Genomic DNA, 60948 nt, shown 5'->3' with positions numbered 1-60948 from the left:
GTAACAATGTGCAAAAAGGCCAAAATGAAACCAAGATGTGCTTGTTTAAACTGAGTGCCCCTAATACCGGAACCGGCACTTTGTGAAAAATGTGGGCTAATCCCCGAGACAGTGCGGTCTAAACAACAAACCACACGATACACAAATGCATCAATGAAGGCTTTTTCTTCAATGTCATCCGCTGTTGGTTCGCTTTTTTTTTTTGTCGCCCCCTACTTGGAAGCACTAGCAGCACGACCCCTTTGACACAGCCTCCCGTTTAAACATTTCGATTTTCCTTGTCACACTCGCTTATTCCCTTTCCCTGTTTGGGGTGAGTAATGTAAAATGCTACCAAGAAAAGTAGTTACTACTCTGGAAAGCCCTCTTGTTGAAACATTGGTTCCATAGAGCTCCTTTGTTCCACCACTGTCGAGAAACGCTCGGCCAGGTACATACCTTTCCATTGAAGGCAGAGATCGACTTCTTGCACATGCTGTTGCTTTTGAGCGAGGGCTCACGCAGGGCTCACTGGGAAGGTCTATAACCCTACGCCCATTTGGCCATTGGTCCAAAGTAAATCACACAACAGCCGAAACAGTAGCACTGCTACAACACCACTCTTTATTTCTCAACTCTGATGCTGCAAATGCAGAAACGTAAAAACAGTAACTCGCTTACACTCGGCAAATGTTGTGTTCATGTAAACCGTCCACATTAACTTAAGGCAAGCTAAGTTGATTCAAAGAATGGAAGGAAGGAGTGATGAGTGCAGTTCGTAATGAGGGGAGGGAAGGACAGAGAAAAGAAAAAGAATCGATGAAAGGGAACACGTCTGCTTTCTTTTTTGCTTTCTCTCTCAACTAAAGATGTGAGGCAAACGGAAAGCAAAGGAGCACCTTCTTTCGGTGAAACGGATGGTGGCGGCTCGGCGGGTCTTTTTGTTCCTTGCTTATTGCGGCTCCAATGCCAGCATGGGTTGGACTGCCATCGGGGTGTCGCTGCCAACACAATGCCCGCAGTGTTGACGCTTCTTCCGCCAGTGCTTTTCTGCTTGCCAGGTTTTCACCAGAACGCTGGAACACGGAAGAGAAGTCGAAGAGCGTGAGGAGTCCGGTGGATGCAATGCTCCATCTACGGCTTCGGACCCTATCGTGCGCTTTGCCTTCTCTCCCCATGGCACTGCCCTATGCATTCTCTGTTTAAGCTTCTAAAGATGCCCAGCTCGCTCCTTAGCCTAAGCTTGGTCCACAATATTATCGATGTGCTGCTGGACTGTTGCCAAACATGTTTGCAACCTGCGTGTCGCGTTGGGCTCGAGTGAAGCTCAAGACAAGTTGCACACACTGAGCACAACATTAAGTTGATCCATTATTTATTTAAGGCCCGTATGGGAATTACATCGAAAAATACATAACAGTACCCAGTGTATAACTTCTGCTCCCTGAGATGCTACTATGATTGCTTTAGCCTGTGCATTGATAAATAGTAATGCTGCACAACTGTGTGCTAAGCCTAAGTTAATGCATGTCGCTCATCTACACATAACATGCCCAGCTCCTTATCAATTGGTGAATGCCTCAGACCTTAGCTCATTTTAATTACCAACACTAAGTCGTGCCCACTGCTGCATGATGTAATAAAACAGCCTTCGTATTTTCATTGTCTCCTGCAATTGTATGTTATAACGGCTGAAAGATTAAGCTACTGCCAGCATTCCGCTGAAAAGCTAGCAACGAGCCCTACCTTAGCTTTCTTTTTTTAGCGCACGTGTTCAGCAGTTAAATGCTGAAACCCTTGCAAGGCTGCAGATAGCTAGCTCACACAGTGTCCCAGAAAGTTTACAAAGATAAGCTAGACACCAAGAAAGCAAATGCCTTGGAGAGAGAGCATTCACGCCAATGAAACATCACTACAAGGACATTGCAGACACCCCCACACAAGCAATGTTTGGCATCTCAATGATGGGGCACAGAAAGATAAACTCCTGCAAAAATGCGGCCTTCCACGCTAATTGTTAGTTTCTAGTGTTCACTTCTTAGTACTAGAGAAAAAAAATCTGTCAAGCACCGGAACAATGAGTGCTGGTAAATAAACCTCGTATAAATAAATGCTTGCACGCTACATGGATTTACCTAAACATCATCCTTTTTGGCTTTTGAACTGAACTCAAGCTTGTTAAAAGATGTATTCTGTGGTTTTGGATGCTGATACATGATCCGATTATGAGTGATGTCGTAGTGGGGGGCTCCAAAATAATTTTGGCCACTTGCGTTTCTTTAACACTCACAGTACACAAGCACTCCTGCATTTCATCCCAATCACAATGCGGCCACTGCGACCTGGAGCTCAGCAGCAAAGCATCATTTCAAATTTGTTGCATGGCAATGATTAGCCTTACATAGGTGCTCATTTCCAGAATGGCGCAAATAAACTATTTGTTTCAAGTTACCAAAAAATAACCATCTGTAATTAATGTTATTTCACGAATGTAATGTAGGTAAAGAAGGCTAACAACCATACAAAGCAAATAGACAAACAATAGAGAAAATTAACTGCTTTTTAAATTGAAATGTAAAAGCATCCTCCCGTTCTCTTTCTTGGCCACTTGTGTACACTGAACCCCAAAGAGGCAATAAAATTCACAGCGAGCTTTCGTAATGAAGCCATGCCAAATCGCAGAAGAAAAATTCCTATACCACTCCTGCAGAACAGAAGCGTCACATCATCCACCAGCAATTTTAGTAGGCCGTTCCATGGAGTTTAACTCTTTCTTTATATATATATATATATATATATATATACCAGTCTGTTTCCATCACGGAACAATAAGTAACTCGGAAGATGCCAAACATTTCGTACAAACTTGCGTGCCGGTGGCTACGAAAACAGTTGCAGTGGAACCATGTCTGGTGGAAATAAAAATTTAAAAAGAACAAAGACTGCTAATGCGAAAAGGTCAACAAACAGCAAACAAGATCCAAGCAGTAGTGTCTGGAGAGTGTCCAACAAGAGTGGCATAAGCCCACCTGTGTGTCAAGACGTGAGTGACTCTGGGGGGTGCCGTTGCCATTTGCCCGAGCGGCCGCTGCATTTCTTCGCGCGGCCCAATTTGTTACATCATCACGTTACACAACACACTTGCAACAAAGCAAACGTATCTCTTAACTAGAAGGCAGAGAAAAAATAAATAACAATAAAGCAGCGCCACTTGTAAACACGGAACAGTGGGATCCATAAATTAAAAGCAGGGAAGCCATCGAACGTGCTAAGAGATTAAAACTGCAAATGAATAAGCCTAAGACTAGTACTTCTTCAATCTGAGATAGACACACCATCTCTAGCCACAACTTTTATACAAATAAAAGCAATGGTCGTTGCTCACAGTGCTACAAGAGATTAAATAATCTCCGTAGAGCTTTTTCTCTTAACATACAATGCAATAGTATCCAGGTGCCCAGTAGTCCTGCCCAGTAGTCCTGCCCTGCTTTCCATGATCATTCAAAGCTCCAGTGTACGGCACACTACTTATAAAAGTGTGGTACAATTTCTAGCAACCACTTTCCATGATGTTGACTGCACGCAAGCTCCAGGCACTAGGATGCAAGGGTTCAGGAGGGCAGCTTTCGCCAATGACAGTGTCATGTCATGAATCGTGCTAAATTTGTCGCATTCAGTAGCTCAAATATAGTCAACCTCAAAAGTTTATGGACTGTAGGACTTTTTTTTCCACGCAGTTTGCGAACATGACCAGGAAAACTGTACACTATTTTGGTCGCATGTACTGGTACAGTCGAACCCACTTATAACAAATTATCAGTTATATATGTCACGTTTCGCTCTAAGATTTTCCGGCCCTGCCTTAAATATTGACGCTGCATCGAGATATAACATTTTCGAAAACACCGTACTGTTACAATGAAGACTTCAATTTCGGTCACAATAAAAGGAGGGCACAAGCAATGTTCCAGAGCATGGAAGCGCAACGTGCCCCCCGCTCCAGTCCACAAATGTGACGAAGACACTGACCGCCGAGACGAGCATGCGCTGTGCATTCTTTCGAGGCGAAGCTGTACAGCATATGGCAGCAGTAGCCTCCGAGTCAGCACTAGTGCGCACACTGGTGCTACCTCGGAGGCCTCAGTGACAGCACTCTGCGCATTTCTCCAAGCAGAACCGCATGCAATCTCAATGCCCCAATGACAGCACTCATTCTTGCGCAGTTTTCTGTGCAGCATCCCAAGCACATCTAAGTGGACCAATTTAGACTAGACATAGAGCACTGCTGAAGCGTTGCTCTATGTCAATATTCACGTGGTCCGAGTGGACATAAATGCAGCACAATGCACCACTGGTTACCTTGAAAAGCATTGGCAGTTACTGCACTGTTACTGGGAGATCACGATTCTTCGATGCTTCATTTACATCGTTGCTGTTAACATTTCAAAATGGTGAAACCTTTGAGACTTTGTACCTTTTCGGGCGAAGCGACTTAGAAAACGTAACCTTGCGGCTCTCGGCGCACGTGTGGTGGATGCTGCAGTTGTTTCTGCTTCCGGCCAACTAGTACGTTTCTCTACAGTACGCAAAATCCACTCGTGTCCCACTGGCAGTAAAATATATAAAAAGTTTTTGAAGAAAAAATGGCGGCGGCTGCTCTCGTAGTTTCGAAATGACAGATGATCTAAACAAGCTGGGCACCGTTTTGAAAGAGCTATGACGGTGCATTTTGTTCTTTAGATGACGCTTTAACAGAAACTTGCAAGTAGATGCGGTTATGTGCTGGGAACAAAAATGAACATTACAGAAGATCAAATTTCCAGACCAAATTGCCGATGCCAACTTCATTGTCGTTCCATTTTTTCGCGTTTTGAAGGGAAGTTCACATTACGAACTACTGATGCAACAACCACTTTTCGCGGAACTATCATGTTCGCTATAAACAGGCTCGACTGTACAAGCCGGAAATCGAAATACCAAGCTGCGGAGATGCGCGGCTTTTTCTCGGACCCCATGGTCCGTAAACTTTTGCAAGTGACTGCACATGACACAAGCCTCCTTGAGCCTGTCATATCAGGACTGCATCATTTTGGGTGTTTCAATACCAACAGTTATGTTGTGCCATGCTTAAAATATTTGGTGCATTACTATCAAATAGTCAAGTTAGCTAGCGTTCTCTGAAGATGATATGGTCCACTGTCTATGCTTGCGTAATTATGTACACTAAGGCTCTGTAGACTCAATTAGAACTAGTCTAAGCAGTCCCCAATGACCTTCAGCCTATGTTATCAAGACTGGCATGCAGAAAAATACTAAACCGATCAGTATCACTGCCAACAGCAAAAACATTGTTCGCTCAGGTTATCACAAAAGACAACAGATCGCCTTCACCTGTGATCTTGCGCACCGTCTTCCCGCAGCCCGAGTCAACAGAACTTACTTGTGAACAGTGATCAAGGCACACTTGGGCACGATTGTACGGTCATCATCACGCATAATGTTTGGGGAAGTCATACTTTTGGTGCCAGGTAGCACCAAAACCTGCCACCTCTGAAAGTAAGAGCCCACTGCTTCAGACGTCGTGCAGCAAATTGCTTCTCTTTTTTTTTTTTGCGCTCGCTCGTACAACCCAGCTACCCGCTTGTAGCATGCAACCTGAACCATGCACCGATCCAGCTTCTGCGAAGGCCATCTTTCGCTGGTATAGCTAACCCGCACGCAACAAGCAAGGTGCTAACGTGAAAAAATTACCAAGCCCTTGAACTTCATCCGCACACGCCTTAGGCACAATCCAGCCTAACGTCTGCTCTTTATGAGGCTCGCCGACAGCTTACTTTCCTCGTGCCAATTCCAGGAAACTAATTCTGCAGCTTGTGTCTTGTACGGCTGTTAATTTCTTTACACTGACTTCAGACGTTCTCAGCTTAGAGCTCGATAAGTGCCTTAAGAAGTTAATGATAATGGAATTGGTGTTTCGCAAAACAAAGTTGATATCTCTTTCTCTAAGATGACAAACTACTGGCAGTATATCCCAGAATATCACCCACACCATTTATTTTCACAAACTGTCTACACATTGCAAGACGCACAACCGTGAAAGTGCCCTATGGACCTCGCGATGCAATGACAGTGTGACACTTTATCAAAGCAGACAGGCAGCTGGCAGTGACTATTGTAGCAGCCTGTGATTGCTTACTTGTGAATGTTCTTAGCTGTAAATATTTACGCATTTACTAGAGCTTGCCACTTTGTCCACAAGTGACATGAAACAAGATGACGGCACCTATATAGTATTACTTTTCATGGGGACCCCAATGCCTCTGTTGATAGCTTTGATGGCGAGGAATAAAAGCCTTTATCGAAAATGCTTGTGAAATGTGTCAGTTATTTGTTCACTTTCAGCTAACTTATCCATGCGATCAGATAATATCTACTACTACACTTATTTCATCCTTTGAAGTGGGTGGGGGTGATAACCCGGGATATTGCGATATGCGATTTTGTTATGTGCAGAACATGTTATGTGCGCTTCGTCAAATAGTACTCTAAAATGTTACTTTCCTGCAAATTGTGTGGCCAAGACTGGTTTCATCAGCTACTATTTAGTGTGCCTGAGAGTCCAACAATTGCCTTTTGATATCTGCCACCCGCACAAAGTTTCATGCATTAACCATTTAAATATATACAAGAAAAGAACTAGCCAATAAAATTCCATGTGCACCTTGTGCTGCATCTATGGTGAAACAAGATTTAAAAAGAAAAATTCCACTAGATCAATACGGTAGCCCCGCAACGCACAATGCACGACGGCAGTAACAGTTAATGAGAAGACGACGGTGCTTCGCCCTATGCAGTTGTTGGTAGGCCATACCTGGTGCATTACTCGCCTGTTACGCAAGAACCCTCGCTCCGAAACTCTCGCTTGCTCTCGAGACGGGCTCCTCAAGCTGCCACACAGCCGCTCCGCCGATGGGAGAGGGGGGCGAAAAGTCGCAAGGACACACACACGATGGAAGAAGGCACATCAGCAGGTCTGTCTTCGGTCGCTTCTCTCACATCAGTCTGTCCTTTTGCAGCAATCGGGAACCAAGCCCCGACCGCGCCTGTCCATAATGCATCCCAACAACCCCAGTGTCTATGCCCACCCCAACCCTTTCGCAACAACAAAGAGGGGAAAAGGAGAGGTCACCACCCATGACAGGAACAACACAATCCCAGCGAGAAAACAGAAGAATGAAAAGGATAGAAATGAAGATGAAAAATGCCCAGTGAATAAAGAAAAAAGGAGAGAGGGAGGAGGAAAGGCAGACACCTTCTGCCGCAGTGACACCTACCTGTTGACCCCAGCAACTCACTTGACATCTCAGTGACGGGGGCTGGAGTCGCCATTGCTCACTGAAATAAACAAATGAGAGAGTCCTTTAGAAAACCGAGGGGAGAAAAGCACAGGCTTGGTACACCTCAGTCTCATCAGTTTGAATGAAGCAGGTGTCTGCAAGGGCCTCATCCTGGGCATGTCACTGCCAGAGGAGGAATTTACGATGACAAGAATGCACACTACAATTCGGGCCACGATCCACAAAAAAGGAAAAATCCAGCAATTTCTGCAAGCATGCTCACCCCTAGAAGATGAGCTGCGGTGAGAGTCACGGTCACTCTTGCTGCTGCTACTGCTGCTGTGGTGCTTGTCCCGGTCGTGTCCAGACGACCGCGAATCCCGTGAGTCTCGATGAGAGCTGCGCTCGCTCCTACTGCTGCTCCGGTCGTCGTCTCTTCGACTCCGCTCATCATCCTTCCGACTACGCTCATCGTCCCGCCGGCTGCGCTCCTTCCGCCGCTCGTCATCCCGCTTGCGGTCTTCATCCCGCTTGCGATCATCGTCACGCTTCCGGTCCTCCTCCCGCCTGCGCTCATCGTCACGCTTGCGCTCATCATCGCGCTTGCGCTCATCCTCACGCTTGCGCTCGTCCTCGCGCTTGCGCTCATCGTCACGCTTGCGCTCATCATTTCGTTTCCGGTCATCGTCCCGTCGGCGGTCTTCATCACGTCTTCTGTCATCAGTGCGTTCTCTTCGATCGTCGCGTGGGGACCTACTCCTGTGCCGCTTCTCATCACGCTCTCGCCGGTCGTCCCGAGCTGGTTCGGGTCCTCGTCGACTTCGAGTTTCATCTTCTTCGCGCCTCCGTCTCCGCTCCCTTTCACGCTCTCGCTGCTTCTCCTTTTCCTCTCGCTCTTTTTCACGCCGACTCTGAAGGAGAGGAAACACCTATGTATTCAACCTTCAACACTGGTGATCGGTCAACATCACGCAGCAGAAGCCACACAAGTGATACACTCACAAGACGCCACGTGAAAAACCATGGAGAGTACAAGCTCCATGTTGGTGGCGTTTAATATTGGTGCCGTGGGGAGCATTGTCAATCGCGCTTAGCTCCTTTGTGCAAGCTGCATAAGAAGTGCCAGATGTGCTTGAGAGTGGCCTATCTGACATCGGTATAACAATAATGAGAACCTTACGTACAGTCAACCGCAAAAGTTTGCAGGCGGGATCTCAGAAAATGGTGAATTTCTGAGCAGTTCACGACTGTAACCAATAAAACTGCACAGCAGTATGCTGATTGCATGCACTAGTACAGGCTGGAAGTCCGAATACCAGGCTGTGGAAATATTCAGCTCGTTCTTGGACCTCATGGCCTGCACACTTGGCTACACAACCTAAATAGATGCTAAACAATGTTGCGCAAAGCATTTAGCTGGCAGCTGGCTACCGAGCACTGTTTGAATTGCACAAAATGGTACCAGGTTTTTGTATAAAACGAACTATGTGTCTCAAGCGAGTGCCTCTGTGATAACAGCAGCAAGACGGCGAACGTGCAATGCCGACAGCATTATTTCTACTCCAGTCGTCTGACGCAAGTTTACGACACGCCGATCGTTGGTTTCTACATAGGTACCGGAGGAGCATAAGGGAGAGAAACACTGATTGTGAAGTCATCAGTGACTACACGTTCCCAAGCTGCATTATTGGCTCGAATCGGTGCCGCCAATTGCTCGTCACATTTTGTTCAAGATGTAACAACTTTTTATTTAATGAACTGAAAGTATTGCAACACTTGTTTGTATATGTTGTATCCCTACCCCTTATGCAGTACCGGTGCTGCAGGGTCTCTAAGGAGATAAAATGAAATATAACAAAGCTGGCTACTGGGTGCCTACACCAAAAAGAAAAGGAACACGAAATCCAGGAAAAGAAAAAAAAAAAATGCAAGCCACTTTGCCACACCCGCTGCCTTTGTGCCATGCACCTGGCACGGCATGCCTTTGTCGCCTCTCTCACATCTACCTTCCACACACCCCCATTGTCGGTGAAAAGAGACTGGAAAGAGGCGCTCCTTGTTATATCCAATGTACAATATAAGATGGTTCAACTGTATAGCATCTACTTGGCATAAAAAAAAAGTTAGCTGCAAAGGGAGGAAATTGAGAGGAATTGTCATACGTAAACTGCTGTCTTTTGTGAATGTGTCTATGATTAAAAGGTTGGTGCTGCCTTCTCTTGAGCATGCACCAATAAGTACTATATTGCACCTTCCTTCCTCTCCAGCACTGTGCGACCTATCAGTTGATAGTCAGGGTTAAGTTGTCTTTTTCTTCTTGCTTGTGTCTGTGTTTGGATGCCTGTCTTTCAGCAACATGAATCAAGGCCACGGTTAAAGGGACCCTGAAACAATTTTGTACAAACGTACCAAGTCGTTAGAATAGGTCCTTCTGATCATTAATTGACGCTTCTAAGTGCTCCATGTAAAGTGTGTAATTTATTATAAAGTTTTAAAAATGTACGTCGCTGCCGATCGCAGCACATCACTCGGCTGAATTTTAAGCTGCCCCTACCCATTTGACATCATCTAATCCAATGACGTTAATAGGGCAAGCTATCCGATTGGCTACCCAGGGCGCGTCATCAATCATTTTTTCAACTTTATGGTGAACAAATGTTGTTCGTAATAGTTGATGATGAAGGTGTTGTTTTGTGGCGCAAGGGCAAAATGTGGCCAAAGAGCGCCAGGCTGGTGTTAATGAGTTTGTAGTGGAGCTATCAATAACGAAGGGTAGATGTCACGTGGCTCTAAAGGGGCCTAAAAACAGTAATGGTTGGAATGTTAGTTAATCTGCTTCTATAAAAGGAGTAACAAAGAGAATGCACAAGAACAATTTCTCACTACACTTAAGCACTTCCGGCACACAGCAAGCGTCGTCTGCTTGTGTTACAACGTGCTCCAATTTGCCGAGAGCTCCGCGGTCAGAGTCGGTCTGACTTTTTGCGAGCACCAAGATTGAACCCGTGACCCCGTGCACCATAGCCACTGAGCTACTTCATCGGGTGCTCTGACAAGAGTTTGAAATGTCTAACCTACAGACTTGACATACTTCTGCAAACCAAAACAACAATGGCACCATGATGTTATCAAGGCAGACCTGTAGGTGCCCACTGTACAATGACACTTTCCAGTTAAATGAGTGTTGTGTTGCGTCATCTTCGTCACTGTGCATCTCTCAACTATATTACAAAACTCGAGAAAAGAGCATAAAGCATGCTCTTTATCTGGACTGGTCTAGTTACTGCTTCACTCTCCGCATTCTACATGATTGTTGGGACAACAGTCACATCATCTTCCTACAATTGGCGACCCGGAAGAATGTGCCTTTCGCCGAGCGGCCCGCTGCCATGGATATTCCATGACTCTAGTAGCCCATTCTAACGTTTCAGCCTAGAGGATGGTTCGTGCAGCTCAACACCATCCTGGAGCTGAACGGCACCATGGTGCAACCATTGAAATACAACATCTTTCTTGAGGCCCTCCCAGCCAAATTTCATTCTCTATTCAACGTTCCATCCATCAGCCCACAGCCCTACAACACTCTGCACACTGCTGTACTTACTCTCCCGAAGCCCGACCATGATGTACCATTTTAGTCTCTACCGATGTCTGCAACACCAGCACCGACCGCATCCCTTCCTGTGCCCGTCTGCCCATAAGTTCAGCCTCCTTCCCTCAACTTGCGACGATACCACGGCATTGACCGACAAGTGTGCTACCGCAGTTCCCAAATGCTCACCACAATCTCCTCAACAGCTTCCTTGAGCTTGGCGTAGCCCATGTGTTGCTTGCCCATGAGATGGTCGTCGACACGTTGCTGTGCATCGCCAACGATGAGGAAGGCTCCACAGATGTCGCATACTTCCATCTGTTTTTCTTGGGCAGCTGCCAGCTCTGCTGTTTGCTGTGCAGTACACATAAGGCAAAAGAGAAGACATTGCAAAACATCTGTCTGGCAAGGTAAATAAATTTTTGCTTCTGTCTTATAACTCAGTCACACAGGGCACTCTCGACTGCAATCAAGCCTGATCAGGATTGAATTTCTTGATCACAAGTGGCTCATTCAAACAAGCTTTTAAAGGGAGCTAGACTGAAAAATCGGATCCTGATCGGACTCAATTAGGAGCAAATTACAATGATTGGACTCAATTAGGAGCTAATTACAATCTAGAATCACAAGCATGACTGAAAGTGCCCCCACGTGATCGGGGTATAAGAAGCCCTATTTTGTTTAGAAGAGTTGTCCGAAGAATCAGCATGTAGTTATTACTAATGTTGTTGCCGTGTTCCAACAGTAAACCTAACAAACAAGAGAGTAGTGAGCAAGGATCGGAACATCTTGGTTTTGGATGCTCTTTCTTTGCACTCCATGTACATGTACAAGCAAGCAGTAAACAGAGAACCCTCCACTTCATAGCGTAGTCAATGAGAGAGACGTTTACCATCTTCAGCACGTCAAATATGCAGGATGTTCGAAAAGCAACATAACGAGTAAAAATTAACAATATGAGAGGTATTATAGACCACAACAAGATGCAGCATTCAAAGCAGTGCACGGAAAAACATAGGATTAAAAAAAATAACAAAATGTTACAGCCAGACACATTCGTCTCCAACAAGTGGCACTTCAGCTAGACAGTGTGTGGAGACAGCGCAGGAACAAGAGGGCATATTTTGTTAGGCATGTTGCAGTATCCATCCAGAAGGCAATGAGATTTTGGAATAGTAAAGCAATGTCTAATTAATGTGCAGTGGAGATTAGTAAAAGCCTGGAATGCTAGGTGGCACGAAAGCAAGGAGCAGGAAAGAATAGATTTTCGGGCAACAAGCTTTAGACTAACTGATTTATTAAAACAAACCAAGGACCCTTAAGACGAAAAATATGCATAGAAGAAATAAAGTGACAAGCTTCGTGGCTTTTGCCACCACCCCTCCTCAAAGGGGATGATCATATCCATCCAATCAACCTCACCGATCGAGATAAGCAAAGAATGTTTGGCGAATTGGTGAGAATAAAGCAGGCAAGAGACGGGGGCAAGATTGTCACAGGTAACTACGACGTAGATAAAGCAGAAATGGGCAGAGTGCCAGATTAGGATACAGTAACATGCAAGTGCCTCACACCAAGCTGGGTGTCCATTTGTAGCCATGCCAAATCAAAGAAGATGCCACTGGATGATGGCATCCCTTTCAAAACAAGGCAGTGACAAACAGGCAACTAGCCTGCTTAAGCCAATCAGGTAATCTATAAATGCTTATCAGTATAGCATACCGCTTATCTCTCCTTAGTCTTCTCTCTCCCTTAAAACCTCTATATCTACTTTGTGCAATTACCTATGCCTGTAATACATCTTGTCCTATCAATCTGAACATCTCTAGAAATCTACAGATCTAGAAATCATAAACTGTGCCACCTGTTTCCATTTTTTTTTAAATTATACAAATGCAAACTGACACTAGCCAAGTTCACAAATGCCGTGGGTGCCTCACCCTGAGCCAGTGCGCTTTGTCGGAGTCCTTGTCGAGAGACTTGCGCTCCTCCTTGAGCTGGTCGCAGAGCTTCATGATGGCCTGCGCCTCCTCAACCTTGCCCTCGCAGCCGAGCTGCTCCACTTGCTGCAGCAGGCCCTGGATGCGCTCATTCAGCACAATCACCCGCTCGTCCGTTGGTGCCGCAGGCTCCTTCGTCTTGATCACCACACCACCCTGTAAACAGAGTGACGCCCTCTTTTGTCACTGACGCACTACACGACAAACTCTGCTTTGCCAAGTCCGTTCACTGTTTGTTTATTTTTCTTTTTTTGACTTGACCACACTGTCTTCTGCTTGTTTACTGGAGTACATCAAATAAAGAAATCGATTATGGAATTTAACCTCTCTAAGCTAAATAGTACGAGAGTTCAGCAGTGTTCCCTCAAACCCTCGATTACATCAACATTATGGTATACCACAACAGGTTGCCAATTAACTGTTCTAACCTCTTGGTTGCTGAGTTGCAGTCGCTGCCGTGCCCTCCGGATGCGCTTCTCCACGTCGGAAAGCATTGACTGGCAGAACTGGAGAAAGGCATCTTCATAGCCTTCCTGTCTGTATCGGGGACTTTCCTCGTATCTAAAGGAGAATGAGATAACGGGGCTGTGTAACAACATGTATGCACCAGTTCAATTAATAGCTTGCAGAAGCTTACAGGTATAACTGCAACACATAGCAGGAAGCCCCGAACTGTGTTGCATGGTTAGGGGCTTCCCGATGACTTCAGTCTGATACCAGTATCACACGGTCACTTTTGATCACCATCAGGCCTGATCAGGATTGAGTGCTGCTACACGGTCACTTTCGCTCATGATCTTGCTCGATCCGGATCTAGACAATCGCGACCATAGGCTGACGACCATGTAGTCCTCAAGAGTAGCACACAACAACAAACAAAACATTATTTTATTAAAAAACAGAAGTTTTATACTATGATTTTTACAGCATATTTGATTAACTCTCGGTGCGAGACTTACTCTAGTGTTAGAATTCACCCACACTATAGATGTCCAAACTTGATCTGGATCGTTCCTGCATCGTGCAGCAGCAATCATTGTTGATCACAGTTAAAAAATTCAATCCAGATTGGGCCCGATCACAATCAAAAGTGACCGTGTGACACTGGCATAACATAACGTGGACGGGCACAAGTTAAACACTAAATTTGTCTATACTGGTAAAGTATTCTTACAAAGCTCTATTCTCATTCATTTGACAGCAAATGGTTTATTATTACAGAATGGAGGCAAAACGTCACTTTCTCGACTCGTGTCAATACTTGAGTGCCAATTTATCACTGCCGCTGCCATCAAGAATTTGAAAGTACCACACTTACTCAGTTCTAACACACTCTCGAATGATACACGTGCTAGAATTTTCACATTTCAAAAAAATGCAAAATGCAACACCCTTGATGCTTATGTCACCAGATTTTTATGGTAAGAGAGAGCAATTTGTTCTCACTCAGACAAGAACATTTACTGCATCAGAGCCACAGTAAACAGGAGATCACTCATCGCTGTCCGAGACCTTTTTATTGTTATCAACTGCCCAGGATGTATCTTCTCGACCCCGTTCCACATTGGCGAGTCATATTTGGACACCACCTATTGCAGTTTTGGTTTCATACTTTATTCTAATAAGCATGTCACATTTTAGTGACCTTTTCGGGAAAGAAAGTGTGCTTTAGTATCGAGTAAATACGGCTCTTATGTTTGAACAATTTTAGGTGCAAGTTATGGAAACTGGGTAGGTTGATTACCTGGTTCTTTTAAAATGCAATGTCTTTTCTGACGACTGATTAAATTAATCAAGGGATCTTATTTGAGGGTATGACTGGTGAAAAAGAGACTTGCGATAAGGTTTAAATTTGAAGAAAATTCCACAGATCACTGTTGCATATGCTCAAAAATGAAAGAAGAAATAAAGAAAAAAAATTAACGACAATGAACCTACCCCTGCTATGCAATACTAACTCGCCCATCAAACCACCCTACTTAACTGCTATTTTATGACGTCACAGGGACCTGTTACAAAAGCTCCAGTGTGCTGTCACTTTTGTGTCTCCCCTTACTAGCTTACCAGGCATTTTGTCATGCGAAGGGCGGCAGTATTAATGTTTAAGAAATGCAATTACTAGTACAGCGTAACTTACGTTTTGTGTCCCTTTAAGGCATACAAATTGCTGAATACACGCAATAAAAACCGATGCATCCAAGTTGATGCACGAATCCGACCGCTGTAGGTTAGACGGGCCAATATAAGGTCTGGCATGCGACTCTTAACGTACTTCACAGAACACCCACAACGCAAGCACGCTAAAACCAGCAATGCAATAATAAAACTTACTCCCTCTTCAGCCTGTCATCGTGCACTTTGTTGCACGGACCCAAGTCTGCTTTGGTGTTCACAAACAGATCGTTGGGGCAGAACTTCGCAAGAAAGTGCTTGCAAACCTGCAACAACGCAAAGCCAGCGATTGTAAGCATGCACGAAAACGCGCCAAGAGACACCGCACCACGGCCATGCAACACGTATGAGCAGGAAACGCGTCAAGGGTAACCCGAGTACGCCTTCGCGATATCATCGTGCCGTTCACTCCGTGTACTGCATACAACTGTGCGAGACTGCACCAGTCCTGACCGTGATGTTCGAACATAATTCCGAGCCCAGCTAGTATCTTTAACTGGTACATCGACGAAAGTGATTGCCACATGAAAAGCACGAAAGGAGAGGTGCTAAATGGCACCGAAAGCCGAGTAAAGGTGGGAGGCACGCGGGAACATGTTAGCTATGCGAACGATGGCGTCTGCGGTCTCGCCGTCCACGTCTTCGCGCACATGCATACAGCGCACTTCAGCGCCGAAATTTGTACGTTACATAGCGCCTCGTAATCGAAGGATCACAAAGCGAAACGGCTAAATGCGCATAAAATGTTATGACGCACACTATCGCGCCTTCGCATACCGGCAAGATAAAAATAAATAAAAGACACCTCGAAGGGCAGCCTGTTCCGAGAACTGAACATTTGTGCCCGCGATATGGGCAAAGTTAACGAATCGCCAGGGCTTACATCGGGGTCTTCCCAGTTGCAAGTATTCTTCTTCTCCGCGGGCGCGAGATTCCTATCCCGGCCCATTAATTCGTCGAGAAGTTGTTTTGCTGAGGCGAGCGCCATTTTCGATCACAAAAAAACTACGGGAGCTCACGGGACACAACCTGCGCCTTCTCGCGTTGCTGCGAGCCTGCAATCCAGCCCACGTGACCTGAATCGTCACCACCCAGCTGCGTTCGCATGTTGAAGTATTTCTTATAAGCTTTACGTCACAGTTTTATGAAAACCTTAACACGTACATTTTTTTCCGTCGTGAATTAATACAGATGTTATCTTTAATGTTTCCACACTAGCGCTATTTTCTAATAAATGTATCGTCGTTGTTTTTGAATTACCGGAACGTTCTTAAATAATAGAAGGTTGCAACGGGGTGAAATCACAAACTGTATGAGAATTAATAGAACACGCTGTGAATTTGACGTTAAAATTGTTCGAATAACCAAAGCTAATATCACAAAAAATATTCCTTTAATTTATGTACAACTATTTTGTAAGAGCGTGAAAAGAAACTCACGTTTGTTTTCACGCGCAAATTAGTCTCGCACTTGCGATCGGCTAGCACCCCTCTCTACCCTTTCCTTTTTTTTCAAGCCTAATTTTGCACACGCGGTGGTGTTCTGGCGCCGCGGTGAATTGGTGGAGTTGGGGTGCTTGCTGCGCCGCGTTTTATTTTGTGAAAAGGGACACACAGGCGTTTTTTTTTCTCTCCCACCCGCCCCCGAACAATCCGTGCTCTTCGAGGCTCCCCGACGACGGTAAAAAGAAGAAACCACACAAGGATTCACAATGGACACATCGTCTCCCGAAGCGCAAGTTGCGCCGGACAATTGGGAGGACCACAGCGTTGAGATCAACAACGCCGACGGAGACGACGAAATGGCAAAGTCGTTCTCCAAGCTGAACGTGGACGCGCCGCCGTTCGTGCCTTCCTTCGCCACGTTGCAGATGGCACAGTTGGACCCTCCAGAGAAAGGCAACGAGGATTCGCCTTCAGGTAAGAGCGGCGATCTGCTGGCCACACGGCAAGGGGGGGGGGGGGGGAGGAGGCGGTTCATTTGTCGGCTACCCATACTCGGGCCGCGGCTACCGGACGGCCCCGTCGGGAGCCCCGATTATCGTGGCACGGCGAATTTCGTGGTCTGACATTGAATACCGAGCGATGGCTTCGCTGGTGACACCGTGAACGAGATCGTTGGTTCTTTTTTTCAGCGAGCCGCGCGGCGTGACGGTAGGCCTACGCTGCTCGGAGGCCGATTTCTCGCGAGTGTGCACAGTCGAAAAGCTGCTGCTGGTGTCAATAACCCCGCAAACGCGTCGCCCTCCGCAGCCCTACGAAGACGACGACGAGGAGTAGTAGATCAGTGCCGCCGCGGTGGTCAGGGGAGTCGGAGCTCCGCGATACCGCGGCAGATTCCGAGTTCTGAAAAGCAACCCGACAAGCCTCCTCCGCCCTCTCCTTTCGCCGTGCCTTGCCTTTGCAGTACACGTGGTTTCTGCCTGCGAGCGGAACATGGCTGCTGGCTGATGTGACGTTTCTCGTCACAGTGTGACGCGCTGGCTTACCTGCACTCCGTGGGATAGTTAGTGCGATAAACGGTACGTCGTAAGGCGAGCACGATCGAGCGAACGTAGCTGTAACGCTCGTAGAATTAACTTTTCCCCTCGCCAAAACGCAGCAGCCGTTACGTTCGCCGGGCGCACGTGCTGTGCCAGGCGATTGCGATGTTGGCTGCTTGACGGCACAGTGAGTACTGGTTCTCGCGATTGTTTGCCTTTACTAAGCTCGAAGTGCCTGCAGGTTTCGAAAACAATCGGCGTGTCTGCGTGTTTTGAAATCAAATTCAGACGATGTCTACCAGCCCCCCCCCCCCCCCCTTGCTCTCCTTCCACGATTTCCACGTAGAGCTTCGTCACCGGCGCTCCGATGTTGCGCAAGGAAAAAGAAAACCAGTGCCACTCGCGCCGCTGACGTAGTCGCTGCTACGACTTTGGCACGGCGCAGTTCATGCCGAAATGCGCTACACTGGCCGGTTTGTTTTTAGATTCATTCTCGTTGGGTCTCGCCGCTAATCGCTTCCACCACTGCCCGCCTCCTCTAGCGTTTTCTTCCGTGGAGATAAACGAGATAAGAAAGGTTCGCTTGCGTCGTCTTTTTCCCATTTATGCCAGGCGCTGCTGTCGCTTCGGAGGGTGTTCTTGAGCTGGTTTTTCTTTTTCGGTGAGCGGAGGGTGGCAGTCGGCGTGCGAAGTGGTCTTCGCTGGTCCCGTGTTGCGCTGCGTGAGTTGTTCAAAACTTGTCTTCGCTGCCTATACTCGTTAACGCAAAACCGTAAAAGTGCGAGCTTGGCGCGCAACCTTTAAGTACTGGTTTATCTGGTTACTCAGGCATGCGGTGTACTTGTGGGAAGAAGTTTTGATAACTTTGAAGAGCGTGCGCTATGGTGCGCTTCTCACTTGTTGAGAGTGGAAACTGCAAGCAAATGCTGATCATCCGACGGTCCGGATAGGGTTTCTTTTCGGCACTTTTCTATGTTTTCTTTATTTATTTTTGCTTGACTCAGACTGAGTTGTAGATAACACCTGTGGTTGGACGTGATTTGTGGCGCGGCAACTCGCTGCCATATTGTTTTGCTTGACTTCGTTGTAGCAGTCTAGTTGCCGACAGCTGTTCGTATTTCGACGTAACGCGGCCATCGACGCGCGGGCAAAAAGGAATTCGTGGAATTTTTTGTGTAATCTTGTAACCCGCTTGTTGCGCAGTGGTAAGGGCTTGACTGTTGAAATTGTGGGATTCTTTCTGTAGTGTGGACATTTTTTGTTTCTATTCGCTTTCCATGACCGAAGTCAGATAGCGAATAGTTCGCTAAATCGAAATTGTCATATAATTCTCGAACTGATCTTAGTTTGTTTAGAGCTGCTCTTGCCTTTGTGTGCACGTACATGTACTACTATGTTACTATTGCTTGGGCATTTAGCCGCCGCTGCATGACGTTTCTTGCTGTAAAACTTTTTGAATTACGTAATTGCTCAGCGACATTGTTATCTGTACACTTGTCACGCACAGGTGACGGTGAACATGCGCGGGCTGCCACGTGTTTGAGTTAACGTAGGCCATACAAAGGTCAAAGCGTAATTGCCGAGCGCTATCATTGCCCAATTACGAATTGGTCATCTGCGTTTTCGCCAACGTTGCCACGGCCCTAGCTATATATCGCCTGGTAATGGTTGGACCTTTCGTCGGAAAACGGCTCGTGCTGCTGCTTCGCGGACCATGCACGTCTGCGTGATGACAGCGCGTTCAACCAGCGCTACTTTATTTCACCCGTACCACTTCGGTCAGTTTCTTGAATCGTGCCAGCTTTAAAGATCTCTTCAAATCCTTGCGCCATGTAATTTGCTGACCAACATTGCATGGTCTAGAAGACGCATCTTACAGGCTGGAACGTGCGCTTTACAAGAGATTGGCAGCGACAGGTTGTTGTTGTAATGATGTAGTAAATGTCACGTCACGCGACGTAGCGGAAATGTTAAAACCTCCGTGCCTCTCGGGCTGCCCTACGCTTTTGTAAGAGCGGGAGACAGGCGCATCCGGTGCGATTTTAGCAGAGGAGCTCGCCGGCCGCTAGGTCAAGAACGCGACGGCAAAGACCTCGCCCGAAGCAATGTCGAATGGCCTTGTTTCGCGGTATCGCCAGCGATAAGTGGCCGCGCGGTTGTGCGGCACGGCGAGCTCGGTTGTCGGCTCGGAGATCTCGGAGGCAGGCGTCGTGGAATGTTCGTATGCGTGCCTCACTCGCGGTAAGCAGACGTAATCATCGCCGCCTTCCCAGCCTGCCTTCTCCTCCCCGCCTTGGAGACAATAACTCAACAGTCGTGCGACCGGTGGAAAATACGTCGGCGGCAACGATCGGTCGTTGGTTTCGGGTGTCTTGCTGCCGCATTGTCTAGCGTGGCGCACGGCGAAGCGCTTCGTGTTGAGCGACGACGCGAATGCGCAGTTCTTTTGCGGCAGGTTTCAGCGAAGAAGCAGCGTTGTGCGGTTTCACCGTGTTCTTAGGACCAGGCCGTGCAGGATGAAGCGTGCTATGCGACGTGAGTGCGTTGTCCTTGCCAGTGGCGCATTACGCCTTGCTCGCTTTGAGGTGCCAACAGTCAAAGGTCGTCCTGGTCAGGTTAACTCATCTGTCGGCCGTGCGCGTTTTTGTGAGTTTCTGCTTTCGATGAGTTTGCTCTAGTTTACCCAATTTGTCGCGAACTTCCTTGGCTATTTGGTTTCAGTGTTGCCTGAGGTACCCTTAGCACCTTTTCATAGGCTGTTCCAGTTCTTTGCATCTGTCACGGTTGCCTTCGCCTTCTCGTCAGTACTTCTGTTCCCTTCACAAACTATTTTTGGAAGCGCAGTGTGGCACCAGAAGACTATTGCGTGCATCAGTGTGTCTGTGTACCAAATAGGGTTGTGAACATGTGCTTAGCTGGGGTCATCTCGCACTTGGCAACTTTGTAGTGCAGGTGATGTGACGTTTTTTTCTTCCGTTTTGCAGACAAGAAAGACAGTGACAAGGAGGATTCTGCAAGTATGGATGACTCTCCAGCAGGTAACATGGCAGCCTGGCTTTCTAACTTGTTCTGGGGTTATATTACCACAATTTCTTCAACATGACGTTGCTGTACTTCCTGCACCATGCTGTACTTACCTGATTCTAGGCAGGCCCTCCTCAAGTGCTGGGAGGTTCTTACCTTAAATATAAGCTCTCGAAACAGACAACCCCTGCTATCTCTCCAGTAGTTCCCTCTTGCAGAAAATACTTTCCTTATAGCAAGCAGTCTGAACTGTTCCTTGAACTCTTCATTTATTGGAAGTGCACTCAATTGTAGTAATCGCGAGTCTTCTGCGCTGTTGTACACTGTGTGATCACTCCCGTCAGTAATAATCTGCACCAATTGCAAACTGTGTTGTGACTGGGACTGTTACTTTCTTCTTTAACTTTTGTTTTCCTCTCATGTCACTTGTTCTTTGCTGCTCAAATGGGATAAAAAATGCTGTTTCATAAGCCAATGTATGGTTGTTGTATGTATAACTAAGGCCCAGCTGTAGTGTTCAACATAACCTGCCCTTCAAATATGGCATTGAAAAACCAATCGCTAATTGAATTTGGCTCTAATCTGCATGTTTGCTGAGGAACCTGACAGTGATAGTTGTCTGTCAAGTCGTTGATCGTGTCTGTTCTCTTACAGCCTGCCTTGAAACATCCTTGCCACATTTTCTTGCTTTTCTTCTGCTACAGTTACTATTGCTGAAATATTGCATAAATGGCTGCTTTTGTACGCATGTTATTGTGCTAAGCTTGCACCCAATCTATGGAGCTACAGAACGCTTATTGTATAATTGGGAGCACTGTCCTTTCAGGTTACTGGATTAGAGTACTACTATGTCGTACCTTATGCAGACTGTCTGTTTTTGTTACCCGACATGACGGCGTAGTGGTTATAGCATTGCACTGCTGGCCACGGGGTCATTGGTTCAATTCCCTGCCTCAGTGGCCACTTTCGCATGGGGTGGAATGCGAAAATGCTTTTGCACGTTAAAGGTGCATGTTTTGAAATTTGAAGTTCCTCACTACCTCATAACCATGATTCTGGCACATAAAATCCCAGAGTTTAATTTTTCTTAATACATTTGCTTTTCCTGTTTGCTTTTGTCTATGCCCTTGCCTTACATGATATCCTTAGGCGCTTTGAGCTAAAGAAAATGAAACAAAATGCAATTCATTTCTGTCAAGAATGCAGGGTGTGACCTGGGTAATATTGAGCAGGCCTTGCCCATGTGTGCCTCGTTGCAGACTGGGAATGTGTGACGCTGGAGGACAGCCCACAGGATGCAGGTGGGGGTGATCAGACTCCCTCGACGGGGGATGAGGATGAACGCATGGACGTAACCTCCAAACCACGCAAGAAACCGCCCAAGGACGACGACCAGGGTCCTAAAAAAGAGCACATCAACGTCGTCTTCATTGGCCACGTCGGTACGTACACCAGCCTTTGAGTGTTGGCTCTGTCATGCTCTTGGAGTTGTGCAAGAGGCCGAACTGTGGTGCATAGGTTATTTTTATCGGCTCCTGGCTGTCCAAGTGCAAGGGTGTCTCTTCTTGCTCCGCTATGTTTAGTGTCCATATCTACTCCCATTGTAGCTTACAGTACAGGTTGCCTAACTGTCAATATAGCAACTCAGATGCATGTGACAATAGGCTCTCTGCAGTGCTTTGGTGTCATTTATGCTGCAGAAAAATCATGATGGATAATCACTCATGTGCTTACAAGTTAAAAAGTGTGTGGTCTTTTTTTGTTGTTCGCAATTTATTCTCCGTTTCATACATAGCAGGCAGCGCTTCGAAGGCTAGATTGATTACTCTCACTGTATGCATAATGTAATTCAGCGCAAGAGTAACTCTTGCTTTAGAGCACAGCTCTTAGGTGCCCATTCCAGTGTGGAGCGTTGGCATGCCTTGGCGTTACATTTAACCGAATGAACACGATGAAAGATGAAAGCGAACACGAAGCGCAGCGGGAGATGAAAGAAGAGAGCGCAAGGAGGAAAGTGAAGCAGGATACAGTGAAAGCATGAGATGGGAAGCGGAGGACAAGCAGGGGGGAGACTGCCTGTGCGTGCGCCAAGCTGCCGGCAGCCAAGACATCCACAGCCACGTGGGCGATCTTGTCTGTGCTTCTGAGGGGGAGCCAGGGTGGCGTGAGGTAGGGAAGGCTACTCGTCTGCAGCGTCAGCTGCTGAGGTCAACGCGCAGTACCCACCGCGTGTGACAGGAATTGCTGCTCTGCAAGGGGCAACGGTGAGCGGCTATGAGTAAGGCTCGATGTGATGCTCCCTTGGGTTCATCGTAAGGTTCGTAACAGCGCAACACAAGACACAAACAAAAGGAAAGTAAAAGCAACAATACGGCGCTGATGCTCTTGATGCTCCCCCATCTTGATACACCCTTGGGTGTTGCCACTGTAGACACCGGTGGCACGATTTCTCTGCGACCAAGGGCCATACTTGTCATTGGCGGACCAAAAGCATGAAAAAAGCATATTGCTGTGCAGGACGGGTAGTGCAGCGACAATGGCGCCATGTCGTAGCCAGAGTAGTGCGCATCGTCTATATAGAAACAAAGTGCTGCATGAGTTGGTCTGTCTGCAGCAGCTGCTGTGAACGATGACCACACGTCACCCACACGCTGCTTCTCGCGATCTCCTGATTAGCGAGGCAGTCACATCTCGCTTCTGTTTGCGATGTGCCACACGAGACAGATTGTCCACACCAGCTATGCTACCTACCCACTGTTATCTCTTCCTAATATAAATCGTGTACCTATATAATCATTCAACAAAATATTGACGCGCCAAATGAAAACACGTACATTATAGGGCTGCGCTTAAATTCCTCATTAGGGAGTATCGTAACTGTCGGTGAATTGCTTTTTTTTTGTGTGTGTTGCAAAATAAGACTTATTTATTACGTGGAAGGCATCACAGATGTGAACATATTGAGCATTGAGCAGGCAGCATGACATTTCCACAACCAGTGACCACGGTGTACTGCTAGCACCAGCAACAAGAAATGTAGTTCCTTGCATAGAGGAAACACTAATGTGCGCAAATAATCCATAATTTGACGTACTGCTGTGTCCACAAGTTGTAGTTGTAACATATGAAGTAAGGAGCTATTCCGCAAAGTGTTGCAGGTCAAAAATTGCTGCTCTGCAGAACGCGTGGAGCGAGACTTGTACGACTGCTCTGCCTGTGGAGCGAGACTTGTACGACTGCTCTGCCTGTGTAGCTGTTGCAATTTTGCTTGTTAAAAGGGAAACAGTGTCACTTAGCTGTCTGTGTTCGTTTTTCTTTTTCTTCCCTCTGTCGAGACAAGTGGGGTGGGTCTGGGTGCACCTGCGTTTATACTGGTCATGCGAAAGCCTGTCTCCTGGTTTTGTGTGCAAGTTGTTTGGAGACCAGGTTGCAGCAACTGCTGCTCTTGAATCGGCAATTTAGTAATGCTCAAGTCATTAATTTAACAAAACACCAAATAAAAGGAACCAGGAAAATGTCTACAGATCTTCTGTGTGCTCTCATCATCTCTCCGGTGGGAAATAAGTAGCGACTCCATCTATGTACAGAACAGTATGCTTAACATGTGCATGGACAAATGCAGAACACTGAACCGTTCCAAATAAAGCGGACAGTTTAGCTAGCTTGGAAAAAATACAGGAATGAGCCATTACATGGCCCACCATTGAAGGAAGCTTGCTGTTAATGTGTTGTACCTAAAGAGAAAGTGCATGTCTGCATTTTTAGCATCCAGCTGGAAATAGTTGCGTGCAGTGCACTACTGCATGCACATGTTGCCACAGCAAATTACACTGTATGTGCCTAATTTGTAAGCAGTCTCTTAACCCTTTCAGGGTCAATGATGTAAATATATGGCACTACGAACAAATCCAAAATGGTAGATGCCGTATATTTACAGCACTGTCTGTACGTTCAAAAGTGCACCAATTTCCCAACTTTTTGCCTGGCATGTGCTGCCACTATACGTGAATACAGTGAATTTTTTTCTTGCGCCTCCCTCTCTCGTTTTTTTTTCGTGGTTTGTTTGCTCCGGCGCGTCCATAGAGTAATATGAAACTCTGTGGGTGCGTCTACTACCGTTCGCGCATTGGAGTGCGGCGGTTAGTTTGGGTTTTGTTCCGTGGGGGGTTTGGGCTTCTTGCATTCGCAATACTGATGGCTGTCTCGTTACTAATCGTTCAAAGGGTGACCGCCTGTTACTCACTCGTTTATTGCTCACAGGGGTGCGCATACGAAGGATCCGCCATGTATGCATTTCCTTTTTTGGAGACTTGCGAAAACTAATCGCCTGTGGTTGATAAGATGAAGGATTAGAAGTTTGTCACATGTTTTTTTCTGATTGGCACACAACCACAGTTTTCTTGAGTGTGCTCACCTATGCGCAGTTAGATTACACTGGGGGCGTACATGTTAGTTTAAGAGGAGGAACATCTGACACTTCAGAAATATTCTCGTGTACGCATTTTTCTAAGCCTTTGAACTATTTGTATAACAATGACTCGATCTTTTTTTATTCTTGTAAGTTCATTTCCTATTTTTATTATTCATGAATAGACAGTACATATATGCCAATGCAAAATATTTTTTTCTCACTTTACGGTCACCCTAGAAAATTGCCATAATGTGTATTCAAAATAGGTCCTTCTGAAGAATTTAAATCTGCAATAAAAGAAATCGACTCTGAAAATGTTAAAAGTTGAACATGTTGCAGGAATAATATAAGTAGACCAAACTAAGTCAGATGTATGGTCTGTTATGACTGAAAGTGCATTGTATGTGGATTCATTGTAACAGGCATGAACTGTATATCATTATTAGTTGTAGTTCAGCACTCGGGAGTTCTTGCTTTATGTGTGTCCATGTCTTTCTAATACACTGCTTTCACCGAAGAGTTTGAAAGGTTTTTACGTGCGCGATTGTAGTGTTGGGCGTTTTAAGTGTCCAAATAATTTTCACATTCCAAGGATTCCTTGACCCTTAACTCAATTGATCCTTCTTTACAAGTGCCTGCCTAGTGCTTTTCTATCAGTAAATGCTTTTATATGCATTGTGTAGAAATGTACTATGTGTGTTCTGCATTCAATTCTTTGTTTTTTTGGAAACATAAATCAGTGTCATTGTTCTAACTGGGAAGTGCAAAGGCAGCGTCTGAAATTTTTGCTAATACTAAGCCTCTTTTTTTCTTGGCAGACGCCGGCAAGTCTACCATAGGAGGCCAGCTTCTGTAAGTCGAGATCTTTGCTGCACATCTTGTTTTATTATTTGCCCGAGTACTTTTTCATTTATATTTTTCTGTAATGATGACCTGTTGGTTGAATGAAATGCTGAATCCTTTTGCATGGTTTTATTTGTGTGGGCTGTAAGGTCCAAACTGAGCCATGTTTATTGAGCATGTGTTAAGTTCGATGCTCTTCTATGCATAAGCCATAAATGTTTCTGTAGCTACGGGCATGGTTGCTGCTGGGTGTTTCAGTATCGCCCTATTATTTCCAGAGCGTTTGTTCATGTTCCTGGCACTTTTTCGTTTATGTGTGCAGATATTTAACAGGGATGGTAGACAAGCGGACATTGGAAAAGTACGAGCGGGAAGCGAAAGAAAAGAACAGAGAATCTTGGTACCTCTCCTGGGCGCTAGACACAAATCAGGTGAGGGCATCTGGCTGTCTGATCTATTGAGCTGTGATCAATCAGAGAGCCTGTGCTCTGGTTGTTTTTAGCTCCTTAGGGTGAGCAACATCACGTTTGCTGCGGGCAGAAGTGATAAGTCTAGAACCATTATCACGCGATGAAGCTGTGCTTGTGAGCATGGGCAATTCCTACGACTGCTGTTTTGGCTAAGGACTCGTGTGATGTTATGCACGTTGCAAAGAAACCGCAGTGGTCAAGGCTTTCATAAGCATGCAGCAGAACTGCCGAATGGGAATTCATCTGCATACCACTGTAGGGAGAAATGTGCAGCGCTATATCAGTTAGGGATAGGCCAGTTTATTTTGTGGTTTTGGCTTTGATGGGCTATAGTGTCATTGCCAAGTTTATCAAATCATCATATGCTGCATTTTCTCGCTCGTGGTTTCAGGTTTAAAAAAATCCGACGTGGTCAAGGACAATCTAGGGCCTGCAATTAGACTGTCATTTTCCCTGCTGTTGCTTTGGAACTCCAAACCTTGTTTATCCACCAATATTTGCAGTATGTCAAGAGTTGTGCGTAGGCAGTGGCCTCTTTATGCCAATGTTCACTAATATTTGCACAATCTAGCCCAGGCTGGCTCAACAGCGCAGCTCTTTCGGGAAGGTATTGCGTTGTTGAATGTAAATGCTTAACAATGCAGGCAGTGACGCGAGATAGAGAAGGTACATGTGCGTTGAAGTGTTTAGGTGAGCATTGTCTCACTGGTTGTGCATCTGTTAACAGGAAGAGCGTGACAAGGGCAAGACTGTGGAGGTGGGCCGTGCCTACTTTGAGACTGAGAACAAGCACTTCACACTCCTGGACGCGCCGGGTCACAGATCTTTTGTGCCCAACATGATTGGAGGTGCCTGCCAGGCTGACCTGGCCGTGCTGGTGATCTCGGCGCGCAAGGGGGAGTTTGAGACGGGATTTGAGCGAGGGGGCCAGACGCGAGAGCATGCCATGCTGGCCAAGACGGCTGGGGTTCGACACCTGGTCGTCCTGGTCAACAAGATGGACGACCCCACAGTGGAATGGTCTGAAGAGAGGTCAGCTGCCTTTCCGGTTTTCTGTCTATGCTTTCATACATGCTAACCATCACTTTTAACAAACAGAGAGGTTGTTGGCAATTACTTGTACTTACTCAATTTGCCTGACTTGCACGTCCAGAAATTGATTGCAGCAGACTTGATTGTCCACTTCCCTCCTTCACGGTAGGAGAAAGGGTAATGGCGATGTGCTCGCCATTTGAATGCAGCAGCGTACACACACGGCGGCTAGGCTAGTATGATGTCAACGACGCATTGCATTTGCCGCACTGGCTTCTCCTCGATGCCACGCTCTGCGCCTTCCGCACCTCACGGTTTGCTGCCACAAAGACGCGCAACAGTGCGTGTTCACTGATCTCGCTCATAGACGCCATGACATCTGTCATGGCGTCTATTGTGTTACTGACAGTGTTTCAAAATGCTTCAATTCACGGACGTGGAGATGCTGCCGAGGTTGATCCCGCAAGCGCTGATGTTGCCCCGCTCCCAACTCAAACTGACGCTGTGGCTGCTTTGGCCCTTCTACGCCGCTACTGTGGCGCAATAGAAGGCACCGGCCTGTCGCTTGTGGCTTGTTTGGACACCATGGTTAAGGGGGGACATGGGGATCAAAGCTAACTTTTTTATTTACCAGCCGATTTTGATGAAATTTTGCACAGGTGTTAATAATATCACATAAACAAAACTGTGAAAATATGGCTGCAATATCTGAAGTACTTTTTTGTTTACAAAATTTTTCTGCTTTCATTTTTGCAAAATGCCTGCACACCTGTATATTGATGCGAGGAGTTCAAGCAAACATTGATAGCACTCCTGTATGTATCCTCCACACAGTGACATTCCTGTAATTTTTTTAGCCCAACAGAATTTTTTTATATTCTCGTTCTTTGGTAGCTACTTCAGTTGCATGAAAATCTAGACTGTGAAAACAAAAGATAACAAATTATTGAAGCAACTATTTTGAAAACAAAACATGTTACTGTGTGCAGTGGTGCACAATGAGTGTAACAAAACAAACGGTGTAAAAATATTCATAACGGTGGCTGAGATATTGGCTTTGCAAGTTGACCTTGGGGGTAGAAAAAGTTTTGAAAAGGTGTTCGAAGTTATGGGCCATGTTTATTCGAGTAGAAACCTCCGGCCTTGTAGGTGCAGGTGTCAGGTTGATCTCTTGGCTTCTTGGATCTTTTATGCTTGCTTTCATGTGCTTTTTGTGCCCTCTTCTTGCTCAAGGCATCATTCTCAGCCGCTGACTCGCTTGAGTCCGTCGCCACCGAGCATGCTCCTCCCGCCGTAAACCCCATCTTCCGTTCGGTTGCCGGCACAGAACCAAGTGACACGCGGACAGTGGCGGCGGTCATATTCAACACCTCCGACAAGATGAATTGTGACTCAAGATGCGACTGTATGGTGCGACCGTTGCTGATGCACGGTTCGTCTTCACGGCCGGCAGACGCACGCGCTTGGACTGCACTTTCGTCGTTCATCTCGGTGACGGCGGTGGCACAATCGGGGTACGTCGCGGAGTATTTATGGGATGTCGCAGGCCCGGAAGCATCGGAAAAGGCCGTTATTAGTTCGGTATCATCACCACTGGAGCTCAAGGCTGCAACAGCCTGCAAACAGCCCGGCAATGCGTCGACAGTCTCTCTTGCAAGCTAGCGCGCGGACACATCTCTGCTAGGACTACTTATCCTTCGGATGTTCGGCGGCTTGCGCTTGCGGCTGCCGAAGCGGTGCTTGGTCGCGTATTTCGTCGTCAACGTCCGCCCAGTCATGCTCGAAACCACAAAATGAAATAGAAAACTCAAATCCGAATAAAGCGATGAAGCGGCAACGTAGCTCGAATATCCAACACGTAAAGAAAGGGGCAGCAGCCAGCGCACGAAGGAACCGGAGAAGCAGACGCCGCAGCAGCTCGCTTCCAGACCCGGCCAATGGGGCAGCTCATAGAACGCACGTGACGGAGCAAGCCAATCGGCGGCCGCAACAAGCAGCTCTACAATCTTCTGACTTCTTTTTTCTTCTTTTTTGTGCTTGCTCTTCTCTCTATCAGGAAATGAAAGAGGGGCGTCAAAAGGCGAAGAGGCGCGCTTTTCAACGGTACCAGCATGGCCGCGCCGCGTAATGCCGTTCCAGAGCTAGGGGCGCTTGAAAACCGCGACTTTTCCACCGATTTTCACGAAATTTTCGCTGTATTGTCTGATGAATATATTTATTTATGGTACTTAGCAGTCGTTTTCAGCGGAAATACTTGGAAAACTTATAGAAAAGGGGTCAAAGATTCGAAATCTGCAACTTTCTAAAAAGCGACTTTTGGGTCGTTTTTCCATAGTTGATCCCCGCGTCCCCCCTTAAGACTGTGGCTGCCAGTAAGAAGCTGGCGACACTGTTGCAGTACTTTCAATCAAAAAAATAGGTACATTGTTGAGACTGTTGAGGACGCCATGGTTAAGACTGTGGCTGCCAGTAAGAAGCTGGCGACACCATTGCAGTACTTTCAATCAAAGAAATAGATACATTGTGTGAAGCTTCAAGTGAGTGTTTACTGCGCCATGATTGGTTCATTGATTTATCTTTACAATTTTATGTGTTTTTGTATATCAAATTCTGGCTATATTGAACTATTTCGCAATCACTGCACTGTTTGATATATCAAAGTTTGACTGTATTAGCACATGGTCATGCAATCAGTGTGTATTATCGCATGACATGCTGCAAGGTGTCTGAAATTTTTGTCATCTTTATACATTTAGTCTACCACAGAATTGTCTAAATAATCGGTCATTGACTATATAAGGAGGTTCGATTACTAGTGCCCACCCCAGGGCTTCGTTGGAGGCTTGTACCCTGTGGTCGCGTCCTCTTCCATGGCCCTGGGACATTGTACTCCCCGTAGCCTTGCAAAAGCAGCACTGAACATCTGCAGTGTTTGTGTAGGTCCTCGCGGGACATGAGACACTTGCTTCAGCCATATCTAGGTGTGGCTTTTCAATGTCGGTAAAGAGCTGAGCTTCTAGGCAGAGTATTAGGTACATGCTGACATGTGCTGAAAGCAAAGCATACAATGGAAAATGAGCTGATAAGGTGTGATCATGTGACTTCGCATTCAATTTTCATTTCATTCTTTGAGCATAAGAAAGCTTTTTCACTGCATTTTGAGAGGCTGCAAGAAAAGGCACAGTGTCATGAAATTCTTTGGAAGAAGTTCAGTGAGAATCCAGTGAAAGTTAGTATGAATCGAAGTCGTCATCAACAGACTCGGTCACTGCAATCCCATGAAGCTCAGGTATCTGCCAACTGCAACAAAATTTTAGCGTGAAAAGGCTAGCTTCAAATAGTGACAAATGACAAAACTTCTTTCAGCATGGGAATGGTGGGCAGTGTATGGATTTGTCTGCAGCTTGATTGCTTTGGCTTCAAAGAACTTTCCAGTTTTCATTTTGACCTGACTCGTCATTACACATTTGTTGTGTGGCAATGATGCATGTCATCATACTATTTTCAGAACATAATGAACATCGCTGTTTTAAATATCAAGGGTCACTCGTGGCAAGCGTTGCTGCCCAGGTATTTCTTGCATATGGCGGCGTACACACTCAAACTTGTACAGTAGAACCTTGTTCATTCGACCCTCATTAGTTCGACCCACGTTTGGTTCCAGGTACAACGAGTGCAAGGAAAAGCTGGTGCCATACCTTCGCAAGTGTGGCTTCAACCCCAAGACTGAGCTGACGTTCATGCCCTGCTCGGGACTGACGGGGGCCTACCTGAGGGAGGTGGCGCCCCCTGACGTGTGTCCCTGGTATCGGGGGCCCCCGTTCCTCGAGTACATCGACAGCCTGGCCCCGCTTAGCCGGTCTGCCGATGGCCCTTTCCGAATGCCTGCTGTTGACAAATACAAGGTGCGCGCCTGCACGGAGGCTGTGTAGTGGTGGGAGTGGGAAATATTTGCTTACCGTATTTACACTGTTGTAGTCAACTCAAATGTAGGTCAACCTCCCCAGCCCTTCCCGCTGTTAGAAAACCACTAAATTCCGTCGATGGGGGTATGAAACGTTTTATTATTCTGCCTAGTCTTAGCACAACACAGTTGTTGAGCATTACGATTGTGCACTCTTCGACGCTCATCGTATTCACGGTGCTCTTCGGGAGTGTGGTCTACTTTGTGTGGTCTACTCGTAGCGGTCTTGCAGTGAACATCGAACAATGAGTTGCGAGGCAAGTCCCCTATTATATGCGAAGTTTGTGGTGGTGTCACTCACTGGTTCGTATGCTGCTGTTGCCCCTTTCCTACCGGAGCAGCTTATGCAACTAAGCAGCTTATGCAACTAACTAATGCAACCCAACTAAGCACAGCCATCGTGAACGTTTTTGTCACATGCCCGGTCGGTGTACGTTTGCAATCTTCCACCACCAGCCATTCATATTCACGACGAAGCAGGTCCTCAAAAGGCTTCACACTGACATCAAGAGGTTGCAGCTTCCCTGTGACGAGCACTTGTGACAATTTACGAACTGCCAAAGAGAAATGCATGAGCGGTCTCTTGGCTCTTCCATCAGCTATCGATTCTGCTGCCGTTACAACTGTCAGTGGCACTGCAATTGGAGCAGCAAGCTTTCAACGACTATCGACACTCTCTAGAGCACTGTGCGTGCATAAAAGTTCTGAAAATTTTTGGATCCTTCCGACCAAGCGTGCAGAATAGACAAGTGATAAGGGTAGAGCCATAGAGCAAACATAAAATTTTAAGTGTCATAGTGCCTCTGATATCTCGTTTGTCTAGCCTTTAGTGACAGTTAAATGCTGCGATTTAGATTGTAATTTGACCCCCTCCTTTAGGATTCTCAAAACTTAAAAAAAATAAGCTGACCTACAATTGTGTAAATGCAGTAGGTAGTCTCGCAGCACTGCGAATTGGCGAGGTTGTTTGACGGGCAGTTTGGAAATGATTGGCAGGGTGTCTGGCAACAGATTCAAGTACTGACATGACACTTTCGACTTCTCATTTCATTTGTGCTGAAATAAAGTCGAAACCCTCTAAACACCTGAGGAAATACTGGCAAGCATCAGACCTCTACTATAACGCTTGTTTCTATGAACCAATTTCAGTACTCACAAGGCGGATGGGTCACAGCTCGCTCCGTTCAGAAGTGTGTGCTGTAATTTGTAATATTTTTTTTTTACCAGTGTCATTATATCTTCTCTTATCGCTACATGTCAACAAATTTAGCTCTCTCCTCATGTCATGATAAATTCATGGATTCCAAGTCCAGTATTTCGAAACCAATTTTGGTATCAGATTGAGTGTTTCCCAGCCTATGTACTTGCTAACTGATCTGCATTCACGTATGAGAAGCACGTGGTAATTTCTAAACATGCAAAACATGCATCAGTATTCTGTCAAAAGCTTTCGATTGGAAGAAAACAGTTCTAAAATGCTAACTGCAGCAATATATTCAGCCACTTAATAGTCCAGTTTCAGATGGCAGAGGTAAATAGTAAACTCCTTGCAAAATTTTGCACTTTAGGTACAAGTCGCTGCGCTGCTAAACACTCAAAATACAGATGTTTCTGATAACAAAAGATGAGTACCGCCACTACAGCTTGCCAGAAATGACACGGAACATTGAAAACTGGCAAAGCAGTGCCTGTAGTGTTCGGCTACTGCACTGCAATCATTCGGCTATCATTAGAATGGTGGCTATACCTGCACACAACTTTCTATGGCAATGAAGAGGAAAGCTGCAGGGACTCTGTTTTTGTGCACAGATTACTGCACCAAGTAGTTCGGCAACACTCATGGTTTCTTGGAATAGGAGTGGAAATCGGTGTAGCTTCCACGTCCGATGAATTCACATTTGCCCAAACACGGAAGGAAAAAAGCCCAAAAAATAAGTGAGATTTAACACTTTGTGGTGCGTTTCTGTCTTATTTTGCTCTTGTCAATAAGATGTTCGTTTTATGTTTGCCAGCCTACACCAATCCGGACGAGAGTGTGGGACTACTTTCAGGAGCTGTCTTGTGCATGCTCAACCTCCATAGCTTTCCCTTCATTGCCATGGGAATGTTCATAAGTATAATACAAGGATTTATCTTATCATCCTGCTTGTGACTTCAAATGTTCCTAAGGAATTATGCTTTATCTTTATAAATTTCCAAGCAATCTTATCCCCATATTCTAGAGAATCGCTCCGCTCAACACTCCGTCTCGTCTCTAGAAAGCAAGTGGCAGCACCACCCACGGACCGAGGTGGCCACTGCGTTTCAAGGACTGAGCACAGCGATTCTTGAGATCCGTAGTGTTATCTTTCAGTCGAGGGGCAGTGTCGGGGTAATTCGGTAAAATGGAGGAAGTGCTTCAAGGCTAGGATTGTTAAAAAATTGGGGGGTTATTTTTCTAAACTTATCAAGCCGATAAAAACTCTGCTCAAATTCATAATAGTTGCAAATCATTGGTTTTATAACGCAATATTTTGCTGAAAGAAATTGTCAGTCTCAAACACATTTGAAGCCAGAAGGACGCAACTACCCATTATTCCCATGCTCGCTGAACCGCCATGCTTGCAGTGCCCATAGAAACCGGCGCTAAAATTCCCTCTAGTGGTGTTTGTAGGAAACTCGATGATGGCTTACAGAAGCCAGCATAACGCTTCTGGATGCAATCTTCATGACAGGACATGGGCACAGTGGTGCTGGGCAAAGTGGAGTCCGGGTCGGCAAGGCGAGGCCAGCAGCTGTTGCTGATGCCCAACCGGCGGACTGTTGAGGTGCTCCAGCTCTGGTCCGACGAGGACGAGACGAATGTGATTACGTCGGGGGAGAACGTCAAAGTCAAGCTCAAGGGTGTGGAGGAAGAGGTTAGTGCTGACCTGTCTGCTGAAGGACGTTGTATGCACATTCCTGCCTCATTTTGTAGCAGCGGAATCTTTCGTACCTTTGGTTACAAATCTTAGCTTTTCATTACTTTTGCAGTGCTTTACGAGTTCCTTGTTGATTGCTTTATAATGATTCATTTAAATTTAAATTGAGTATTAGCAACAATCTCGAAACTTAACATTTATTCATGGAAGTGCCATTTATGTCCTTGGCATCATTAGTGTAGTTGCACAGGAGCAGAAGTAGGAAATGTGCTTTTAGAATAAAGCATGTGTTTTCATTTTTTACTCGGTCGCTAGTGAAATGCTGGTCAGTCTGCAATGATATTTATTGTAATAGTATCATCTGTATCTTTCCTAAACTTTTGTCCAAGCTCTAGTTTTCAGCTTTGCTGACCAGCAAGGCTATTGCATTCTTTTTCCTTCAAAGTTTCTCTCATCCACCAGTGTGTTGGTGGGCGTCACTGTTGCCTCTTTCACTGTGGACCATGCTTTGCTGACGCACGACGTCCTGTGTGGGGGCAAATGCAGGAAGTGTCTCCAGGGTTTGTGCTGTGCGACGTGGTGAACCAGTGCAAGGTGGCCAAGGTGTTTGACGCGCAAGTGGTCATCTTGGAACACAAGTCCATCATCTGCCCTGGCTACAGCGCCGTGCTGCACATTCACGCTGCCATCGAGGAGTGCTCGGTCAAGGTGGGAATTTTTACTTTACTGGCCGCGAACTTGCGATTTCGCCGTGCCCGTGTTCGGAGGAGGCACGTGACGTCGCACCGCTTTCCTCGTCGTTGCGCTCGCCTCCGCCAGCTGTGTCACATGCCTGATAACATGTCGGAGGATTGAAAATGAGAGCTTGCGTGCGCCGCAACCTCAGTTAAGGCGGCAGTATGGATGGCGACAATTCAGATAAGCGGGAGGAGGCCTGGAATCGACGTCGGAACGAGATGAAGAGGAAACGAACCGCCCAGGAAACAGACGAACAGTGCACCGAACAACTGGCTAAACGCCATAAGATAGCTAGACAACCAGACTAACCTGGATTTGCAATCAAGATTAACCAAGGCTAACCATGCTATATGCCTTAGCTTTCGCTACGTATATCCTGGCCTAGCCAAGCTAAGCCAGTGCCACTTTTTCACCTTGTTTTCCTGTTGATGCTTTTTCAGAGGATGTAATTTGCTGTGTGCGCATGAGCCTGTTTGAAACAAAAGAGGATATGACGATACAAACGTGGCATTGGGTGCATATATCATTGGTTTGTATTTGCCAAGCATTGTTCTAGGTGTGAATGATCCTGCTCAAGGTTTCATTTAGGATTGACCACTGCTCTTTCTAATGTAAAGCATTGCATGTGCTTGCGCATCGGCTTTCATATTGGCACGTGCTCACCAGTGCATTTGGCAGTCTGCAAATTGAACAACTCGCATTGCTGTACAGTCAAGTCCCACTGCAATGAAATCGACGGTATAACCGAGAAATTTGGCTGATGTGTAAATTTCATTGTTGTAAAATTAGTACGGGACAGCAATGACAGAATGTGCCGGGCCTTACATAAATAAAATTTTCTGCGTTGATGCCGTGAGACAATTCTCAAACTGTGTTTCGTGAAGGTTCAAGTTCATGCACTGGCCGCTGGCCGAAGATATGATGTGAATGTGTCGCGCATTCGCGAACCGAGACTTTCTGCAAGGATTTTATTGTTGTATGCAGTTATTTCTCCCGGGCCGTTGAAATTGGGGGTGTAGGTTATATGCGGAAAAATACGGTACAGCAAACTTGTTATTTTGACCCTGATGGGACTGGCGAAATTGATCTAATTATCTGCTCGGTTGAATTGACGAGAAGCGGAAGAAAGCCACTGCGCTCTGCTGATTCATTTGGCACTATTTGCCCGATTCTAACATGCCCTGCAACCGAACACGCGCCCACTTTCTGTTTCCAAAGTAGAAAGCTAACTTTAAGACTCGTAAACAAAGCAGAAATCCAACGCGCGCCCAACTTTTTAGCAAGAAAAATGGGCAAGGGTCTAATATGTGTTGCATCATGGCGACCATTCCTAAAGTCAGCTTTGCCGCAGTACATTGATGTTATGCAATAAAGCATACAAACGCCGTGAGGGTGGTTTTTGTTTTGTAGCAGGCAATTACCAGCCAAATTTTTCTTAAAGAAAGAAGGCTCATGTTACAGTTTGGTAATTACCGTAATCACACATTGTGAGCTACGGTTATTGCTTGAAAATCTTCCTAGGGAAGGCTGGAAATGGGTGTTTTCGATGGGAAACACCGTGTGCAACGCATTTACTGTCCACTAAATGAGTCGCTACTGGGATCTCGCCATAAGGGCCAGGCGTGTACATGCCGACTCATTAAGTTCGAACTACAGCGAAGGTCAGTTTTAGGATCAAAACAACACAAGTTTGTGCCCATAAAAATGCATGGGCACTGGCTGGAATCTTCGTTTAGGGCCAAAGTAACCGAACATTTGAATTAGCAGAAGTCTACTGTACATAAGTTTGCCTAAACTTCGTTCTTGCTTCAAATGTGTTTGTGACATTGTAAATTCATCAAATAGACCTTTTCATCTTGACTGCCCTTGGCATTGCCATAGTGCGCTGTGGGATTTGGTAACTGCGTGTGAACACCCATGCAAGAGCATTGCAGAAGCTGCCATACATGCCTTTTGTGCTCCCTCACTCTGAAATTCTCGCCCTTCCCATAAATATGTCTATAGGTGATGAAAACAAGTGGCCTCCAACATGTTTCTCGCTCCAGTAACTGCTTCCGCTGCTTGAAGTACACAAAAGCAAGGACTTTGAGATCCCCCCTTTTTTTTTCTTCTTTCCTGCTGTAATTACTTGCATAAAGCTCGCGTTTTTCCTCCGAAGAAAACTTGGTAAAGTTGGGGTGCAATAATAACGAGGGGAAATAATAAAACTAATTCCAATTTTAATGGCCAGTGTAGAGGGTCAAGCTTCATGTGAGTACATACGCCACTTCGATGAAGCAGCGGGTGCAGTTTGGGCACCACCTATTCAACAAAAAAATTGCATTACAAATGTGACAATTTGCAATAATTATGTGTGTGTGTGCAGAGTTCTCTTGCCTTCACGCTTTTAAAAAATTTATTGCCTGGAGGTTGGAGATTTAGGCCAATGAAGGTAAAGGAAAATAACCAATACGACCAGAATGTCTGAAGCCACAAGCACTAAGATTATAGACAAATCCATATACTATACCAATGATTCCCAGGATAGCTGAATGATGGCAGCACCGTTTTCTTTAGTAACTTTAGTAAGGAATTATATGCCTAATGGGACTATTGTAAATGTCCTTTCGTTTATTTCTTGCTTCCATCGCATGCAGCAAGGCACAAAACAGTGCAAGACCTATTCCGTGTACAGCTTGAAAATTTTGCCACCTTCAAAAGCTCTGTACATTTGATGTATACCATATTTTGCTTTGTATAACCTTCCTCTGCGTATAACCTGCACCTACATTACAACACTCCTGGAAGAAAGAATCTGCGTGTATAACTTGTTCAAATAAATGTGCAATGCTATAACCTTTGTAAAGTATTTCCATTTGTGGATGCACAATCGTCTAAGTCGTACATTTGGCCAGCGACTCTGTTAGCGACGTCTCCAGTGATGCTGATGGTCTGCAGCTTCCGCCTCCCTTTTAACTGCTGGCACCATGTCAGGGTGTCTACGAACCGGGAATTCTGAGATTTTGAATAGTCTGAAAATACTCGGGGAAAACACAAGGAATCTGTGCTTCTATCAGGGAAGGTTAGCTGTAATTTTATTGCAAGGGAATGAAATTCAACGGTAACGTTGGCTCAAGTAAGAGGAATCGTAACGAATCGTTTTTGACGCTGTGTTGTTGGCTGGAGCAGTTGTCAGCTTACAGCCAACAGACTTTCTGGACTTTAATGTTGTTTCCGACCTGCGGTGTGGGCAAAATCAAAGCTGCCACCGCAGCCGGTTCGAGGCGGCGAGGTAATCAAAATGTTTTGATTACCTCGCTGTCTTGAACCGGTGCTCTCACACGCAGATCCGCTGGCAGCTGTAGTCACCACTGTGGCAAACGCTAGGCCTAGCTGCGTCGGCGTTCTGTTACGCTTCTTGCCGTTCGGCGTCGTCTTTCTCATTGAAAGAATTGCCGCTGTCAGCAATGGCACCGACTTAGACTTTGTGGTTCTTGCGATTGGCTTTGAAGCTCTGAAAGCACGGCGCGTTGCATAATGCCGGTTCCGCCCCAATACAGCGATGTTATGGGGTGAAACGTACACAAAGCATTGCAGTGAAACTTACCCGCGGTCTCCTGTCAGCACCGATATGCCTAATAATTGTACTCGCAGGCCCTTTCGGATGTGCCTGTGGCGATTTAGGTCCTTAAGGTCAGTAAAAGACATGCATTCATTTTTTCTAACTGCCCAATTTATCAGACGTTCTCGCAGCCCCTAGGGAGTCCGAAAAATCAGACGTTCACTGTATAACTGACCAAGAGGATGCTTCAAATGGTCCGTGGGGAGAACATGCAGTGGAAGGAGCACAAGAACAGAAAGGACCTATGCATTGAGAAATAAATGAAAAAAGAAGTGTGTCGCCACTTTCAAGGGGCTTTGAGCTAAAAAAAGAAGTGTTCGCTGGCGCCGAGATGCAGGTGTCCCTCATCCAAACCAGAATAAACTCTAAAGCCGTGAAACACAACACTGTGAGGCATTGTCCGTGCACTTAGAGTATGTCAGGATAGTTAAGGCTGACACTCCAACTGTTGAGTCTCACTTGTGCGTAAAGTTTGGGCCTCATAGCAATGAGCTTGCTATCAGTCTTAAAGTGCTTGAGGCCAGTGAATAACTTGCACATGTAATTAGAGCGAGGGATTTAATCGTTTTATGAAGAAACATTGCACAAGTGACTTTTCTTTTTCTTTGTGCAGCTCCTTTTTATTTATATTTGAGAATGTGCGACTCAATTTGCAATGAGATTCGCCATTCTTTTTTTTTTTTTTTTTCAAATATACTTTATTCGCTGTGAATTTTACTAACTTCTCCCTTCTGATTTCTTTGTGAATATAATAAATGCTACTCCTTACTTTTCAAACTGGGTTAAGTCATTTTTTTGTTTTAGCATGCTTACAAGTGACAGCATCAGGTGACATGGTGTCAGCCAGTCTTCACATAAAACAAAGTTCTGTGTCACCAGGGGAATTTTGCAAAGGCACTAGGGGAAAACCTGGAAAACTGGGAATTTGGAAATGTGAACTTCGTAGACACCCTGCATGTACGTTATCCGCTAATTACTAGCACCGCCAAAGTGCAAAATGGTGGTCTGAAAAGAGAAGGGAGCATCAACGCACTGGGGTCAGGTTAGGGTTCCCCAAGTGGTAACAAAACCTTGTATGGCGGAAAATATTCTCTCGACTCAAGGCTTTGCGCAGAAGTGTGGCGCACTCTGTCTAGAAACCACACTGCAAGGCAAAATTCACATGTAACCAGGACCCTGAGTAATTTTTGGTGCTGGTTATATGTGCAAAAATGCAGTACTTTTGCCAAACTTCGTTAAGTGTAGTCGTTTTTCAAGGAAGTTTCTTGTGCGCCGCCCCAAAAGGTGCAAGGTGTTCAGAGAAACTTATTGCTGTGTTGCAGACTATCATCTGCCTAGTGGACCGCAAGTCAGGCGAGAAAAGCAAGACGCGGCCACGGTTTGTGAAGCAGGACCAGATTGCCATCATGCGCATGGAATGCGCAGGCGTTGTGTGCATGGAGCCATTCAAGGAGTTCCCCCAGATGGGACGCTTCACCCTGAGGGACGAAGGTATGTGCTCTGCCGCTCCTTGCTTCTGGTTCCTGTACAATCTTATGTCATTGCAGCGCGACTGGTGCTCAAGTTATGAACTGATAGGTCACTGTTACAATTGCTTCATAACGCTTCAAGGATGAGACAGAAGAATACTTGAACGAGATGTCAATTTTTCAACTAAACGTGCAATCTGCACCAATAGTTGGGACATTCATCTCTGTTATTTAACCATACAGAGGGAAATACTGTTTTCTGTCTCCATGGACAAACTTTGTCCTTATCCAGGTTTTGAAAAAATGTGCTTATTTTGGTCAGCAAATGCTTTTCTGGCTGCTCCTAGAACCACGGTGACAGAACACTGTTATCACATTAATCATGTAGCAATTTCTGATTATCGTATTTACTCGTGTAAGGGTTGCACCCCCACTTTGGAGGGCAAAAATTTGGGGAAAATTCAAAATGCCCTGCCGGAAAAGTTCCGTTACCACTAGATGATGTTAGCTGCATTTCCGTCGACGCCACTCAGGTTGGTGCCACCGCGCAATTATTTCTGTGTGGCATGTCATCTCGGCTGTGTTTAGTCAGATCGGTGGCATTTCGCCTGTGTAGAAAAGAGCCCTGTTTGGGTCAGCGCTGGTTAGGGACGATGGGCTGGCATCTGAGGTTATTTATTGCAGCATTATATCATTTGCGCCTCTTACGCTCTGCTACAGTTGCAAAAGCAGTACGAACCTTTAGTGGGCCATCTTCAACCAGATTCATGTAATGGCGGCACCCAGCCAAGATTCTAGAAAAATTCTGGCCCTTACACGAGTACAGTTAAAGCTCGATATAATGAACTTCAATATAACAAATTTCTCGATATAAAGAAGTATTTTACTTTTCATAACCTCTAGTTTAAAGAGCACCATGTATTTAGAACCTGAATATAACGAAGCGTGTTTGTATGCGATTTCAATATAATCTCATTTCACTCCTGCTGCAAATGAATGCCAAGACAATACATGAAAACTTCAGCAGACGCAGATGGTCAAATGATTGAATCACAAGCGACTGCTTGCAAACGCACCTTTCAAATTGCACTCAGCGCGACAAGAGTGACCGCCGAAGTGAAGCCACATCACACATCATGTTCCCTATAAAGTCCAAGTTCGATAAGATCCTATTGCGTGCTGCACTGTGTGCTTTAGGTGCGAGTGAAAGTGTGCCAGTGTGAGACAAGAAAGATGGTGGCTTCACGAGTGCTGCCTTCCCACGCGAGCAAAGGGAAGGAGAAGGAGGGGAGCGTGCTCGCAGTAACGTGCGCAAGGGCGGCGGAGTGGGGGGTAAGTTGGCGCGTGTCTCTATTTCTGGTGCGCATATGTCCGTGAGCACAGCTGAGCTCATAGGCAGCTGCCGCATTTGCAAGAGTAGGCGTGCTGAGACGGCGTGGCACCATATAAGCTGTCTATCAGCACATTTAGTATTGGAGGTTGCATAAACTCAAGTTTCAGTGGCCTGTTGGAGCGAGAGGCAGAAGCATTTGCTCCCCGCTGCTGGCGCTTTTCCCATTGGCATCGTCCCAGCGCGAGTGACGCTATCAGCCACGGGGGCACAGTGCACGGGAAAGCGTGGCTGGCTTCGCTTAATTAGTGGCGCCGAGAAGATATTGTCGACGTACATGGCATGAAACGGTATAAATTGTTTTCTCATTAAAAATTGTTTTTTTCCGATTGCCTGATAATTCTGGAAAATTCTGTGGCCCCTTTCCGTGTAAGAAAAATTGATTGGCAACTGTACTTAGTTTATAAAAGGTCAAATTTGGATATAACGGTAAATTGCCAGTTTTATTGACTTGGTTATGTCGAGGCTTAACTGTATATGCAGTACTACAGTCGAACCCACTTATAAAGGTATAGGTTTTAACAATATATTAGTTATAACGAGAAGCTGCTGAACTGTCAATTTTTGTATGTTTACCATGGTGAAATAACCCACTTACTACAAGGCCCCAGTGCCGCATTATCGGTTATAATGATGAAGTCTGGCTGCTGGCTGTCCATGATGAAAGGTAGTGAAATGCGAAATCCTCGAAAAGAATGCGAGAAATTCGAGCCGCTGCTTGATGGCCCGCTGCCGCAACAACTGCAGCACGCTCATTTTCTAGCGAGTCTCTCCCCCGTCACCCTTGCACCCCTTCGAACACGAATGGGCTATGGCCATAGCTCTCTGCCTCGCCACCTATGGCGCCATTTTCCAAAACACTAATGGACTGCGCCAACTGCGCTGCTCTCCCAGATTGCTTGCTGGATCCCCATTCAGCGTAGTTCTAATCACTCACACACACACTTCACACTTCTAATCACTCGCGTTTCTGTTTGTTTGTTGTGTTGAAATCATTCCTGGCCACCTGGTTTCTCAGCCTCCCTTGACTCGCCGCTGAAACTGAAGATGGTTGATCCACCCGCTTATCATTGGCAATGCACGACGTTGCCGGTGAAAAGAGAGCGCACGGCTATAGATTTGGAAACGAAGTGCTTCTAAACGATGAGCAGATAGTTGCAAACATGCTTGCATCAAATACAGACGGCAGCGATTACGTGGTAGGGCAGGCTGCCTCAACGTTGTCCTCGCAGCAGGCTCGGCAGATGATTCAATACCTTCCTCCGGTGCTTCGTTTTTGCAAGGAACCTTCCATGGAGCACCTCGGTGCCTCGATTGAGGCTGACTGACATAGTTTCCTCGTGCAAGCCAGTTAGAAGTATGTGGCGAGATGCTTGTGGCGATCTCGCCTCAGCGTTTCTTCTGGATTCCTCAAGCTCAGGCTGCCGCGGCAAGCTTCTCGCATATCTTGGTGTTTTGATGGAGCTTGCATATAGCTTGCTGCCCATGACCCCTCTTTGCAGTTGTTATAGCAGTGCCATTCTTTAACACCAACAGCCACTGCTTGTTACATGCTATCGGAGTGCCCGGCAAGCAGTTAAACGAGAACATAATCAGCAGCCTGATCGAGGAAGTTGGTGGGCAGGGGCCCTGGCCTCCCTGCCATTGTAATTTTCTCACATCAGCTCTGCCATCCTCCTATTTTGATTTTTTCATGCTACCTGGTTATAACAATGGAATTTTCGTGGCACTTGAATATTGTTTGAAGTGGGTTCGGCTGTAGTGCCCTGGACCCCAGGGCTTCGTTGGAGGCTTGTACCCCATGGTCGCATCCTCTTCCATGGCCCTGGGACATTGTACTCTCCTGAACCTGGCAAAAGCGGCACTGCACACCTGCAGTGTTAGTGTAGCCTCTCGGAGGACATGTGACACTAGCTTCTTTCTACCCTTTAGGATGAGACAAATACCCCCAAAAAATATATTTTCCTTCTAACTGTGCAAGATATACTGAGAATACGGAAGAGTGACGATATAACCTAGTGTGAGAAGTTTGCAAGCGTACTTTGTAATTATCTTAAGATATGTAGTTATCTAGTTATCTTAATATATGTAGCTGGGTTGTAGAAAAATATTCTTTTAAAACGGGATTTGTTCAGGTAGATTTAAGATTTTAATCGAGGTGACCCTGGAATGCCGATTAATTTGACAAAATGAAATGAGCGGGCCCGATTCTGGACAGATTCGAGGCAGTTAAAAGTTTGAGTCGCTACACTGTTGCCATTTCCCGCAGGTCGCACCATTGCCATTGGGAAGGTGCTGCGGGTGGTGGAATGACTGGGAGCAGCCCCGGAGCAGTGCCACTCTCCCGGCTCGCAGCCGCCACCACCACCCAGGGATTGCCAGCAGCAAGACGCCGCCAGCTCCACCAACTCACCTCGCCACCGCCCACAGCGGCGCCGCGAGGGGGGCGCGCGCGGCGTCAGCCGGGCCAAACAAGCGCACCGAGCAGCTGCGCCGTCGTCCGCGGGCGGATGACCGTGGCCCCCACGGCGGTGCGCCGTCTGCAGTCGGTTCGGGACTCGAGTCGGGCCCAAAATAGAGCGCTAGAGTCATCAGAAGAGGGTCACTGCAGCACCGCTGTCATGTGCCTCGTCACATTAGCATTGCAGTGTTGGCGAGTTGTTATGGAGCCATTCTGAGAATACGTTGCAGAGCAGTGTGGATTCACAACGAAAAGCGAAGGGCAACAGCCTTTTCTGTGCCCTTTGCTTCTGCATCCACTTTGTTTCATGCTCTCGCTTCAGATGTTCTGCATCATTACCAAGGACATTAATTGCCTGAGGCTAAATGTTATTTAAGAGAGCTGGAATTTCAAGGAATAAAACAAGTGTGCAGAAAAGCATCATCGTGCAAGTTCCTTGATTGATTGTGCCAGTCGCCCTCTCCATTTTAGGGATAGTCCATATCTTCATCGACTTGCAGGTTAGCTCGTGCCTTTTCTATGGCCATGGAAATAAAAATGTTTTCGGCATGTACAAGCAGATTTGGGCCAGATATAGTGCATTGCGCACAGAGCTGGGTTGCATCATATGTATGCCCTCTCCTTGATATTCCATTGCTCATTATAGATTTATCCCAGCCTAAAAAGGTCTGTATGCGGTGGCTTGAGGACATGCCCACTCCCACTGACTTCAGTCTTTGTGACCCAAGCCAGTTGTGGCTTCGATTGCTGGGCGCATTCTGGACCTGCAAGTTTTCCCACACTACTCCGGCACTGCAGAAAAGCCTTTTCTGATGACTCTAGCTAAGGGCCCACACCTTCCATTTTGCCGTGTGGTGGGGTGAGCTCGGAACCTTTGCATGGAAACAAATGGACAACTCTGTTGTGCAAGGGACTCCCTTAGCGGCAGTGCGGTGTGCATGGGCTTTGTCGAGGGGGAAGGCCATGCGGTGGTGACGTTCCACCTGGTACAGGTGGCCAAGAGTTTGAGGGGTCGCGGCAAGGCCGTGGTTGAGACACGGATTTAAAAACGGCCGGCGTGTTGCCCCCACCTCAGAGGACCACTAGTGGGAGGAGGTGACTGAAAATGTTGCGAGGCTACGGTGGTGGCGGGAATGGATGCCAGCGCAAAATGCTAGTTGCCAATAAATAATGGCCCCTTCCAGGAGTCTCTCGTCTTGCACTTATTTTGTTCTGCACTTTGATGCAGATAGAAGTTTTGTTATAGAGCCATTCTACATGTCCTTGCTAACTGGTGGAAAACATCGGTTATGGCCATAGCATCATTTCAGTGCAGTCTCATATCGCCATGTGTCTAGTACCAGGTGTTTGTCAGTTCATGTAGCTGGTATCAGTTGTCCTGCAGCATATCGGCAGTATGCAAGTGTCTGCTGGTATGAGCCTAGTGATATATTATTATTGTTAATTATGGACATCTGCAGTATGTGCTGCAGATGTCTTTGGTACCAGCATGCCTCTTTTTCTGGTATGCCCTACGTAAAATCTGCAGTCCACAAAGTATTTTTCTGGCACTTCTGCTGCTAGACTGCAGACTTGAAACTGGTGCCAGCAGTTCAGGTTCGCTGGTACCACCATACATCCTGCTGCTATTGTTTCTGGTGCTGGCTTGCCAAACACCTGGTACCATTCTAACACATGTTGCTGGTACTCTTGCTGTCATTACTCTTGAAACTGCTGTCAGTACATGCAGTTTCCCTGGTACTACATTTCGCTTATATTCCTGGTACTGGTCTACAAAATGCCTGGTACCAGTATTTAAAAAAACACTGCTGGCATTAGTCGGTTTTTGCTAGCTGGCAAGAACCAGATTCCCACTGCCTCCTGCGCAACTTGGCTCAAAATGTGAGGGCCTTCCCCTTGGGCACATTCCTTGCGCACCGCAATGAAAAAGTAAATGGGTCGCCACACAAGTTAGTGCTACTTTGGGCTTGGTCCGACTGTCGGGCAGTCTGCAGACTCGAGAACAGGACATGCGGGTGCACCGGCCGTCAAGACAGTCGTACCGGAAATGACCGGCCTACCGAGACGGAGAGACTCTTTTTTTTTTTTTTTCTCTTCCTCCTCTTTTGTATAGACTCCTGCCAATTTCTATTTTGTTGCCATCTCTTTCCCTGGATCTTTTCTTTTGCACGTTGTTTATACTGTTGTGTGTTGCCTTCTGCTCTTTCTTCTGTTTTATATAGTAAATATGTACAATTGCCTTTTCTTTATACCTTGCTTTTTTTTTTTTGACCGCCACACTTGGGTCACCCTCTTTTTATCTCCCTTTTGGTGAAGACTATTCAGTCACTCGCTCATCATGTGAAGTGTCCTGCAACATTGACTTTATTTGCTATATGGATACTTTTTTTTTTTGCAGGGTTTTTCGCAGTTCACCATGCATGGGTTTTGGGTTGTCTGGTGATTATTGCATATCATCGTGCTTTATTTTTGTTTCGTACAAGATACGCCCAGAATTTGTCGTGCATTGGAGTTGCAACATGCATTTCTTGTTTAGGTTGTCTCGTTGACTGTGTTTATCTAAAAAGAGAGCAGTGAACATCTTTGTTTAATGGTTTTATATAAGCACAAGAAAAGTGGAAAGTGCATGAGACTTTTTTTTTAACAGATAAAACTGGTGGCGGTTGACACATGCCCTGTGTTTTGTTGTCTGGGCTGAAAAGATCTTCATCGAAAATTTGTTTTTATGTCTCGAGGAGATGATCATGCGGTGAAAGGAAGAGGTGGGAGAATATTTTTCTTCCCTCCCTTTTTGTTTTCCCCCTTGATTTTGTTGTTTTTACCAAACTTCCAAGGAAAAACTGAAATAAAAACGTTTATTCCAATCAACATTGGTGTTTTGTTGCCTGCTTTTTCACTGGTACTTTAGAAGTGTGCTGAAGTTCTTCAGTAATGCTGCTTTTGTCTGCTGCCTCAATGTGGCAGGTGCGTGCCGTGGCAACAGGTTTCATTCTCAACTGTTGCAGCTACATTTCAGATAGGGTCATAATGCCAAAAATTCGCGATTTCGGCTGAACACGTAGCACTGAAATCAATGGCAAGGTTTAGCATTGTGCTGAAGCTGTTGCAAAGCCCAGTCTCTTATAAAGCCAATGGAGCACAGCGTGCTGGTGCATCCGCTTGGCTTTGTTTTTCGAGCCAAATGGACTGCGCCTCTGAAAATGTAACCCCTCATGCGTGGGCCACGAGTGTCTATCAATACTGTGCCTGAACAGCAATGGCACAAATGCACCTGAAGTGTCTGTGTAGTTGCGATTAGAATAAAGAAACCATCTGGGGATGATCTGTCAAAGTCAAAAACTGTTTTGTCGCATCCGTGAAAAAGACTGCTTAAATATTGTGGAATGATAAGGTTAAAGCCTGGGAGTAACTTGGCAGTCATTTGTTCACACCTCTGTTGTGCTGCTTGTTGTGGCTACGTTGATGCTCATGCCACTGAGCATCTTGCATCCCAAGGTTAGGCACTCGAACCGGGTATGAGTAGGCAAAGAGAGCTATTGCTTTAAAGAATTAGTGTACCGAGCATTGGGCCCACTTAAAGAAAAATCCCAGGTGCAGAATTGATTAGGAGTACTCTGCCATGACATCTCTGATAACCCCCGTTTTCTCTGGCAACAAAGCTGTGTGTTGAACTGGGCACGTATATTTTGTGCATATTGAAGTTGCTTGGCTGTTGCAGTGGGCATGGAAACTTTACCGAACTATTGTTAACCTGCCGCAGTAGCAATGGAGCCCTTGCCGAGCGCAATGTTGGTGTTGAAGGCCGCCAGGCAGTCTCGTGTTGGGGGAGGGCTTGGATGTAATCAGACACGACATGGAAATTTTAAAGTAATACGGCCAGTAAGCTCGTGCACTCTAAAGAAGACCAAGAGATGTGTAATAGCGCGACAAGGAAATGCACTGTCCGAGTGCAAGGTAAAAAAATAACGAGTGCATGCAATCAGCTGTGTCAAAATTCACCAATTACGATCTTCCCTAATGCTAAATTTGAGCACAGCTCTATACACATCTTTATTTTGCTATATGTTGGCTGGCGCACACGATGTCTCGTGCAGCATGTTGCAAACGAAGCGAAGTGCACTGCGACTGCCTTGCTGATCAGATCACAAGAGGCAGCGTGTGGGCGACGCGTGGTGCGATTCACAGCAGCCGGCGCAGACTCCGCTTATGCAGCGCTTTGTTTCTATACAGAGGACGTGCACTACTCTGGCACCATCTCGTAGCCATTCTCGGTGCAAAGCCCGTCTTGCACAGCACTATGCCTGTCTCCTCACGCTCTCTTCGTTATCACAGTCTTTCATCTCCCGCTGTGCTTTGCGTTCATTCTTCGCTGTGCTCATTTGCCCGGTTGCAAAAGACAACGATGCTGGCTGGAGTAATGGGCCCCCAAGAGCTGTGCTCTAAAAAGTTGCAGCAACATGTCAAACGGCTGGATCTTGTTCCCAGAAAAGTGTTGTTAATGATGCTGTGCAGGAGTAGCGACATGTCGGCTTGAGAGTTGTTGGAGGCCTTACATAAAAAAAAAAAAGAGGCACAAACTGCTTTAGTGACTTACGCTAATGTTTTTGCGAATGAGATCCTGCTGCTTGACACGCTGCTATAACGTTCCGACGCGAGTGCTGCACACGTGTGCATTTTTCTTCAGACACCACTCCAACAATAAACAGCTGAAGCTTATGCCTGCTCTGTTTCTCTCTACTCCCTCCTTAAGTATTTGTTTCGGAACTTATTCTGTTCTGATGCAACATAAACAGTTACACGATGGGGAACAGTAGGAAGGTAGAGGGAGTAGTCGAAGTGCTTGCACTTTTTTTGCATGCATTAATGGGTTCTGCCTGCATCAACCAATCAGAGCATGCTTTTTGGAGATAGCTTACAAGGACAGAGGGTTTCATCCAAAAATTTCTGGGGGAACTATGGTGCCGAGATTAGGATACCATGGGAACGCTTGCCGGTTAGTACACATGGATTTGTCTAATCTGCAGGCTTGCAATCCATGGAATGATCTTTTTTTAAATGCAAGAAGATATGCACATGCACAATCATTGCAAAGTGTTGCATTTGTAACAATGTTTTGTTGAAAATAAACTGCAATGTCGCAAAGTTATTTGAAGCAGAAAGCATAAGCCAATCCATTCCGGTGCTGGCTGAACCGCATTACCTGCAGCTCCCCTAGACACTAGCACAAAACTTCCCTCGAATAATACTTGTAGGAACGTCCATACAGGCTTGACAACAGCAGTTTTCTGTACAGAATAATGCTTGCACAGCATCAAGGCAATCTCAAAACCTTTATTCAAAGGCGTGCCACCAACCACAAATACAAATGCATCTCGCCACAGCACTGCATGCGTGCCACATCGAAGACTAGGCAAAAGAATAAACACCCAGACTTTGGCACCAACTTCTCTGTACCTTGAGGAAGGTTGCACACTGTCTTGCACATTGCCCATTAAGCCTTGCACACGTGTTCAGGCTCTCACAAAATAACAGTGAGATTCATATGTGTGCGAGTCTGCACAGCTCAGGGAACACTTTGAGAAAAGGAGATCTCCTGCTGAGCCGCAAAGTAGCCAACAGCAAATAACGAAGCTTCCTGAACAATGCAGGCACAGTTTTGCACAATCATTGCGTGTCCATACAACAATCATACAATGGCCATGGAGCACTGTGATCATATTTTCACGAAGGGTGCAGTGGCAGTCACAATCTTCATGATCATGAACATGCGAGCACTTGCTGCTCTGTACTGGCAGAGAATTCTGGCAGGTGGATAGTACACTCTCGTGGTTTCTCTAGAAAATATACATTGTGCATGTGAGCAGTCTGCTACAGTCTACTGCCAGACCGCACAAAGACTGCACATTCTGCCATTTTCAGATGCTGTGCAGTATTTATGGTAGCACACATGTGCGTGATTAGGCAGTGTCGGCTAAACCTATAAACTATGAGAATGCACCATCCGCTCACAAGAGTGCACTGCCTCCATCAAGTGGTATGCGATCCTGTGTTCACAGTTACGTAGCCTATGACTGTACAGTCGCGCACAAAATGAAGGTGATCACTTTAGGCTTAAGCAAGCTGGATTACAATGTCCTGATGCACCAAATCTTTTGCAAAGAGTTCTGGGACGTGCATAGATTTAGATTCTTCTCTACCTTTTTTACATCCTGCAACATCTCTTTTTCAGGAGATCAAGGTCAGGCCGATCTGGTCGATGTGGTCACAACCACCTCCATAACGGCACGACTATACTACTATATGTCACAAAAGTTACCAGGCCAGATCACCTGCTGCTGGCTCTAAGATACTGCCACGTAGCAGTACTACTGCCTGCTAAAACGCACGACTTCAGAGTAACAGAGAACTCTGGAATCCTCTACATGTTCAAGTCGGCTTACTGCTTCCACGTGATATGTTTGAGCAGGCTGCTACCACTTTGGCATGGAAACTTCTGTGACGCACAGTACATTACTTTTCCTCATACATCACTCATACAATAACCGCTGAAACCAGCAACCCTCATCAAGGTGGAGCTCTATCTTACTAGACTTTTTTAAACCTGCTATTACAAGAGGTCTAGTTGTAAGCCTAAAGCTAATTATAGGAAATTCTTTCTAATAGGTTCAGCATGCAAACTGACGTCGAATGGAAAGAGATTTCGTTCAAAGACATCACCATTCATCCACACTTTTAAATTACAAGACAGCAGTGCTAACTGATCAACAAAATTGACTAGAGAGAATACAGCACTGTTTCACAGACTGCATGGTGTAGGGTATTCTCAACGCAATAAATAGTAAGACAGCAGTGAAAATAGCGAACATCTTCAAACATTCCCCAGCCAACACATCACACTACAAACTCGATCTTGCGATAAATAAGACGGCGACGACAATGACAAAAATCTTCAGCCGCAACTTCCTTCCCCGTTGTCTTGATAAACAGGCTACAAGGCCGAGTCTTTGGTCTACTGCAAACATATACCAGCACAATGAGAAAGACTTGCGTGTACAGCTCGTCGACCGACTCAAAGCATCACACTGAGAATCTCAAGGCACAGAAAGTCTTCCATACATATGCAACTTCGATGACATAGTGCACCATAAATGCTTTTTTGTTACCATCTGCTATCATTATGGTACTATTGCACCCACGACTTCAGTGAAAACAGCTTCACGGAGATCATAAGTCGTCAAAGTAATTGAGTACTACAGAAGCAACTACATCAGCCATTCAAAAGTAACCAAAGATATGTTACTACACAGAGAAAAAAAACTGACCATATAATCTGCATAGAAGCTCTTTTATGAATTATATCTCCGCAGGAGCTAGAGGAATAAACAGTTTAACTTAACAGATGAAAACAGCTTTACAGACTTCATCTGCTAAGAGAAGTAAAATATGTAGGCATAACGAACGGTTGCTACCATGTACAAACGAACCTCATTATGACAAAGTCACATCTGGCAAGAAATACCTTTACCTACCATTGTAGTATGTTTTTTGTAAGCATGTACTCATGACATGCTGATGTCTGTGAGGAAGGTTTTAGATTTACTCCAGTATCAAATAATTTGTTATACTGAAGTTCAATTGTACCTTCAGAAGATCCATAAAAAAAAGCTGCCACTTCTGACAGCTTCAAACTTTTTACGCAGGGTGCACATAGGGGTACCTTCCATGGTGGCAGTCACTATCTAGTACTTATACAATATAGTACAGTGTAAACAAAGTGATTGTAGTATTGATATTAGGTGCAAATTGTGGTCACATTCCACATAGAAATGCTACTGTATGTTTTAAAACTTGTTCCGGGCAGCCTCTCTAGCTAAGGCTTCGGCTGCCTCCAGGTCCCAAATGCAGTCGGGGCCTCTTAAAGAGAGACCACAAAGGAGCATAATTTGCATACAGTTAACTGCATCATTTATCGAGAACGCTGTAGTAAAATGTGATCCCCCCCCCCCAAAAAAAATATATATATGTATATATATAAAGGCTACTCTAGCGGGAAAGTGATTGCTTCATCAAAGACATCGGCTCCTCAAGGCTAGCACAAACCATCTGACAACCTCGCATTCTATTGCAAAGTGCTGAAATCTGTGTAGCGTTTACAAGAAAGGCGTATTCTATATTAAGGCAATTTCAAAAGTGAAGATCATGGGAAACGCTGCTAGTTTTCATTCTGAAAGAACTCTCGCGCTTATATTTCATACTGATCAATAAATGTGGCCAATATGATGCCTGAGGCAGATATCTATATACGAAAGAATGTGGATATACTAACAGTGCATGAAAAAAAAAATAAGAACGGTTAACCACACAAACACTGTCTTCATCCAGCTTATTGCACAGTTAGTACTATACCCACGCATTACCAACTTCTCACGCTTTCAAATGAATAATCTATCTTCAGGCTTTCACTAAAAAACTTGAGCGGCTATAAGAGTGAATGCTAATTAGGTGCTTCCTTGATGAGTGGACGAGCCTGAATATGTTTTTTTGCCAAGCTCTGCATAAACTACACTATGTTGATGTGCTGCGAGTACTGTGATAAAAACTATCACACTTCATGTGCACAATAACTAACGCTTCAGCAGCACCCACTGTTTGAAAAGAACGTTTGGCAAATCTAAATACCTCAAAATTTTAAAACCTCCTAAACAAGGCCATCACTCAAGCACATCCATGCAATCTGGCCAACTTGAGACTTGCAGCTGAAGTTGATGAAGTCTGGTTAAAAAACAATGCTCACACTGTTTGCAGATTAGTGTGTTCTGACTTTTCTTATATAGGAGTGCATTTTTTACCCTTTGTTCTAAGCTGAGCAACACTTCAGCACTGTAATTAAGCTCATCACGGTATGTGACATATGACGCTGCCTTTTCAATACATTAATTGTCATGTGAACTTCACACACCATTCTAACTTGCTCACTTTATCCTATTGAGAAACAACAGCATAACTCAAATATCTGGTCCGCTTGAAAGGAAAACTAACAAGAAACAACAAATCAGTTTAGATTGGTAGATTATTCTTTTGTAAGGAAACTCACAATTTCCAGGTAGTGCAAGTATGAATGTTAACTAAACTGACAAAACGAAGGCCCATTTCCCGTTGTTCGAATTTTGTGCCTGAACCGAAGAACTCAACTGCACATTGCAGCTTTCACAATATCTTCACATACAAGGTTGAATCTCTGCTCGCTTTCAGATGCAACACAACTTTCTTTTTTTCTTTCCAACCAATTACCTAGCCCACAGCACATGCTGCCAAAACCTACAGTATCATAAGCAGCTGGTACACCAATTTCCATGTGACCTCCCCCCCCCCTCCCCCCATTGTCACCAACCTTCTTTCGTTCTTGCACCCTTTTCAGCTTATCACGCCCAAGCTTGCAGAAAAGCTGACCTATTCACAAATTTCAGAAGCATCAACCGTATTTGCAAGGTCATTTAACATGTCTCTTTATCATCCTAATATTTAAAGCTTCCTTTAGCAATGCAAGGTATAATTATCCTAAGTATTGTGGATAACTGATTTTGTAACAGCAGGCATGCGGCACAAGCATAAAACCACTCAACCCTAAGTCGACACGGCAGATGGCACAAGAACATGTCACTTCTGTCCTGATCCAGTTCACTGATCCAGATCATTTTCACTCAGTTACCACTCCAGTTCTCACTTTGAACTACACAACTAGCCATTCTTTAAGCAAAAAAAAAAAAAGAACATCACATCACCAGCTGACCTCTATGCCAATGTACAGAGCTCAGATCTGTTGTGAGCAACAGGTGAGTACATGGCCAGCAGTTATGACCATGTCACATGCCAATACCATGTGTTACATGCGATTATAAAAACTCGTATTATAAAAACCAGATATTCCATGTCTCTAGGAGGTAGGGCGGGTGAACTCTGCATAGCATCAACAGTATAAGCCACACTTCTCACAAGCACTAGTTAGCTTGACACCAGCACTAGCACGCACTGATCATGCAGCAAAATGGGCAAACAGCTGGCAAGTGCTTCATCATTTATGTCTGCACGTTCCAGTACACAACCTCACCTTTTCTCTTAATCAAGCTAGTGGACAGAAAAACTACGACTCATATCCTTTATGTATGATGTCATAAGAACCTGACGTCAACAGGTCATCTGGGTTTTGCAGAACAGGCTTGTATAGTTGCACCAGTTGCTGTCAGCATACAGCGTTAACATTACTGCCAACCAAATTCACTTTACTGGTTTTAATTGACCTGCACTTGTCTGACCTGCATGAAGCCAGTGGCTTCGTGACTGCATATAATTGGGTCACTTTCACGTGCCAAGCACAGAGGTAAGTAACTGTGTACAAAAGCAAATATTGAAAAAGTAAAATTTTGGGTCCCTTATAAATCTTAAGTCTCTCTATGTATGCAATATCTAGGCAGTGCTTTCTCCATGGACGAAAATGGGCAGTATCCATTAATGACAGCTCTATCTATGTTTCAGTTCAGCAAACAGTTTACAGTGAAACCTGTCATATATTATGCTGTTTGTGACAGTAATTGAACCTTCCCACTCGTTTGCACCAACCGACACACAATATAGGCATGTTGTTTGGCAAGCTTGTGCTCACTAAATGCTGCACTTGTACCTTTAAGAAAAAAAAGTAAATAAACTGACAGGCAGAAGGATGCACAGGAAAAGGCTCAACAATAAGAAGGGACAGAGAGAAAAAAAAAAAAAAAAAAAAGATGACCTCTGCATACTAAATGTACAGTATGCAACAAATGTTTACAGGACATCGCATTTGCGAAAAGCTTGAATTCCCACGAAGTCTCGGTGCGCAGCCTCAAGTTCACAGTTTCAATCTGTGGTAGCTTTCGTGACCTACAAGGTGGACCACAGTAGCACCATGCCTTAACAGAACAGATATTTCTATTTGTCAAGAAACCCATATTCTACAAACTTTTGTGGGCGACTGTACTATAGCGAACAAGTAGAATGCAAACAGGTCCTTTCAAATACATGTGTAAACGTACAGAACTTTGTTAATAATAAGAGTGAAATTCATATTCCCCTACCAGTGTATTATTGCACGCTTAAGTTTTAATCAAGCTAATTAACATGTCCCGCATCCCTACATTACTCTTCCAATACTGCTGTTTTTTTTTTCTTTTCATTTAAGTGTTGTAGAACAAAAAGTTGAGCTAGGAAACATGGGCACATGAGAAACGAAAATGACGACACAAAAATGAGCATCTTTCTTTTTCCTGTGCATTCTCCTGGTGTCTGTGTTTGTACACATGTAGTTTCGTACTCTGAATTAATAATAACCTGCTGAGCTCTTTATGGGTCCAAGTATCATATATTTGGCTGCAATAAAACAATGCAAGCACATAAGGTGTCAGAAGTTTACAGGATGTCAGTTCCGTGAAAAAGTTGAATTTCTGTATAGTTTGTGCCTCCAGCCAGTAAAACTGCACGACACTTTTTGTTCCTGTATACCAGTACAGATTTTAAATTAGAGTGCCAGGATGAATGCCCAGGCTGTAGAAATATGTTTTTTTCTCACAGGTACTGTGCATCTTAAGTTTTCAATGTTGATAGTAACATTCTTAAGCAGGTTCCCATGCACCTGTCTTATTCCTAATATAAAATAATTTGTTCTTGGGCTAGTTGGTTGATACCTCATGAAGCCGTTTCAGCGCAAATAAAACAGACACAAAGAACAGAAGATCGGACATTTTGAGTGCCCGTGGTGCTTTGTCTTTGTTTTATTTGCGCTGATACGGCTTCATCGGGTGTCTTTTTCCTAATGTGGAGCTTTGGCCCAGGTTTCCTTCCAACTGTATTTGTTTCATGCCTAACAAGACGTCCAGTACACACAGCCCGAACGTGCCCGCGCTGGGTGTCAAACACACAGGTCACCACACACTGCTGCAGCGGAATCATGTGCAACTTGAGGACCCACAACTCTGAGGGCTACGCATGCAATATCTATACTCTCGCCAACTCCAGGCAGCGCAGTGAAAGCTACAGGTCATGCCAGCCAATTAGAAGGAAGAACCAGAAGAAGGGGCTCCTTGAATAACCTCCTCTGATCACCCTCCACGTGATGCCAACTGAATGGAAGTTTAACACAAGGATCAGCAGTACACAATGGGCAAGCCCTCCTTCCCTTCACAGACTACACAGCCAGCTCTTTTTAAGGATTGCTTAGCAACACTTATTCTTGAGCTAGTCAGTTCATACTTAAAGCAATAACTGCAGCGTTAGGACAACAGACACAAGAAAGGTGACAAGGCGATCGTTTGTCCTGACAAAAGCCCTAGCCTTTGCTGCACTGTGGAGTTGTTGAGACGGTGTGTGAGCAGCGATTTCTTCGAAAAAATAATCAGGTAATGGCCCCATGACATCAGCGCTGACTGCTTTGCGTGTAGATGTCCTTGAGCATCACATAATCTCTGATTCTTCTGGGCATGCCCTCAAGGTCCCGACCCTTTGGTTCCCTCCTACCCTCCTGGCCTATCCAGTAGGCCCGCCTAGCCAGCCACTGCAGGCTCGGTGGCGACACTTTACCGGCACCAAAACCAGCCAGCCGAAACACAGTCAGCAGCTTTACGTCCCCACGCTCCATCGCCCAGGCCACATCGTCCTTCCCTGCTCCGTCGCGGGAGCCGTGGGGTGCTCCGGCAGCAAGAAGCATGTCGGCGATAGTGTGCCGCGCACCGTAGCGGGCACACAGCCATATGGGGCAGTCGGCGAAGCATGTGGTGCCCCGCACGCTGGAGTTGTGGACGAGGAGAAGGTACACGAGGTCGCGCCGTCCATGCTTGGTGGCAAGCCAGAGGGGGGTCTTGCCAAACATGTCCCTACGGCACACGCGGATGCCTGCAGAGAGACTGAGCTGTAGACTGAATGTGTTCTTTTGCATTCTAAGTGATTTGTGTGAACCGACAGCTAGCTAATCCACCACTATCATTAGCTGAGTCAAGTCTGTTGCAGGCGAAAGTCAACAGTCTAATTTCTTCTACTCAAACAGCAGAGTATAAGTAAATATATGCTGATCATCATCACCATCAACAACAACCTAGTTTAAGTCCACTGCAAGACGAAGGCCTCTCCCTTCGATCTCCAATTACCCTTGTCCTGCGCCAACCTATTCTAACTTGTGCCTACGAATTTCTTAATTTCATCACCCCACCCAGTCTTTTGCCGTCCTCTACTACACTTCCCTACTCTTGGTACCCATTCTGTAACCCGAATGGTCCACCGGTTATCTAACCTGCGCATTACATGGCCTGCCCAGCTGCATTTCTTTCTCTTAATGTCAATTAGAATATCGGCTATCCTTGTTTGCTCTCTGATCCACACCGCTCTCTTCCTGTCTCTTAACGTTACGCCTAACATTCTTCGTTTCATCGCTCTTTGTTAGTCCTTAACTTGCTTTCGAGCTTCTTTGTCAGTCTCCAAGTTTACCCCATATGTTAGCAACGGTAGAATGCAATGATTGTACACCTTTCTCTTTAGTGATAATGGTAAGCTTCCAGTAAGGATCCAAGTATGCCTGCCGTATGCGCTCCAAGCCAATTTTATTCTTCTGTAAATTTCCTTCTCATGACCAGGGCCCCCTGTTAGTAACTGTCCTAGGTAAACATATTCCTTCACGTACTCTAGAGGCTGACTGGCAAATACTGAACTCTTGTTCCCTTGCCACGCTATTGATAATTATCTCTGTTTTCTGCAAATTAATCTTCAACCCCACTCTTACACTCTCTCTGTGAAGGTCCTCAATAATTTGTTGTAACTCGTCCCCAGTGTTGCTGAACAGGACAATGTCATCTGCAAACCGAAGGTTGCTGAGATATTTGCCATTGATCCTTACCTGTAAGCCATCCCAATTTAATAGCTTGAATACTTATTCCAAGCATGCAGTGAATAACATTGGAGAGATTGCATCTCCTTATCTTGCCCCTTTCTTTATAGGTATCTTCCTATTTGTAAAGATTTAGGGTAGCTGTGGAATATTTGTAGATATTTGCAAAGATATTCAGATTATATAAGCCTCCGCTACTCCTTGATTGCGCAGTGCCTCTATGACTGCTGGTATCTCTATTGAATCAAAACCCTTTTCGTAATCTATGAAAGCCACGTAGAGAGGTTGATCTTACTCTGCAGATTTCTCGATCACCCGATTGATTACACGGATGTGATTCATTGTACAGTATCCCTTCCTGAAGCCAGCCTGTTCCCTTGGTTGACTGAAGTCAAGTGTTGCCCTTATTCTATTGGAAATTATCTTTGTGAATATTTCATACAATACTGTAACTAAGCTAATGGGCCTATAATTTTTCAATTCTTTAACATCTCCCTATTTGTGGACTAGTATAATGTTGGCATTCTTCCAGTTCTCTGTGACCCTGAAAGTCGTGAGACATTCCGTATAAAGGGTCACAAGCTTTTCAAGCATGACGTCTCCTCCATCTTTGATTAAACTGACTGTTACTCCATCTTCCCCTGCCGCCTTTCCTCGTTTCATCTCTTCTAAGGCCCTTCTAACTTCATCGCAAGTGATAGAAGGAGCCTCTGTAACCTGTTCAGTACTACCTTCAAAGGAGGTCTCCTGGCTGCTCTGGGTATTGTACAGGTCGGTATAGAATTCTTCCGCTGCTTTTACTATATCTTCAAAATTGCTGATGATGCTATCAGTGCTAAATAAAACATAATTTAAGGTATATTCCAAAATGACATGGCATTAAGCTAGTTGGCGGTCTTCAGAAGTAACATTTTGTGGGCAGAATAGACAACACAAAGAAAAGAGACAGCGTAGCGCCACTGTTGTCTGTCTTCTTTGTCATTTCTATTCCACATACAATGCATATACTTCTCATATCTTGAGCTTTTGGTGCACTGTGGCCATGGCCTGATAACAAAAAACAAAACGCACAGCAACCACGATTCCACATGCTTGCCGCTCATGCGCATTTAGTTTTCCTGACAAGGGCACCTGTAATGTGCATTGAACTGTGAATTCTCACTTTGCATCAGCGAGTGGACATTTGCTTCTACTAATATGTAGCTGCAATTTCTTAATCTTTTAAAATTATCTACTGCTTCCAGTTGCACATGTATACCCTTTATAATCATTTTGCTTATGAAACTATGCTCAAACACCATTCTGACTTTTAATAATGAGCTCCCCCTTTCTTTTAATACTAGAAAATGTGTGATGTGATTACGAAAAAACACGAAAACAGCAACGATGAACACAGCCCAGCTGTAAAGTTTGTAGACACAAGTGACAAAGCACAAATGTCGAGGGCAACATACTAGGGTTTCGAAGGAGCATCTTTGCTATGTCGACATTTCCCAGGCGGCAGACAATGCACAGCGGTGGTTCCTCACGGCCAACACTGTCTCGACTGAACTGGTTCACATCAGCTCCAAGGGACAGCAGAATCTGTGCAGTGTCCCATGCTTTCCTGCAAGTAAGTGGTTATTCGTTAAAGCTATTTATATTCCATTTCACCGCCTTTGTACAGGGCTGCAAGGTTGTGTCAGCCAACCAGAAAAGAGACCTGCATGATGAGTTCCACCATTGTCTGCCTCTGATTACCCTTTGTGTGACGCGTCCATTCATGTCAGTGTCATGGAAGGGATACAATTGCAAAAGGATTGTGAATTTGGCAACTTGTAAAACATTCATGATGATCAGTGTCCAGAAACACGAGGCCAAGAAAGAAAGAAAGAGGCTAAGACGAAACCAAATTCCCTGAAACATGCAATTAGGTCTCGTTACTGAATGGCTGACACAAGTTCTACCCTTCACTGCACTGCATGCAGTCGGTGAGATATATATCGTACAAGCACCATTTTGCAAATGTATACCCCAATTTTCGTGGTTATGAGCTACCATTGTTACCTTTTCTATAAACAGAATCATCAAGAAAATCTAATTGTTTATCATGGGTGCGAAACAAAATTAAATGAGGGTAAAGTGAGTGGTGTTCCAAATCATGCCAGACGGTAATTCAAGACTCGAATTTTCCTAACGAGATGAGTATCAATGAAAGTTTAAACTGAATTTGAAGCCCTTTTTTAAACTGCACTACCTCGTAATTCCGAGCGTAATCGCAAGAAATCACAAGGTACTGCAATTATCGCGCCCAATCACTGGCCGGGGGCGTTTCTTGCACATCCTGTACGCTGCCTAAACAGGATCGAAAGGCTGACCTGCACAACGCTGCTCCTAGAGGCGTCGCTCCCTGGAGCTTGGCGTTGACGTCGCCTCCCAAAGAGACGTGCCTGACGATGGCTTCGATGTTATGGCTGGTCACGGCAAAGTGAATGTCTGCGGCGCTGCCCAGCTCCACCTTCATGACGGCAGCAGGCTTGCCTGTTTTAAAAATAGAAAGGAACCGCGCGGACATTTCGGCAGTCGCCTACGCAGCCACTGTTTACACAACGGCGGACGCTGGTGCGTCTCGCGGGGTGCACATCGGTTGCGTGTTTACGCTTCGCGATCGAGGAAGGATCGATGCACTACATTACCGTGGTTTCCGAAAGCCTCGACTCCCACGGCCCCCAGGAAATCGAGCTTGGAGAAGCCGTCGCCACAACAAGATCTCAGAATTAGCAGCGGCTATGGCTTGGTTAGCTCGACAGATGTCGCCTTTCACATTAGAGCAATGCACGTGACAATGTCAGCTGTCGAATGAATGCAGCAATATTTACATGGGCCCCACAGCATTTACAGCCGCCACGGCGACTGGAGCTACCGTCGATCCATTTTCGTCCAAGGACGCATTGAGTTGATGAGAAAAGCGTGTCCCAGCTAGCACAGCGTTTCCAGATGCCGTTCATGACGTCACTCAGAACGCCATCCTTCCGCTTTGACTTGCGTACTTACGAAAAGCTCCGCCCGATGCAAAAACGAAATCGAAACCATAATCGAAACCGACTATTTTATATTTTGCATAAGAAGTGACACGAAAGCGTATCGTGACTGCTGCTATTGGAATCATAGCAGTTATGAATAATAAGGTAATGGAAATTC

The 60948-nt window shown here is 45.5% G+C and overlaps 3 protein-coding genes across 4 annotated transcripts; 1 reads left to right on the top strand and 2 right to left on the bottom strand.

Moving 5' to 3' along the window:
• Positions 1–580: 580 nt before the first annotated feature.
• On the bottom strand, positions 581–16152 carry LOC126525590 (luc7-like protein 3). The gene is made up of 8 exons (XM_050173520.3): positions 15964–16152; positions 15240–15346; positions 13337–13469; positions 12849–13064; positions 11098–11262; positions 7600–8227; positions 7314–7374; positions 581–1055 (listed from the first exon to the last, which is right to left on the bottom strand). The coding sequence occupies exons 1-7, from the start codon at positions 16066–16068 to the stop codon at positions 7343–7345; spliced, it is 1386 nt and encodes a 461-aa protein (XP_050029477.1). The 5' UTR covers positions 16069–16152; the 3' UTR covers positions 581–1055; positions 7314–7342.
• Positions 16153–16585: 433 nt separating this feature from the next.
• Positions 16586–46733, top strand: eRF3 (eukaryotic translation release factor 3). Of its 2 annotated transcripts, none has more exons than XM_050173511.3 (11): positions 16586–16999; positions 20547–20600; positions 21846–22028; positions 25816–25849; positions 26163–26271; positions 27038–27342; positions 31007–31247; positions 34021–34203; positions 34753–34914; positions 39868–40036; positions 43674–46733. In XM_050173511.3, the coding sequence occupies exons 1-11, from the start codon at positions 16792–16794 to the stop codon at positions 43715–43717; spliced, it is 1692 nt and encodes a 563-aa protein (XP_050029468.1). In that variant the 5' UTR covers positions 16586–16791; the 3' UTR covers positions 43718–46733. The 2 variants fall into 2 exon arrangements, with proteins under 2 accessions (XP_050029468.1, XP_050029469.1); XM_050173512.3 differs by lacking the exon at positions 16586–16999 and adding an exon at positions 18185–18283.
• Positions 46734–49176: 2443 nt separating this feature from the next.
• Positions 49177–60721, bottom strand: LOC126525599 (ankyrin repeat domain-containing protein 55-like). Its single transcript, XM_050173528.3, has 4 exons — positions 60444–60721; positions 60126–60288; positions 59223–59374; positions 49177–56783 (listed from the first exon to the last, which is right to left on the bottom strand). Exons 2-4 carry the CDS (start codon positions 60269–60271, stop codon positions 56308–56310), a joined length of 774 nt encoding a protein of 257 aa, XP_050029485.1. The 5' UTR covers positions 60272–60288; positions 60444–60721; the 3' UTR covers positions 49177–56307.
• Between the last annotated feature and the right edge of the window lie 227 nt (positions 60722–60948).

This window comes from Dermacentor andersoni, chromosome 8 (assembly GCF_023375885.2).
Source record: "Dermacentor andersoni chromosome 8, qqDerAnde1_hic_scaffold, whole genome shotgun sequence".
Classification (NCBI taxonomy): Eukaryota; Metazoa; Arthropoda; class Arachnida; order Ixodida; family Ixodidae; genus Dermacentor; species Dermacentor andersoni.
Note: the sequence above shows the minus strand (reverse complement) of the source record. Positions and strands in the feature narration are given on the sequence as shown.

Excerpts from the sequence above, each read along its gene's own strand:
- eRF3 (XM_050173511.3), top strand. The coding sequence starts at position 16,792 with ATGGACACATCGTCTCCCGAAGCGCAAGTTGCGCCGGACAATTGGGAG. Across the intron at positions 17,000-20,546 it reads CAACGAGGATTCGCCTTCAG|ACAAGAAAGACAGTGACAAG; the intron begins GTAAGAGCGGCG and ends TCCGTTTTGCAG. Across the intron at positions 26,272-27,037 it reads GGGCGCTAGACACAAATCAG|GAAGAGCGTGACAAGGGCAA; the intron begins GTGAGGGCATCT and ends ATCTGTTAACAG.
- LOC126525590 (XM_050173520.3), bottom strand. The coding sequence starts at position 16,068 with ATGGCGCTCGCCTCAGCAAAACAACTTCTCGACGAATTAATGGGCCGG. Across the intron at positions 15,347-15,963 it reads GCAACTGGGAAGACCCCGAT|GTTTGCAAGCACTTTCTTGC; the intron begins GTAAGCCCTGGC and ends GCGTTGTTGCAG. Across the intron at positions 13,065-13,336 it reads TGCAACTCAGCAACCAAGAG|GGTGGTGTGGTGATCAAGAC; the intron begins GTTAGAACAGTT and ends CTCTGTTTACAG.
- LOC126525599 (XM_050173528.3), bottom strand. The coding sequence starts at position 60,271 with ATGAAGGTGGAGCTGGGCAGCGCCGCAGACATTCACTTTGCCGTGACC. Across the intron at positions 59,375-60,125 it reads CTAGGAGCAGCGTTGTGCAG|GAAAGCATGGGACACTGCAC; the intron begins GTCAGCCTTTCG and ends ACTTACTTGCAG. Across the intron at positions 56,784-59,222 it reads GATGCTCCTTCGAAACCCTA|GCATCCGCGTGTGCCGTAGG; the intron begins GTATGTTGCCCT and ends GTCTCTCTGCAG.